General features: G+C 46.5%; 3 protein-coding genes across 9 annotated transcripts; 1 reads left to right on the top strand and 2 right to left on the bottom strand.

Moving 5' to 3' along the window:
• Positions 1–36,681: 36,681 nt before the first annotated feature.
• LOC125542894 (transcription factor IIIB 60 kDa subunit) lies at positions 36,682–47,278 on the top strand. Of its 2 annotated transcripts, XM_048706119.1 has the most exons (20): positions 36,682–36,989; positions 37,828–37,979; positions 38,152–38,233; positions 38,320–38,395; positions 38,484–38,569; positions 38,645–38,721; positions 39,617–39,673; positions 39,744–39,856; positions 41,834–41,913; positions 41,987–42,073; positions 42,228–42,308; positions 43,430–43,567; positions 43,646–43,834; positions 45,433–45,517; positions 45,634–45,692; positions 45,810–45,890; positions 46,107–46,181; positions 46,272–46,355; positions 46,562–46,609; positions 46,849–47,278. In XM_048706119.1, exons 2-20 carry the CDS (start codon positions 37,915–37,917, stop codon positions 47,032–47,034), a joined length of 1,749 nt encoding a protein of 582 aa, XP_048562076.1. In that variant the 5' UTR covers positions 36,682–36,989; positions 37,828–37,914; the 3' UTR covers positions 47,035–47,278. The 2 variants fall into 2 exon arrangements, with proteins under 2 accessions (XP_048562076.1, XP_048562077.1); XM_048706120.1 differs by lacking the exon at positions 36,682–36,989 and having other exon boundaries at positions 38,325–38,395.
• Positions 47,279–48,908: 1,630 nt separating this feature from the next.
• On the bottom strand, positions 48,909–53,278 carry LOC125542893 (pentatricopeptide repeat-containing protein At5g16860). The gene is made up of 2 exons (XM_048706118.1): positions 52,348–53,278; positions 48,909–51,780 (listed from the first exon to the last, which is right to left on the bottom strand). The coding sequence occupies exon 2, from the start codon at positions 51,737–51,739 to the stop codon at positions 49,076–49,078; it is 2,664 nt and encodes an 887-aa protein (XP_048562075.1). The 5' UTR covers positions 51,740–51,780; positions 52,348–53,278; the 3' UTR covers positions 48,909–49,075.
• Positions 53,279–54,074: 796 nt separating this feature from the next.
• On the bottom strand, positions 54,075–61,568 carry LOC125542891 (proline-rich receptor-like protein kinase PERK9). 6 transcript variants are annotated; one of them, XM_048706112.1, is made up of 16 exons: positions 61,205–61,568; positions 60,363–60,473; positions 60,199–60,291; positions 59,454–60,128; positions 59,262–59,327; positions 59,092–59,190; positions 58,883–59,002; positions 58,598–58,801; positions 58,436–58,519; positions 58,257–58,331; positions 58,070–58,174; positions 57,585–57,956; positions 57,107–57,373; positions 55,556–55,954; positions 55,220–55,463; positions 54,075–55,147 (listed from the first exon to the last, which is right to left on the bottom strand). In XM_048706112.1, the coding sequence occupies exons 1-16, from the start codon at positions 61,260–61,262 to the stop codon at positions 54,511–54,513; spliced, it is 3,609 nt and encodes a 1,202-aa protein (XP_048562069.1). In that variant the 5' UTR covers positions 61,263–61,568; the 3' UTR covers positions 54,075–54,510. The 6 variants fall into 6 exon arrangements, with proteins under 6 accessions (XP_048562069.1, XP_048562071.1, XP_048562072.1 ...); XM_048706114.1 differs by having other exon boundaries at positions 59,472–60,128; XM_048706115.1 differs by having other exon boundaries at positions 59,092–59,187; positions 59,472–60,128.
• Between the last annotated feature and the right edge of the window lie 9,522 nt (positions 61,569–71,090).

The raw sequence follows: 71,090 nt of genomic DNA, 5'->3' as shown, positions 1-71,090 counted from the left end.
TAAAATTGCGTGCCTAATGAAAATTTTGCTAAGAAACTTGAAACTTGGGCAGAGGAAACACACAACATAGACGAAGCACGTAAAATACTCGTGTGCGAGAAAAAAGAAAGTTGGTGGATCCCGTCTCCAAAAAAATGTACACGTGTAGTTGATTTTTTCGGTCAATGGTACACCTGCTTTATTAGGAAACATCGCGTAGGTAACTGACTTATGGATCATCAATGCAAAAAAACATAGACGGGTACATCATAGAAACAATGTGTTTTGTGATCTTCTAATGATTAACACAAAAAAACGCACACGGGCACACATGCTAATCAACACTCAAAGCCCTCAAAGGATGCTCTTACCGACATTGTATGTTAATACTACAAACTTAAAGTACTACTGGTAATTTGCTCTAATACTACAAGCTTAAACTACTTCTCACATGCTGCCATCGGAGCATGCTGGCCAGGCGCCGGCGTTCTCCTTCCCGGCCTTGTAGGCGGCAGCCCACCGTGCTTCGATCTCCGCCAAGCTCTCCTCACCATGGCATGCGGCCTCTTTTTTCTTGCGGCGACGGGACTCTCTTTTCTTGACTGCTTTCTGCCTTTTCCACTCCTTCTGTGCGGCTTTGGCCGCCTCTAGATCCACCACCCATTCGGCCATGGCAGCCCCAAAGTCCGCCCATGTAACTGTCTGGCCACCCACGGTGATGAACTCGGTGCAGCGAGATGCCATTGCTTCCTTACCATGTGTGTGGTCGCAGGCGGCGAGGAACGCGGCGCGACAAGATGCCATTGCTTCCTTACCAGTTACTATGTGTCGTGGTGCCATGGACGACGCCTGGAGAGAGCTCTGGGACAGAGGGGCCAGGCAGCCATACAGTGCGGTGGTATTCAAGAGCTCAACGACAAACAACAACGGAAATTTGGCTTCCCTTACAATTTTGCCCATTCATTATCGCATACGATTCATCTCCGTTGCTTCCGGAAACAGTGTGCGCTGAGCCTATTATGTGTTGCGTTATGATTGGCTGGAACCCCAGCCACGCAGATCGCGCGTGTGCATCGTAGGATGCGCCGCGATCGAACGATAATCCACGTCCCTCACATCACATCCGTGCACCTGTAGCTGGATTGGATTTATATGCGCTAAATGCCTAGAAAATGCACATAATCCCCTAAATATGGTAAATGAGCCCGGAAAGTGCCAAATTTGAACACTGTGATTTCCAAGGTGTATGTTTGTCGTAGAAAAAATCCAGGGCAAAGGACGAAGAAAATTTGGATTCCCCTTCAATCTTGGTGATTTCACTCTCGAAAGCATGGAACTTCTTTGGTGATGGTTCGATTTATGAAGGGCGTGCATGATGACATAAGCCAAACCTTCTCAATTTTTTACCAGGGCATGGTGAGGTCATACCATGGCACACCATGCCAGGCGTCATGTTTTTAAGCATTTATTTCATTTTTTCTATAGTTGAAAACCCAATAAACAAACGTTTGTGGTTGACTATTGCCACACATTTCATCGAAATATCTATCCCTTCCTTGTAAAAGGCATGGGAATTTACTAAATGACACGAGTATGGTTTTCCAGGCCGTTCTTGTGCACCCTTTCATGCAACAATTGTTTGAACTTGAATTATGTGCATTAATGCCTAGGAAATGCACATAATCCCCTAAATATGGCAAATGAACCCGGAAAAATGCCAAATTTGAACCCGGTGATTTGTAGGTTGTATGTTCATTGTATAAAAAAAACTCGTGGACAAAGGACAAAGGAAATTTCGATCCCCTTCAATCTTGGTGATTTCCCCCTCGAAACCATGAAACTTCCTCGACGATGGTTTGATTTATGAAAGGCGTGCATCACGACATAAGGAAAACATTCTCCAATTTTTATCAAGGCATGGTGAGGCCATACCATGGCACCACGCCAGGCATCATGTTTTCCAACCATGTGTTTTATTTTTTGTATAGTTGTTAACCCAGTAAACGACGCGTTTATGGTTGACTATTGCCATAAATTTCCTTGAAATATCTGCCCATTCCTTGTAAAAGGCATGAGAATGTACTAAATAACACGAGCATGGTTTTTCAGACCGTTCTTGTGCACCTTTTCATGCATCGATTGTTCAAATTTGAATTATGTCCATTAATGCCTAGAAAATGCACATAATCCCATAAATATGGTAAATGAGCCCGGAAAAATGTCAAATTTGAACACGTTGCATTTGAGGCGGTATGTTGATCGTTGGATAAAAAGTGAATGACAAATTAGGATGGAAATTTGGATTCCCCTTCAATCTTGGGGAATTCCCTCTCGAAAGCATGGAACTTCCTCAGTGATGGTTCGATTTATGAAGGGCGTGCATGACGACATAAGCCAAACATTCTCAAATTTTTACCAGGGCATGGTGAGGTCATACCATGGCACCATGCCAGGCGTCATGTTTTTCAAGCATTTATTTCATTTTTTCTATAGTTGAAAGCCCAACAAACAAACATTTGGTTGACTATTGCCACACATTTCATCAAAATATATGTCAATTCCTTGTAAAAGGCATGAGAATTTACTAAATGGCACGAGCATGGTTTTCCAGGCTGTTCTTGTGCACCCTTTCATGCACCGATTGTTTAAACTTGAATTATGTGCATTAATGCCTAGGAAATGCACATAACCCCCTAAATATGGCAAATGAAGCCGGAAAAGTGCCAAATTTGAACACGGTGATTTGCAGGTTGTATGTTCATCATAGAAAAAAAACTCGTGGACAAAGGACAAAGGAAATTTGGACCCCCCCTTCAATCTTGATGATTTTCCCCTCGAAACCATGAAACTTCCTCGATGATGGTTCGATTTATGAAAGGCGTGCATGACGTCATTTTTACCAGGGCACGGTGAGGCCATACCATGGCACCACACCAGGCATCATGTTTTCCAAGCATGTATTTCATTTTTGTATAACCCAGTAAACGACGTGTTTATGGTTGGCTATTGCCACACATTTCCTTGAAATATCTGCCCATTCCTTGTAGAAGGCATGAGAATGTACTAAATAGCACGAGCATGGTTTTCCAGACCGTTCTTGTGCACCTTTTCATGCACCGATTGTTTGAATTTGAATTATGTGCATAGTTAATGCCTAGAAAATGCACATAATCCCCTAAATATGGTAAATGAGTTTAGAAAAATGTCAAATTTGAACACGTTGCATTTGAGGCGGTATGTTGATCGTTGGAAAAAAACTGAATGACAAACAAGGACGGAAATTTGGATTCCCCTTCAATCTTGGTGATTTCCCTCTCGAAAGCATTGAACTTCCTCGGTGATGGTCCGATTTATGAAGGGCGTGCATGACGACATAAATCAAACCTTCTCGTCTTTTAACCAGGGCACGATGAGGCCATACCATGGCACCATGCTAGGCGTCATGTTTTTCAAGCACGTATTTCATTGTTCTATACTCGATAACCCAGTAAATGACGCGTTTGTGGTTGACTATTGCCACACATTCCATTAAAATCTTTGCCCATTCCTTGTAAAAGGCTTGAGAAATTACTAAATACCACGAGTATGGTTTTTCTAGACTGTTCTTGTGCACCTTTTCAAGCACCAATTGTTTGAATTTGAATTATGTGTATTAATGCCTATAAAATGCACATAATCCCCTAAATATTGTAAATGAATCCAGAAAAGTGTCAAATTTGAACACGGTGATTAGCAGGGTTTATGTTCATCGTAGAAAAAACTCATGGATGAAGGACAAAGAAAATTTGGATTCCCATTCAATCTCGATGATTTACTATCGCACACGATTCATCTCTGTCGCCTCTGCGAGCCATGTGTGTTCACTCACACATGCAAAAGGAAAAAAACCTCGACCACTTCGTCCCCACTCACTTGCCGCGGACTCCTCCACAACTCTGCACCCTAAGCTCGACGGCTGTTGGCGGCGGGCGTAGGTCGCACTCCAAACGGCACGGGATTTCACCCCTACCGCTTTCTGCCATCTATCTGCACCGACATTCTAGACTCTGATCGACTAGGGTTTTCTGTGGGATTGGACCGGGGATTTTTCTCATAGAGAAGATAATCAACTTAGTGAAATATTCACTCATCTCTTATCGCAGTCCGTCCGTCGCTGTTAATCAACCGGCAGAAATCGCCGTGGGATCATTTTTATTCTAGCTGATTCGTGGGTGTTCATTCATGTGTCCACAGTGCGAGCACAAATCAGCCAACTATGGTCGTGGCCAGTCGGAAACGAAGTTCTATCTCACCATTCAGGATGACTTCAGGGAGCGCTCGGTATGTTCAATCTCAACCTACCACAGTCGGCATGGCCTAAATTTGTGAACATATACCGTCTGTTGCTACATTATCTATACATTTGCATCAAATCTTTGTTACATTATGTAAGTGCATCTAGTGCCACCCCTAGTTGGTTTTGGAGTATTGACGACAAACCTGGTTGAGGGACTAATGTGTTTGTGAGAATTACAGGATAACACAGGTAGTAGTCCCTCATTGATTCGGTTTATCTATCGGAGATGACCCCTAAAAATGTATGAAGAAATGGTGGTATGTGAAGATATTCACATTGAAGACTATGACAAGAGAAGACATTGCGTGAAGACTATGGGGCGCGAAGACTTAGTTGTTTCGTTGTCTCCTTTTCTTCTTTGTTGAGTCATAGGAACCACCGTACTGTTAAGTGGGGTCCAAGTGAACAAAGTCAGAGTGACTGAAGTGATGCTCAACCAAAATCCTATGTCTTCGAGCGAAGACAATGAGAGCAAATCTTATCCAGAGCTGGATGAGTCAGCTTTGCTTGTAGCCCAAGTAAAGTTGCCGCGTGTGTTTGAAATCTGACCGTTGGAACACGTGTCAGTTCCTTAGTGACCCAGGGTCATTTCGGACAAATCAGGTCGGGTTGCCTAGTGGCTATAAATAGCCCACCCCCTACAACCATAAATGGTTGGCTGCTCAGAGTTAGTGTATGACTTTTGTCGTTTGAGAGCAACCCACCTCGAAGCCTTTGAGAGAGAATTCCTTGCGAGGATAAAGCCCTAACCACCCAGAGCCAAAGAGTGTTAGGCATCACTGAAGTCTTCCTGTCTGTGTGATCTAAAGACTTATTACACTTGAGGACTGTGAATCCTCCAGCCGGTTAGGTGTCGCATTCTGAGCATCCAAGAGTCATTGTGGATCGCCGGTGAACGAAGTCTGTGAAGGTTTGGGAGTCTACCTTGAAGACTTACCAGAGTGATTGGGCGAGGACTGGGTGTCCTTAGCTCAAGGGGAATAAGGTGAAGACGCGGTCTTCTGAGTTGAATCTCAACCTCCCTAACCAGACGTACAGTTGTTACAGCAACTGGAACTGGTCCAACAAATCATTGTCTTCAACGAGTCACTGGTTTCGTCCTTCCCATTCCTTTACTTACTGTTGGCCCTGGTGAAGTCATTGTATGATTGCATTATCTTTTGTCTTCACTGAGTAACTGATTGTTCTGATTGGCTTCACACTATCTTCCTACCTGGTCTATACTGCCTAGCTGCTATTAGTCATTGTGCTTTCACTTCATTGAATATTTGACTATGGCTTGCTTAGTGTAGTCTACCTTCCACTGCATGGTAATAGGTTTATTTCTATCGTTTGTCTTCGAAACTTCCATGTTTTGAAGACTTTCATAAAAATCGCCTATTCACCCCCCCCTCTAGTCGATCACTAGCACTTTCAATTGGTATCAGAGCAAGGTACTCCCTTATTCTGTGTGATTCGGTTTAACCACCTGGAGTTTTAGCTATGTCGACTGCAGGGATAATTAAAGTCTCCGCTGCGTGCCCCGTCTTCGATGGAACTGAATATCCCTACTGGAAGAATAAGATACGCATGCATCTTGAAGCCATTGATGTCGACCTCTGGTATGTCGTCAAGAATGGCATTCCCAAGGCTGGTGAAGGTGTCACCGCTGCTGATGTCAAGAAGTTCGTTCAACTGGATTCAACTGCCAAGAACATCATCTGTGGTCATCTGACCAAAGGACGGTATGGCTGTGTGAGTGCTCTGGAAACATCCAAGCAAGTATGGGACTGGCTCTCCAAGGTCAACGAAGGTGTCTCAACCCAGAGAGATCAAAGAATCAGTGTCCTTCACAACCTCTTCAACCGCTTCAAGAGAAACGACAATGAGAATGTCCAGCTCACGTTTGACCGCCTCACTGACATCACAAATGAGCTTCGAGCTCTCGGCGCTACTGAGATCACCAAGCATGAAATCGTCAAGACACTCCTGAGATCACTTGACACCTCGTTTGACACCCTAGCCCTGATGATTCAAGAACGTCCTGACTTCAAGACACTCGATACGTCTGACATACTTGAAAAGCTCAACACACATGAGTTTTAGCTTTCTGAGAAAAGAGACATCTACGGTCCCAACTATGGGTGAACTCGCACCTTGAAGGCAAAAGCTGTTTCCTCGTCTGATGAAGAATCTGACTGCAGTTCTGATGATCCTGAAGACATTGGAAGGGAGCTTGCTATGCTTGTGAAGAAGTTCCAGAGATTCACCAAGAAGAAAGACTTCAGAAAGTCTTCACAATCCAGATCAAGAAATGATGAAGCTTCTGCTCATGACTACAAGAAGAGAACATGCCACAAGTGCAAGAAACCTAGTCACTACATCTCTGAGTGTCCGCAGTGGGACAATGAGAACAACAAGAAGAAGAAGAGCAAGGAGTATGATTCTGACGACAAGAAGAAGAAGAAATACTCAAAGACTTCTTCCAAGTCTTCCTCAAAGTCTTCATCACACAAGAAGAGCTCATCTGGCAAGGCCCGCGCGTTTTTCGGCAAGGAAATGGATTCAGAGGACGAGTCTGCTTCTGAGGAGGCAGAGGTGGAGTCTGAGGAGGGGTCCAATTCTGGCGTTGCAAGTCTGGCTACAGCCTACGTTGCCAAGTCCATCTTCAACACTGAAGACAATGACTCCGTCACCAACGCCGATGCTAATGACAAGGACAACTCCACTCCCACCTACTGCTTCATGGCACGCGGTGCCAAGGTAAACTCACGCGCCACTCACTATCAAACATCAAGTGAAGATGACTCCGATTGTGATTCCAAACCCAGCTACAAAACACTTGCTAAAATTGCAACCGAACAACAGAAAGCTATGGAACATATTCAAAAACTATTAGACAAAAGCGATGACCAGTTAGACGCTGAAATGACTCGATCTCAGTCCTTAATTGAAGACATAAAAAATCTTCATGTTAAGTATGAGGAACTTGAAAGTCGTCATGAAACGCTCTCAACAACTCATGAAAAGCTTTCCTATGATTATCTTCAAAGGAAGCAAGATCTTGAGAAATTGAGAGCGGCTCATGAAGATCTTCAAAAGGAAAACGAGTCACTTCGCGCCAAACAGATCAGTTCCACTCAGGAAGGATTTGAACCACCATGTCTTAAATGCATTGAGCATGATAACGCTACTTCTGTTGCTAAATGTTCTACTGCTGCTACTGTTGCAATATCTTCAACTGCTGATGTGGTAACTAACCCCTCTACTGAGGATGCCACTGCTATTGCTGATGAGAATGCTAGGTTGAAGACATTGCTTGAAACAGGGATGTTCAAAAGTCTCAAAGGGCATCAGACACTATGTGATGTCCTCAAAAGGCAGATCCTAAACCGAAACCCTAGGAAAGAGGGTGTTGGGTTCGAAAGGAAAATGAATGCTGATGGCTCTTACTGGAAACCTGAGCAGTACCCCAAAACCACATGGGTTGCTGCAAAGGAACCTTCAGCAGATCCATCCACCCTATCTGGCTTCACTTGTGCTAATCCCATTGTTATTGATGAATCCTTTGATGCAAACTATAAACTATTTAAGAATCAGAATGGTGAAGTGTTTGCCAGGTATATTAGTACTAACTGCAGGAATGGGCCGCCTATGAAGAAAGTTTGGGTGCCGAAAAGATGTTTGGAGAATCTTCCTGTGAATGTTGTCATGAGACCACACATGAAGAAGACAAACCCCAGACCACATGCTTCATACGGTCCAAAGGTTTCATACAGACAGAGGACTCACCTGAGTCGCACTAACGCAAATGTTTTGCAGGGAAACCTTACTCAGGCCTATGAATATGAGCGTGTTTCATCAAACCGCCATGTTCATAAGACCAAGAACTACTCTGCTTATTCTTATGAGTACTATTGTCCACCTGCAAGACTTTTTGCTAGCGCTCTAAAGCCAAAGTTCTCAGATGCTGCACTTAGACTCATTGCTTCGAAGCCACCCTTGAAGATGTGGGTGACTAAGAAAGCTCAACTCTCTTTTGCAGGGAAAGGTCTCCAGCCGAAAACCAAAATTGTCTGAAGCTATTGCTGGGGACCTTAAACATCTTGTAGGGCGCAAGATCAAATGCCCAAATGGTCTTATTATGTATTTTGTTCCTGAGTCGCTTGCTACTTGCCCTATCAGTCCTAACCTTGATCTAAGCTTTCATAATCCACTTGCTCATCAAATGTTTATGCTTCACAATTCTCTTCGTGAAGCCTATCCCCCTAACTGCACTGTAGGGTACGACACCAGCTGCTTCAGAATGGATTATTGATAGTGGGTGTACTAATCACATGACTGGCAAGCGAAGTCTTCTTATGGACTCAACCTTACGTCCATCTGACAAAAGTCACATCACATTTGCTGACACTGGTAAAAGCAAGGTATTGGGTCTAGGTAGAGTTGCAATCTCAAGGGATCAACATATGGATAAAGTCATGCTTGTTGAATCCCTTGGTTTCAACTTAATGTCTGTCTCAATGCTTTGTGATTTAAACATGATTGTGATGTTTGGAAAATATCGTTGCCTTGTTCTAATGGAATCTAACAAGTCTCTAGTTTTTGAAGGGTATCGGAAAGATGATTTGTACGTGGTAGCTTTCTCAGCAGGACCACAACTTGCCGTATGTCTTCTAGCAAAAGCTTCAGAATGCTGGCTCTGGCATCGGAGGCTAGGGCATGCTGGCATGAGGAACTTGCACACTCTTGCAAGAAAGAAGCATGCCATAGGCATCGAGGGTGTCAAGTTCAAGAAGGATCACTTATGCGGTGCCTGTGAAGCAGGAAGATGACGAGGGCCAAGCATCCCTCGCAGACAATCATGATAACGACTCAACCCTTCGAACTGCTCCACATGGACCTTTTCGGTCCCACTCATTACTCAACTCTTACTACTACTGCTTGTCTCTATGGCTTTGTCATTGTTGATGATTATTCAAGATATACTTGGGTGCATATAATCCTCTACAAGACTGAACTGCAGGATGTCTTCAGACGCTTCGCCAATTGAGCCATGAACAACTATGGCATCAAGATAAAGCACATCAGAAGTGACAATGGCACTGAATTCAAGAACACTGGCCTAGATACGTATCTTGATACTTTGGGCATCACACATGAATTCTCAGCTCCGTACACGTCGTAGCAGAATGGCGTCATGGAACGCAAGAACAGAACACTTATTGAGATGGCCCGGACGATGCTTGATGAATACAAGACTCTAAGAAAATTCTAGCCTAAAGCCATTGATACTGCATGCCATATAATCAACCATGTTTATCTTCACAAGCTTCTCAACAAGACATCCTATGAGCTCCTTACTGGCAAGAAGCCAAATGTCAGTTACTTCAGAGTATTTGGTGTCAGGTGCTGGATCAAGGATCCACACACACTTCAAAATTTGCACCGAAAGCACATGAAGGTTTTATGCTTGGATACGGAAAGGACTCGCACTCCTACAGAGTCTTCAACCTCTTTCACTATAAAGTGGTTGAAACTCTGGATGTGCGGTTCGATGAGACTAACGGCTCGCAAAGAGAGCACCTGCCCAATGTGCTAGATGAAGTTCCATCCAGTGAATCAATCAAACTTATGGGAACTGGAGAAATCATACCATCTGAAGCTCAGCCTGAAGAGGAACTTATCATCTCCGCACCTGATCAACCTGAAGACAATGCTCAGCCTGAAGACAATCCTTCTAACGATGACAATGATCAGCAAGAGCAAAATCTTCGTCCTGTAAATCCTCGTGTTGCAAATGAAGTACAGATTGAGAGAATAATTAATAGCATCAATGCACCAGGTCCACTCACTCGTTCAAGGGCAACACAGTTAGCAAATTTCTGTGGGCACTTCGCATTCGTCTCAATATCTGAACCCAAGAAAGTTGATGAAGCCTTCATGGAACCTGAATGGATTCAAGCTATGCAAGAAGAGCTTCAACAGTTTGAGCTAAATAATGTATGGGAACTGGTTAAGCGTCCTGATCCTCGTAAGCACAATATAATAGGCACTAAATGGATATATCGCAACAAGCAAGATGAGCATGGTCAAGTTGTCAGAAACAAAGCTCGTCTCGTTGCTCAAGGATACACTCAAGTTGAAGGGATTGACTTCGATGAAACATTTGCTCCTGTGGCTAGGCTTGAAGCCATACGCATACTGCTGGCCTATGCAAATCATCATAACATTCTTCTGCATCAAATGGATGTGAAGAGCGCTTTTCTCAATGGCAAGATTGAAGAAGAAGTGTATGTTGCACAACCGCCTGGCTTTGAAGATCCAAAACATCCTGACATGGTGTACAAGCTCAACAAGGCACTGTATGGCCTCAAACAAGCCCCTCAGGCTTGGTATGACACACTCAAAGACTTCCTGAAGAGCAAAGGCTTCAAACCTGGTTCCCTCGACCCCACTCTCTTCACGAAGACATATGATGGTGAACTGTTTGTGTGCCAAATATATGTGGATGACATTATCTTCGGCTGCACGAATCAGAAATACAGTGATGAGTTTGGATACATGATGCAAGAGCAATATCAGATGTCCATGATGGGAGAGTTGAAGTTCTTCCTTGGTCTTCAAATATGTCAGCAACGCAACGGCATCTTTATATCTCAAGAGAAATACCTCAAAGATTGCCTGAAGAAATTTGGGATGCAAGATTGCAAAGGCTTCACGACGCCAATGCCAGCCAAACATCATCTGGGTCCCGACGACAATGGTAAAGAGTTTGATCAAAAGGTATACCTCTCCATGATTGGTTCCTTGCTTTATTTATGTGCATCTAGGCCAGATATCATGCTTAGTGTTTGCATGTGTGCCCGGTTCCAAGCGGCACCAAAGGAATCGCATCACTTAGCTGTGAAGCGAATTCTCAGATATTTGGCTCACACCCCAACACTAGGATTATGGTATCCAAAGGGCTCAGAGTTTGATCTAGTTGGATTCTCGGATGTTGACTATGCTGGTGACAAGGTGGATCGCAAGTCTACATCAGGCACATGTCATTTTCTGGGACGATCACTTGTATGTTGGTCTTCAAAGAAGGAGAACTGTGTATCTCTCTCCACTGCTGAATCTGAATACATTGCTGCTGGATCTTGCTGCGCTCAGATTCTATGGATGAAGCAAACACTCAAAGACTATGGCATTCATCTGAAGCAAGTGTCGCTCTACTACGACAACGAAAGCGCCATCAAGATTGCCAACAACCTAGTTCAGCACTCGAAGACAAAGCACATTGAAATTCGTCATCACTTTCTCAGAGATCATGTTATGAAGGAAGATATTGATATCATACACATCAACACTGAAGAGCAATTGGCAGATATCTTCACCAAGCCCTTGGATGAGAAGAGGTTTTGCAAGTTACGGTGTGAGCTAAATATCTTGGAATCCTCAAATGTCTTGTGATTAGGCACACATCCTAACACTTAAGCATGTTGATGACATAGATGTGCAACACATGAAGTAAAGTATATCTTCAATCAATGAAGACTTACATTCTGAGTGTGAATACATTAACGTGGAATTTGACTTCGGAGTGCCACGATAATTGTGCCCCGTGTCTGGGTCTAATACTTCATATACGGTGGGTAACGCCACCACCAAATTCTTCTGTTTGAAGTGTTTTACTCATGGCGTTACATTTGCTATGTCTTCACATTTGGTTTGTCCTCAATTACAACTTGTCTTCATGATTATCTTCACTATGTTGATTTGATTGTCTTCTGATATATACATATTAGTGTTCTGTCCTCTACAGCATTCACTTATAGCTACGTCTTCCTTTTTGAATCTTTTGAACTAAGTGAATGTGATCGGACCCTAATCTCTCTATGCTTTCTATCTCAAACTCTATCTGTCCAAATCATATGCATTCTATTGAAACTGTCGAATGTCTTCTCTGCGTCCTTGTCAGCAGAAGATACAGAGACAAACATTAAGTCTGTTTTAAATGCTCTATCCTTATTGCCTGAAATCCAGAGAAGCCGGAACGACCATCCGACAGTTCGGGCAGGCGTGGGAACGTGGGACAACTCCGAGTATGTTGCATGCTTGCCACGTGTCCCTCAGATGTGAACCGCCAGGGGCACCTGCGTAATTACGCTGTGCCGCATACTTCCTTATAAATACATGTCCCATGCGGTCAAGAAAACCTTCTTCCGCCTCTCCACCTCGTCAAAACCCTAGCGCCACCGCTAGCTCTCGACGACGCTGGCGACGAATCGCTTAGCTGCCGCGACTTCACCGACGCCGTCCTCACGCCGGCCGCGGTCATCGTCCTCTCCGCCGCCGCCGTAGGTGTCCTCTGTCGCCAAGTTAGGGCACAGTGGATTGAACTGCTCGGTCTCCTACTCTTCCCATCTAGCAGTTCATCGTGTGGTAAATAAAACTATCTTTTTACCATCTTTTTGATCCTAAAAGATTCATCCTGTTTACCAAAAGTGGTTTCTGCCTACTCAATGTTAGATCTATCCTATCTGCTTCTCATATAATGCATAGTATATTCACTTAAGCTTCATAAAGAGTTAGATTCCTCACTTGTACCTATTCCTAGATTCGTACAAATCAGGAACCAACTTCAAACACATAAGTGAATGTCTTCGCACCATGAGGTCAATGTCTTCAAACTGATTTATCTTCAAAGTCTTCTAAGAATGCATATGACCTCTCCCCTTCCCTCGCATCTCTAATGCTGTCACAGGTACATGTCTGCGGGAGAATCCCTTGGTTCTCATAGTCTGCATTCGTTTGCAGAATTCTTACAGCATCACATTAACTCTCCCGAAGCCAGTTCCTGTTTGACCAGCAAGCGGAAGCCTTTGAAGCCTTTGAACGTGTTGAAGCCATTCAGTTTGAAGTTCATGGCTACAGAGAAATCCGCAAGGAAGGGCGGCAGACAGCGTCGAGGGGGAACATCAAGAGATCTGCCTGATGACCTCTCAGAGCTGTACAAGACAGATCCAGAATAGGATTACAATCAGCGCAAGACACGAATCCAATGGATTCGAAGATATTGGGCCGAACAATGGTTTAAATACAAGTTTGTGACCCAGGAGTATGCTGAGAAGAATGCCATCAAGAGTCCTTGGGGTGACATTCTCTTTCGAAGCCTTCCACCCAAGACCAGAGCTGAAGCTATTACTCAGGGTTTCTATCCCTGTATGGTCCGTGGACCACAGCCTGAAAATGCCGACCCATCATCACTGCTCTGGTGTCGTGACGATAATCTCTTCAAGCGCAACTTCCAGCACACAAAGGCATCGGCCAAGGAAAACAAGAAGTCATTGGGACTAGACTTCAACCCTGATCCTTCTGCTCCCCGGGCTGACGGCACATGCGATGCTGAACCCAATATCATCGAACCTTTCTACAACCTTGATGGCCTTATCACTCACATTTCTTTTCAAGGTGCCAAAGTGGATCATTCTAATGATGATGCCGACACTGATGAAGCCCCAGCTCCTACTCCAAAACCGTAGAAGCAAAAGAAGGCTAAAGCTTCAAAGTCAGCTCCTCCTCCAAAAGCTTCACGTGCGAAGCCACTAGCTACTGCACCTCTTGAAGACAGTGTGCAGTCTGAAGATCTATCACGTATCTCCAAGAAGACGGAGATGAAAAAGAATACTGATCAGGCATTGACCCCTGCTGCCATTCTGCGAGATGAACACATTGATCTGTCCAGTGATGAAGATCTTGCAGATGATGCTCTTGAGCAACTGATTAAGAGCAAGGAAGAAGCGGAAATCTTTAATGATTTGCCTCTCTTTGACGTGACAATCATCCACAACTTCATTGATGAGTGGTTTGAAACCCCCAATCTCAGCTTTGAAGATCTGCAACTTCCAATTGGCATCAGCGTCTCTTTCACTGGCGCCATTGCTTCTGAGCTAGCTCTAGCTCAGCGCATCGTTGAACTGAAGCACAAGATCAACTATGAGAAAGCTCAGTTCAAGAAGCACATGGCAAAGCTCAGCGTGCAAGATGTCAAAAACTTCAAGGTTATGCTGCACGAGCTCAAGGAAGCTTTTCTCAAGAAACGAGAAGAAGCTAAAGGTTCTCGTGAGCGCATGAAGAGTCTGGCTGACAAGTGCGTGCAAGCCTACAATGAAGCTGAGAAGTGCAAGGCTCTTGGGCGTCCTGGCATCGACCCCAGAATGGCTGCAAAGAAGAAGAAGAAGCCATCGACTGACAAATCTGCTCCTTCAAGGCGGGAAGAACCTCGCATTGTCTTCCCAAGCAGCATGTCCGGCTCGAAGCCAAAGGTCAAGTCAACCGCTTTAGAACTGAAGAAGACAGGGCCTGCCGAGGCTGAAGCCAGAAAGAGGAAAATCCTGAAGCTTCTGATGTCGCTCCCTCCAAGAAGAAGCGCAAAACTAAGAAAGATCGGGCTGCTCCCACAGAGCCCCTTGTTGTCAAGCCCATCTCGGTTGCTCGTCCTGACTCTTTGCATCAAGAACGACGGATGGTAGTTCGTGAGCCTGCTTCTACAGAGGCTCCTGAAGCTGAAGACATTCCAGCAGTTGACCCCACCGCTGCTGAAGACATTGGTCACCATGACAATGTTGAAGATGATGTAGTTCTTCCTCAGATCGAGCACAACTTGGTATCATCGCCTGCTCTCACGAACAGCGAACTCATCAGCATTAGTCGTCCTCTGACGCCAATTGCTCAGGATGCATCATGGGCTGATCACCCACAACAACAAGACACCCCGAGTACTCCCCAACAACAAGTCATCCCACCAGTGCAAGAAGAAGAAGATGACTTTGAGGCCCAGCCAACTCCATCTCCACAGGCGTCGCCAGCATTACGCAGGCTTCGCAAAGGACCAAGGCCCTAAGTCCCTCTTTCAAGCGTTCCAGAAGGAGAAGTGCACCACCGATCTGTTGCACATCAGGTGTTCCCAGAAGCCACTCCTACTATGAATGACTCCAAGTCTGAAGCTAAAGTTGCTGAAGACAATCCGGCTGCATCAGCCGAAGAAAAACAAGCAAAAGAATGTGTCCCTACTCCCCCATCACTGAAGAAGCTGTTCCTGAAGTGAATGTGTCGGTGCCCGACCCTCCAGCTCCTCAAGTGGAGGTTGAGAATCCTGAGGCTACCACCACTAACACCACTGAAGCCAATGACATGGTCATGGCTGAAGACAATGTGGAGCCTGCACCAAACACTGTGCCAGAAGCCAATGAAGCCAATAATGCACTTGCAACAGATGTGCAGCCTGACGCCTCTGTTGATACCACCGCTCCTGTTCCGCCACCAAGGCCACATACTATCGAGCAAGCATACAACTATGTCCAGCTTATCACTGTCAAATGGCCTCTTCTTGTTCCTCCACCTGCTGCTGATCCCCAATTTAACTATCACGTCGAGCGCAGGCCTCAGGTTCAGAAGCCAATGCCAAGGCTGCCTAGGTTTCCAGGCACTGCATCTGCACCCGGATCATTCAATATCAATGGCTTTAAAGCACACAACACCTTGTTTAATAGCGCAAAGAACCCCTACTCTAAGGCAAGAATTTCTTCTAATCGGTTCTGGAGCTATCAGCAGCGCAGTTATTACTCATGCATCTTATACAATCAAGGTCGCATTTTTCCACATATGCGTCTTGACACTGAAGCCATAACTGGTCTGCCCTGTTTGGAAGAAGCGCTGGATTGCTTCAGAGAGTCTGGCTTGTTGCAGTTCGTCACTGACAAGGAGCACTGGAACGAAGAATTGCTGCTCCAATTCTATGCCACTCTCCATATTCGTGGCTACAACAGGGATCCGAACACTTGGGTCCTTGAGTGGATGACAGGCAATGTTCATCATGAAGCCAAAGCCTTTGATGTCATTGAGCTCACTGGCCTGCCCACTCCAGGTGATCTTTATGAACCTGGTTGTCAGCTTCACGGTGCTGCTATGGAAAGCATTTTTCACAAGCCTGAACCCAACATGATTCAGATGCTTAGCATGTTGAAGCCTTTGCCTCCCGATGCTGAATATCCTAAGGAGTTCTTTGTTGAAGACCTTGAGTATCTGCCACGTACTATCTATCACATTATAAGGCGAACTCTCTGGCCCATCAAAGGACATTCTCCACATGCAAAGCTTGAAGGTGCAATGAAGACTTTGGTCTTCCATATTCTTCACGGCAAAAGCTTCAATGCACAAGACTTCTTCATCCGCCAACTTGCTACATCAGGATCTGATCTCTTTGGCTTGAAGTTTTACGCTCCATGGATTATGCGTCTGATTAAACTACACTTAGTTGTCACCTATCAGCCCTCTACTCGCAATCATCTGATTTTTCTGCCTGACATCGATATGTCAGTTGAAGCCATTTATCTAGAGCCTGCCAAGGAGCCCCTTAGTCTTCAAAATGCTGATAATCAAAGCTTCTCACAACACATTGAAGGAGTCCCAGCAGTCACTCGTATTTATCCTCTGGCTGGTACTACCCGTGCACCTCATCGTGCCCTCACCGAAGCCACTGAAAGCACCATTGCACAACGGCCTAAGAAGCGATCTCGTGTTCTCAATGACCGAGAGCTTCTGGTTTCCCTTCATCAGAAACAGGATAAGCATCATGACTGGCTGAAGCGCCAAATGAAAAGCCTCTTGGTGGACGTAAACAGGATTCGCAACCTTGCCACCAAGAATGCCTTTGTCGCCCATGAAACTTGTCGGTGTACATGGAAAGGGCCGACACTTATGTGTTCTGAAGATGATCTTCAAGATGATGGCTTCTTTGAACGCTTCAAGTTTGACTCAACACCTCCGAGAAGGACTGTGCTGCGGCGTACTCCGTCTCTTGAAGACTCTGAGTTCTCCTCCTCTGCTGCAACAATGAATGCACGTGTCATTGATGATGAAGACGATGCTACTTCCCCACCTTCAGCGCGAATCGACACTGCACCAAGTTCGTCTGCACTGCCAACCAACACCGACGACCCTGCTGCTTCACCAACTCCTCATGGGAACGAGTAGGTGCTCTATGTCTTCAAACCTTTTTGGTCCTTACTGACAAAAGGGGGAGAAGCATATGAGTTTGATAGTCTTCAAGCGGGTCCATATGGGCGGTGGTTTTATATTTTGCCTAGTGTTTACAACTCTCGCTTTTTGATACATTTGGTTTTTTGAGTTGTAACACTTAAACTCAATGGTCGTCTGCTACTTATTTGCTATTCTGTTATGCGATGATAAATTCCGCATGTGCGATGATAACTTCCGCACTTAGGTCATTCTGCAGACGTCCATTTTTCATTATGCATGTCATTATCTTCACATACTTTTCATGCATGATGAATTGTCGTCATAAGTTGAAGAGGATCTCCACAAGTACAACCTGCCATGTGCATTTGCATTCCAAAAGCAAATTACTTATATGCACATCTTCAGGGGGAGCCTTTGCCACTTATGACGACAATACCTAAATCCTTTACATTACACATACTTTTATCCCCGTTGAAAACTTCAACCAGTTTGTCATCAATCACCAAAAAGGGGGAGATTGTAAGTGCATCTAGTGCCACCCCTAGTTGGTTTTGGAGTATTGACGACAAACCTGGTTGAGGGACTAATGTGTTTGTGAGAATTACAGGATAACACAGGTAGTAGTCCCTCATTGATTCGGTTTATCTATCGGAGATGACCCCTAAAAATGTATGAAGACATTGAAGACAATGGTGGTATGTGAAGATATTCACATTGAAGACTATGACAAGAGAAGACATTGCGTGAAGACTATGGGGCGCGAAGACTTAGTTGTTTCGTTGTCTCCTTTTCTTCTTTGTTGAGTCATAGGAACCACCGTACTGTTAAGTGGGGTCCAAGTGAACAAAGTCAGAGTGACTGAAGTGATGCTCAACCAAAATCCTATGTCTTCGAGCGAAGACAATGAGAGCAAATCTTATCCAGAGCTAGATGAGTCAGCTTTGCTTGTAGCCCAAGTAAAGTTGCCGCGTGTGTTTGAAATCTGACCGTTTGAACACATGTTAGTTCCTTAGTGACCCAGGGTCATTTCGGACAAATCAGGTCGGGTTGCCTAGTGGCTATAAATAGCCCAGCCCCTACAACCATAAACGGTTGGCTGCTCAGAGTTAGTGTACGGCTTTTGTCGTTTGAGAGCAACCCACCTCGAAGCCTTTGAGAGAGAATTCCTTGTGAGGATAAAGCCCTAACCACCCAGAGCCAAACAGTGTTAGGCATCACTGAGTTCTTCCTGTCTGTGTGATCTGAAGACTTATTACACTTGAGGACTGTGAATCCTCCAGTCAGTTAGGTGTCGCGTTCTGAGCATCCAAGAGTCATTGTGGATCGCCGGTGAACGAAGTCTGTGAAGGTTTGGGAGTCTACCTTGAAGACTTACCAGAGTGATTGGGCGAGGACTGGGTGTCCTTAGCTCAAGGGGAATAAGGTGAAGACGCGGTCTTCTGAGTTGAATCTCAGCCTCCCTAACCAGATGTACAGTTGTCACAGCAACTGGAACTGGTCCAACAAATCATTGTCTTCAACGAGTCACTGGTTTCGTCCTTCCCATTCCTTTACTTACTGTTGGCCCTGGTGAAGTCATTGTATGATTGCATTATCTTTTGTCTTCACTGAGTAACTGATTGTTCTGCTTGGCTTCACACTATCTTCCTACCTGATCTATACTGCCTAGCTGCTATTAGTCATTGTGCTTTCACTTCATTGAATACTTGACTATGGCTTGCTTAGTGTAGTCCACCTTCCGCTGCATGGTAATAGGTTTATTTCTATCATTTGTCTTCGAAACTTCCATGTTTTGAAGACTTTCATAAAAATCGCCTATTCACCCCCCCTCTAGTCGATCACTAGCACTTTCACATTATCTATTTTTAATTCTATATTTTTGTACTTTGCTTTCATCTATATATTGATCTGTTCTATCAGTTACTCTCATATTTGCATCTTTCTCTGTTATTTCAATATATCAAATTTACGGTCTTAATTTTCATTTCAAGCAGTACATCCCTTTCTTTGCAAGAACATGAGTAGAAGAAAATCTTGGGCTTTACTTTGTTGATGACTCCTAGGATGTCATATTGACAACGCAACATGGATTTACAATGACGGTTAGCGTAAAACTTTATAAAGATGATCACTCCTATTTTAAAGCTTAATGCAGACCTTTGGAGAAAAATGTCTAAGTGTTATGAACTGAAAGCTGGCAATAAAATTCTAGTGTGTGCACCATAGCCTAGTCTAATTAACATGGATGTTTACTTTCCCAACGTCATTAGCCGATCAAAGTCTGATCGAGGTTAGTGTCCTTTCAACTTTCTCCATGTTGTCATATTACTTAGCAAAATCGGGGTATTTGTTCTGACTAATTGATCAATATTTAAGCAACCAATTGTGATTTCATATTCTGACTCCGTTCCTAGGCAGTAACAAATTCTATTTACCAATTTATGTGCACTATATATTCGTCTGCCATGTTCTGAATAAATAATACCTTTCCACCTTTTAAGCAGGATATGTTGGATGCATAGTGAACAATCTGTATGTTACTAAGCGTGCCAAATTTCACTAGAAGGACTTGAAGCATGTCATAAACTTTGTTGATAATATGACAGAGATAGCACAACGTATGAACGATGGATTTTGGATGGGATTAATTAGACCTATGGTGCACACACTGAACAAGACCAATTGTGTGCACAAAACGCTGGTAATTTTTTTATTTTAATGTTGATACTCATAAACTATATATATCTTCAACGATATGTTACAATTGGTTTTTATTCTACATGTCAACATAAATTACCCCTGTAGCAATTCCTGGATCGATTTCCCGGCGTGGTCGAATTACACTTGTGTCTACTAATAATGCCAAAGTGATTGCAAGGTACTGCATTTCCCGCAGAAATGGAACCATTCAAATTAACAAGTTCTCGCTTCTTGTGGCAATGCATCTATATTGGAAAATTGGAGACATTGTTCTACTCATGCTCTATCAAGGCACATGAGGGCTCTTCCTTTTCATTAACGAGATGTCGAGTCGCCATGATCAAGCTGCTTCCAGTGGATAGTTGTGGTTGTTGGTCCTCAACCTCTTAAAATATGCTAGTTGTTACTATATGTGTTAAGTATGTAGATATGGACCATATGGTTGTTGGCTCTTAGCCTCTTAAAATGTGATAGTTGTTATTATGTTAAGTATGTAGATATGGACCATATGGTTGTCAAAACCGTGTTACGAAGATCCTCCTTTTGTCGAATAGTGTAACCACTATATATATGTTACTCAAATGTTGTTACCTAAGTTCATAAATTTTCATGGAAAATATTAGTATCATACACAATTCACTGAGTTTAAGCGTGTGCTCGATGTCCAAAAGGCATTTGCATATTAATTGTCCATATTGCAAATTCACACACATGTTAACATAAGGAAACATATGTGTAACATATTAATCATCGTGCATGAGTACTCGCAGACGCATCATGTGCGATACTCCTAGCCACCACAAGCAACTAATTAGCATTTTTCAAAGTTTTTTGTACACACAGAATCGCACACGGAGTAACTGTATTGACCGTCTGTGTTGTAATTTCTCATCGCAAACAGTTCATCCGAGTCGGCTGTTTGCCACATATCACACACATCTTGTTTACACGACTCGTTTGTGTTCTTTTAGCTCATCGCAAACAGTTCATCCATGTGAACTGTATGCCGCATATCACGCACATCTTGTTAAGATGAACCGTTTTTGTTGTGTTCCCTAATCGAAAACAGTTCGTCCGAGTGAACCGTATGCCGTATATCGCACACACATTGATATGGCTGCCAGTTTCTATTGTTCTACCTCATCGCAAACAGTTCGAATGGATTAACCGTGTGTCCTGCATCGCACACACATTGATACGGCTGCCCGTTTTTATTGTCCTTCCTCATCGCAAACAGTTTGAATGAATTAACCGTCTGCCCTGCATCGCACATGTAACTAAAATCTGAACCGTGCTTGATGGCTCTGTCATCGCAAACGTTTTGTACCTTTTTTGACAGTTTTCTAAACCACCGTTTGCGATTATTGCATCACACACATTTTCGGCAAAGAAGCTCTGATCGTAGTGTTGCGTTAGCAGTATCCTGCAGTAGTGCGTGGTCAAAATCACAACCGGTATTAGGTCAGAAAATAAACTGTCGGATGTGCACATGCAGTAAGGTAGCAGTCGATAGCCTAGCTCCAGCTTTGAGAAAAAATGGCAAGAGGAGGATACGACACCGCTGTTGCTGACCCATGGTTGTTGTTTCCCGACCTGCTAGCACTACAGGAATCAGCTATTTTGCCGTCTGCCACGGCGGACGGCAAAGACCTTTGCCGTCAGCCGCGGACGGCAAAAGGCTCCGGCAAAGTAGGCTACGGTAAACAGCTACTTTGCCGTCTGCTTCCTGGCGGCTGACGGCAAAGGCCCTTTGCCGTCTGCGGCGGACGGCAAAGAGAGCGGACGGCAATAATTGCGCTGTCAGTCCGTTAAGTGGCTAATGGCAGGCCTTTGCCGTCCGCCACTGACGGCAAAATTTCTAGTGTCTTTGTCGTCCGCTGTATGATGTCATCTACACGTCACTACATGGCAGGTTCTTTGCCGTCTGCCACTGATGGCAAAGTCTTTGTCGTCTGCCACTGTAGGCAAACTGACCAAATGGGTCAGCTCCCAGGAAGCACAGCTAGATGCCACATGTGAGATTCCCTTTGAATAGGCTGAGGTTGGATCCACCCTTTTTAGGCTCGTCAGCATTGTACCGAGGCTTCGGATTATGCAAATGACGATTTTTGGCTTCGTAGTGTGCTGTTATGAAGTTTGCCGCCTCCTCTGTGATGAATGCCTCAGCCAACGATGCTTCAATTCTACGTTTATTTTTACATTTTTCTCAAAGCGTCTTCTGCATCCTCTCAGTTGGGTAGCACCAACGATTTTGCACGGGCCCCCCCCAATCTTGCCTCGGTCGGGAGATGCAAAATCAAATGCTGCATTGGATTAAAGAAGCCCGGTGGAAAGATCTTCTCTAACTTGCAGATCAACTCCGGCGCCAACTCTTCCATTTCTTCTAGCACGCCAGGCGATAGTTCTTTCGCACAAAGAAAACGGAAGAAATAGCTGAGTTCTGCCAGTACTAGCCATTCATCCTCAGGGATGAAGCCACGCAACATCACCGGCATTACCCGCTCAATCCATATGTGCCAATCATGACTCTTGAGACCAAATATCTTCAGTTTATCAAGATTCGCTCCCCTCTTTAGATTCGCTGCATACCCATCGGGGAACATCAACTGCTGTTTCACCCACAAGAGAATTTCCCTCATAGCTGGCCTTCCAAGATTGAACCATGCCTTTGGCTTCGTCCAGTTCTGCTTTCCTTTCGGTTCTTTCATGTTTTGTAACGACCTATCACATAGCGCCTCCAGATTGACTCTAGCCTTAGTATTATCCTTTGACTTCCCATCTATGCCGAACAATGTACCAAAAAGTGCCTCGGCGATATTCTTCTCAGTGTGCATCACGTCGATGTTGTGTGGGCAAAGGAGGTCTTTGAAGTAAGGCAGATCCCATAAGCATGTTTTGTGAGTCCATGTGTGCTTAGTATTATACCCCTTGAAGTACCCTGGACGTTGTGGATCTGGCTCGAGAGCGTTTAACTGATCCAGGGTCTGTTGGCCTATCAATGCAGGTGGTGCAGAGTTTTTGACAACTCTACCCCTGATGAAGTTTTTCTTGTCTTTCCTGAACTTATGGCGAGGATCCAGGAACTGTCTATGCATGTCGAAGCAAGAAAACTTGCGACCGGCCTGAAGCCAACGAAACTCAAGAGCTCCCTTGCATGTGGGGCACGGGAACCTTCCATGCACACACCAGCCAACGAATAGCGCATACGCCGGCAAGTCATGCGTCGAGTACATGTACCAGACACGCATTATGAAGTTCCATTTGCTAAAGGCGTCGTATGTCTTGAACCCATTATCCCAGGCTTCTTGCAATTCGTCCTTAAGCAGCTGCATGTACACATTCATATTTTTGCCCGGATAGTTGGGTCCTGGAATTATCAACGTCAGGAAAATGTTCTTTCTTTGCATAATCTGTCCGGGGGGGAGATTGAGTGGAAAGACAAATACGGGCCAACAACTGTATTGGGCTGCCGTCATACCAAACACACTGAACCCATCCGTGCTGATGCCGACTCGAGGATGCCTCGGATCGGCCGCTTTGTCAGCATGTAATTCATCAAACTTTTTCCACGCAACACCATCCGATGCGTGTACCATCATCAGATTCCCATCTGCATCTAGTTCGGTTCTTTTGCCTGTTTTGTGCCATGTCATCTGTCTGGCCGTCTCTTCGACCATGAAAAGATGTTGAAGTCTTGGTACGATTGGCATATACCGAAGAACACTAACGGGGATTTTGGTCTGTGTCTTCTCACCCATACCGTTGTCTACCACAATATACCTAGAAGACTTGCAAATGGGACAATAGTTCAAGTCCGCATAGTCAAGCCTAAATAAGGCACATCCTTTCTCATAGGCATGTATCTTCTCATAGGGCATCTTCAGTGCACGGAGGATTTTGTCCGACTGGTATAGGTTTGCAGGCATTACATGGCCTTTGGGTAGAAAGCATCCAAATACTGTCATAATTGCGTCATAGCATTCTCTGCCCAAGTTGAACTGAGCCTTCAGAGCCATTACTTGTGAGATGGCATCCAACTGACAAAGCTCAGTGTGCTCGTGGAGCGGACGTTTCGAAGACTCCAACATTTCATTGAAGGCCTTTGCAGATTCCTCCATCTCCTCGTCCGAATCCCGAGCATCATCATAGCCTTGCACCATGTTTTCCATCCCGGTACCATGCTTGTCGGTGCGACGACGATCCACCTCAGCTCGGTCACGTTGGGCAGACTCACCATGAAATGTCCACACCGTATAATCGGGCGTAAAACCACTCTTCTGCAGGTGTTTGCCCATTTCAGCCTCTGTCTTCTTTTCCCAATTGCCGCACCGGAAACAGGGGCACCAGGTTTTCTTTTGGCCATTTGCAAATGCGGCTTGCACAAACCCCTTAGTTTTTGTGAACCATTCAGCGCTCCATTTGTTCTGACCAGTGTGACCGGTATACATCCAAGCACGGTCACTCATCTTGACTTTCAGAGCTACTGGACACACAACAATTATATATGTAATTCACCATGTATATATTCATTAGTTGATCTACTTTGTCAATTTTATTACGTCCATGCAACCTACACTCTAATAGGTAATGATAGGTCCTAATCCCACCCGTGTATGTGTAGATTGGGTTCATTTTCCCATGCTATGCTCCGGATCCGACGCAAAATTTCGGCAGCACCTCCCCGCTGTTCTCCTGATACACGTCTCTGCAATAAACAGAGAGGATGTGTACCCGGAGAACAACAGGGGAGGCACTGACAAAATATATGCGTCGGATCCGGAGCAAAGCATATGGGAAAACGAACCCAATCTACACATACTCGGGCTGTCCATGGATAGCGTTGGACAATTCGAAAGAATCAAGGTTATAAATATGCAAATGCATGCATATTTATAACTATGACGCTTTGAACGGGAGACACATATTGGTTACGCATACTGATGATTCAAGACACATATATAGCTAGCTATCAAGTTTCATCGGAATAGATCAAATAATTAATGGGGGAGGAGGACTTGTCATTTGTGCTCACCCACGAACGAAGGGGCAGAGCTCGTCAAACGCACGGCGAGGTCGTCGAACACCAAACCTCGCAGCGATGAAACAACTGCACATTTAAAACTACACGATCAACACAATTATATATGATGTTTTTCATAACAAAATCGAAAAATATATGACCTAACTAATAATTCACAAATATATGACCCCGTCGGCCTCTAGAAGGCCAAAGAACACCTTTTCGGGAGGTGTCGGTGGTCGGGTGTCCTGTCGGTGTCGGGGTGCTGTTTCGGGGTCGGGGGGTCGGGGTGTCGTGTCGATGTCGGGGTAGTGCCGTGTCGGTGTCGGGGTGTTGTTTCGGGGTCGGGGTGTGGTGTCAAAGTCAGGGTGTCGGGTCAGGCTCGGGGTCGGGGTGTCGGGTCAGGGCGGTCGGGGTCGGCGGGTCGGGGTGTCGTCAGGCCGGTCGGGGTGTCGGGGTCGGGGGTGTCGTCGGGGTGCCGGTCGGGGCGGTGCCACTAAATCGACTGTCGCCGGTTTCGGAGGTACGGGTGTCGGGTCAGGCCCGGAGTCGGGTCTCGGTGGGTCGGGTTGGGTCCGGGTCTGGTCGGGTCTCGGGTCGGGTGTCGTCAGGCTCGGATCGGCGGTTCTCGGTCGGTGTCTTCGGTGGCTTGCGGGTCTGGGGTCGGGATTGCGCTGGTGCCGTGTCGGTGTGTGTGGTAGGTGGTGTGGTTCAGTGGTTACTGTCCGGTCGGTGTCTGTAGGGGTCCGGTCGGCGGAATTAGGGATGTCGGTCGGTTCCGTCTGGGCCGGGTCGGGGTCGGTCCGTTGTCGATGTCGGGGTCGGGGTGTGGTCAGGGTCGGGGTGTCGGGTCGGGGTCGGGGTGTCGGGTTCGGGGTCGGGGTCTCGGGTCGGGGTGGGTGTCGGGGTGCCGGGGTCGGGGTCGGTCGGTCGGGGTGCCGTGTCGGGTCGGGGTTTTTCTCTTTTTTCCTTTTCTTCTTCTTCCTTTCTTCCTTTTCTTCCTTTTTTCCTTCTTCTTCTTCTTCTTCTTCTTCCTCCTTTCCTTTTTCCTCTTCTTCTTCTCCTCCTCTCCTCTTTTTTTCTTCTTCTTCCTCTTCTTCTTTTTTCTTCTCCTCCTCCTCTTCTTCTTCTTCCTTTCCTTTTCCTCTTCTTCTTCTCCTCCTCTCCTCTTTTTCTCTTCTTCTTCTTCTTTCCTCAAACTAAATAAACTAAACCTAAAACTAAAACTAAAACTAAATCTAAACTAAACATAAACCTAAAACTAATAAAACAGAAAAAAAAAAAAACTAAATCTAAACCTAAAACTAAACTAAAACTAAACCTAAAACTAAAACTAAAACTAAAAAGAAAAAAACAGAAAAAAGGAGGGGGGCTCACCTGGGGCAGGGCCGGTGGAGGAGGGGGGCGGGGCGGTGGAGGAGGCCCCCGGTGGAGGAGCTGGCCGGGGCCGGGGGCGGTGGGCGGGGCGGCGGGGGGCCGGGGCGGGCGGGCCGGGGGGGGTGGGGCGCGGGGCGGCGGGGCAGGCGGGCCGGGGCGGGGGGCGACGGGTGGTAGGGCGACGGCGCCAGGCGGCAGTGGCGACGGGGCGGTGGGGCGGCGGGTGGTGGGGCGACCAGGAGGCCGGCGAGTGGTGGGGGCGGCGGCGCGCGGCGGGCGGCGGCGGCGGTGGGGTGGGAAGTGGTGGCGGGGCGCGTCGGCGAGGAGAGAACAGAGAGTAACAGGCGGGGGGTACGGGCCGTTAGGTAGTGTCCTCTTTCCCGTCCGCCCTTTTGCCTCTTTGCTGTCTGCTGGCAAACGGCAAAGAGGTGGGCCGTTAAGTTTTTTTCCAAACGGGCGGGGGGTGGGGGCCACCTCTCTCTTTGCCGTCTGCCAGCGGACGGCAAAGACGGCAAAGAGCTCGCGGACGGCAAAGAGCTTCTTTGCCGTCTGCCATTTCTTTGCCGTCTGCTTTTGGGTAGCTGATGGCAAAGAGCTTCTTTGTCGTCCGCTAGCTGACGGCAAAGAGCTGGCAGATGGCAAAGTAGCTGATTCCAGTAGTGTAGCCGCACTGCTCCGGCTCCACGACCGTCGTTTATGTCTTTGTGACGCCGCCAATTTGACCGTACACTAATCATACACACAACTCTACAAATAAAATAAGTCATACAAGCATCATATTACAAGCCAGGGGCCTCGAGAGCTCAAATACAAGAGCTCGATCATAGACGAGTCAGCGAAAGCAACAATATCTGAGTACAGACATAAGTTAAAAAAGTTTGCCTTAAGAAGGCTAGCACAAACTGGGATACAGATCGAAAGAGGCGCAGGCCTCCTGCCTGGGATCCTCTTAAACTACTCCTGGTCATCGTCAGCGGGCTGCACGTAGTAGTAGCCACCTCCGGTGTAGTAGGAGTCGTCGGCAACGGTGGCGTCTGGATCCTGGGCTCCAACATCTGGTTGCGACAACCAGGTAGAAGGGAAAGGGGGGAAAGAGGGAGAAAAGCAACCATGAGTACTCATCCAAAGTACTCGCAAGCAATGAGCTACACTACATATGTATGCATTGGTATCAAATGGAATAAGGGTATCATATGTGGACTGAACTGCAGAATGCCGGAATAAGAGGGGGATAGCTAATCCTTTCGAAGACTACGCTTCTGGTAACCTCCATCTTGCAGCAAGAGAAGAGAGTAGATGGTAAGTTCACCAAGTAGCATCGTGTAGCATAATCCTAACTGATGATCCTCCCCTCGTCGCCCTGTGAGAGAGCGATCACCGGTTGTGTCTGGCACTTGGAAGGGTGTGTTTCATTAAGTATCCGGTTCTAGTTGTCATAAGGTCAAGGTACAACTCCGGGTCGTCCTTTTACCGAGGGACGCAGCTATTCGAATAGATCAACTTCCCTGCAGGGGTGCACCACATTTCCCAACACGCTCGATCCCCTTTGTCCGAACACACTTTTCTGGGTCATGCCCGGCCTCGGAAGATCAACACGTCGCAGCCCTACCTAGGCACAACAGAGAGGTCAGCACGCCGGTCTAAATCCTATGGCGCAGGGGTCTGGGCCCATCGCCCATTGCACACCTGCACGTTGCGTACGCGGCCGGTGAGCAGACCTAGCAACCTCCATTACAAAGGAAGTTGCGTTACGCGGTCCAACCCGGCGCGCGCCGCTCAGTCGCTGACGTCATGAAGGCTTCGGTTGATACCACGACGTCGAGTGCCCATAACTGTCCCCGCGTAGATGGTTAGTGCGTATAAGCCAGTGGCCAGACTCAGATCAAATACCAAGATCTCATTAAGCGTGTTTAAGTATCCGCGAACGACGACCAGGGCCAGGCCCACCTCTCTCCTAGGTGGTCTCAACCTGCCCTGTCACTCCACCACAAAGTAACAGTCGGGGGCCGTCGGGAACTCAGGCCCACCACTACCTGGATGGAGCCACCTGCCCCTTCAGCCCCCATCTCCGAACAGTACCACAGGTAATGTAACAGTGTAAAGTATATAGTATATGCCCGTGATCACCTCCCGAAGTGATCACGGCCCAGTAGTATAGCTTGGCAGACGGACAAGAGTGTAGGGCCACTGATGGAACACTAGCATCCTATACTAAGTAGTAGGATAGCAGATAAAGGTAACAACAGTAGTAGCAAGGACATGCTATGCAGCAGTATAGGATTAACTAAAAGCAGTAACATGCTACACTAATCTAATGCAAGCAGTATAGAGAAGAATAGGCGATATCTGGTGATCAAGGGGGGGCTTGCCTGGTTGCTCTGGCAAGAAGGAAGGGTCGTCAACTCCGTAGTCGAACTGGGGGTCGCCGGCAGTCTCGGGGTCTACCGAAAAGAAGTAACGGAGGAGAAACACAATAAATAACAGAGCAATCAAAGCATCACAAAGTGTAACATGGCATTAGCGGTGTTAGAGGTGACCTAACGTAGTAGTAGGTGCTACTGACGAAGGGGGAAAACATCCGGGAAAGTATTACCGATGTTTGACGTTTTTGGGCAGATGAAACGGAGGTGGATTGTTGCATGTTCGCTATGCTAGGGATGTGTGGTGAACGAACAGACTGCGTATTCGGATTCGTCTCGTCGTTCTGAACAACTTTCATGTATAAAGTTTTTCCATCCGAGTTACGGATTATTTTATATTAAATTTTAAAGTTTTTTTAAAACATTTTCTAAATATTCTGGAATTTATATTAATTTCGAAATTTAAAAGGAAAATTGTTAGATGCACCCAGTGCAGTGCACCCGGCAGTGCATAGTCAGCAGTTGACTGGTCCACGTTGACCAGTCAAAGGGGCGTTGGGGCCCACCTGTCATAGACTGCTAGTTAATAGCTTTTAGTTAAAAGGATTTAATTAACAGGGGGCCCACATGTCATACCCAGTGACTAAACTGACATGGTTATTTATTTTAATTAAACACGTGGGGCATGTATGTGAGTGGGGGTTAGTAGGTGGGTTAGGGCCTTAATGGCCAATTAGGCCGGTGGGTTAACTCCGGTGGCCAGAGGCCACGGCGGAGGGCAGAAGTGGCAAAGGGGGGCGCTGGCGGCCTCCGCTTGAGCCAATAGCAGCGGCGGGGCAGTGGCGGCCCGGGTGGGCACCGCCGGCCGGAGGCGGATGCCGCCGCAAGCGGTGGGGCGCGGCTGGGGGCGATAGGAGGAGCGGGCGGAGGTGGGACGCAAGGTGCCAGCGGAAGCGACGGCAGTGGGTGCGGGAGGGGTGAGCACGGCCACGGCGCCAGCGGCGCGTGCAAGGAGCAAGCTCCGGGTGCGGGAAGTAGCTAGGGGAGTTGGTCGATGGTGCGACCAACGACGCGCTGGGCGCTGGCAGGCATAACAAGCTGTAGGCGACGGCGGCGGCTAAAGCAGCAGTGCAGCAGAAGCAACTAGAGGCAAGGCGGAGCACGAGCACGCGGGTGGCGCACGGTCGGGCACGCACGGGGCTAGTGTAGATGGCTCCAGGGTTTGGCTGCAGGTGGCTGGGCCACGCGGGCGCGGACGCATAGCTTCGGCCATGGCGGAAACAGCGTGGGGAGCGAGTGTTGGAAATATGCCCTAGAGGCAATAATAAAAGGATTATTATTATATTTCCTTGTTCATGATAATTGTCTTTTATTCATGCTATAATTGTGTTATCCGGAAATCGTAATACATGTGTGAATACTTAGACACCAACATGTCCCTGGTAAGCCTCTAGTTGACTAGCTCGTTGATCAACAGATAGTCATGGTTTCCTGACTATGGACATTGGATGTCATTGATAACGAGATCACATCATTAGGAGAATGATGTGATGGACAAGACCCAATCCTAAACATAGCACAAGATCGTATAGTTTGTTTGCTAGAGTTTTCCAATGTCAAGTATCTTTTCCTTAGACCATGAGATCGTGTAACTCTCGGATACCGTAGGAGTGCTCTGGGTGTACCAAACGTCACAACGTAACTGGGTGACTATAAAGGTATACTACGGGTATCTTCGAAAGTGTCTGTTGGGTTGACACGGATCAAGACTGGGATTTGTCACTCCGTATGACGGAGAGGTATCTCTGGGCCCACTCGGTAATGCATCATCACAATGAGCTCAAAGTGACCAAGTGTCTGGTCACGGGATCATGCATTACGGTACGAGTAAAGTGACTTGCCGGTAACGAGATTGAACGAGGTATTGGGATACCGACGATCGAATCTCGGGCAAGTAACGTACCGATTGACAAAGGGAATTCTATACGGGGTTGCTTGAATCCTCGACATCGTGGTTCATCCGATGAGATCATCGAGGAGCATGTGGGAGCCAACATGGGTATCTAGATCCCGCTGTTGGTTATTGACCGGAGAGCCTTCTCGGTCATGTCTACATGTCTCCCAAACCCATAGGGTCTACACACTTAAGGTTCGGTGACGCTAGGGTTGTTAGGAAGACTTGTATGTGATTACCTAATGTTGTTCGGAGTCCCGGATGAGATCCCGGACGTCACGAGGAGTTCTGGAATGGTCCGTAGGTAAAGATTTATATATGGGAAGTTGTCATACGATCGCCGGAAAGGTTCGGGGGCATATCGGTATTGTACTGGGGCCACCGGAGGGGTTCCGGGGGTCCACCGGGAGGGGCCACCTCTTCCGGGGGCCTTATGGGCTGTATGGAGAAGGGAACCAGCCCAAGTGGGCTGGGGCGCCACACCCCCTAGGGCCCATGCGCCTAGGGTTGGGGGGGGGGGGGGAAACCCTAAGGGGGGCGCCCCCTTGCTTGGGGGGCAAGCCCTCCTCCCCTTGGCCGCCGCCCCCCTAGGAGATTGCATCTCCTAGGGCCGACGCCCCCCTAGGCCCCCTATATATAGTGGGGGAGGAAGGGCTTCACACCCCATGCCTTTGGTGCCTCCCTCTCCCTCTCCAACACCTCCTCCTCCTCCATAGAGCTTGGCGAAGCCCTGCCGGAGTACTGCAGCTCCACCACCACCACGCCGTCGTGCTGCTGCTGGAGCCATCTTCCTCAACCTCTCCTTCCCCCTTGCTGGATCAAGAAGGAGGAGACGTCACACTGACCGTACGTGTGTTGAACGCGGAGGTGCCGTCCGTTCGGCGCTAGGATCTCCGGTGATTTGGATCACGTCGAGTACGACTTCCTCATCCCCGTTCTTTGAACGCTTCCGCGCGTGATCTACAAAGGTATGTAGATGCAATCCAATCACTCGTTGCTAGATGAACTCATAGATGGATCTTGGTGAAACCGTAGGAAATTTTTTGTTTTCTGCAACGTTCCCCAACACATCTATGATAAGGGGCTCTCCGGGAGAAGTAGGTACGAGAACCTAGAGTCAGATTTAGTAAATCATTTAACCCGAATAGAAGAGAGATCAGAGTCCTAGAGTATAGATGAGGAGTAAAAGATCCTAATACCACCCAGATGGCGACATGGGCCCGTAAGGCACACAACCATGTTAGTAAAAAGTTTTGTAATGTCTAGACTCGACTTCAGCCAAGGAGTGTGGAAGGCGGATTCCTACAGGCAGCCGGCTCTGATACCAACTTGTGACGCCCCCAATTTGATCGTACACTAATCATACACGCAAACGTGTACGATCAAGATCAGGGACTCACGGGAAGATATCACAACACAACTCTACAAATAAAATAAGTCATACAAGGATCATATTACAAGCCAGGGGCCTCGAGGGCTCGAATACAAGAGCTCGATCATAGACGAGTCAGCGAAAGCAACAATATCTGAGTACAGACATAAGTTAAAAAAGTTTGCCTTAAGAAGGCTAGCACAAACTGGGATACAGATCGAAAGAGGTGCAGGCCTCCTGCCTGGGATCCTCTTAAACTACTCCTGGCCGTCGTCAGCGGGCTGCACGTAGTAGTAGGCACCTCCGGTGTAGTAGGAGTCGTCGGCAACGGTGGCGTCTGGATCCTGGGCTCCAACATCTGGTTGCGACAACCAGGTAGAAGGGAAAGGGGGGAAAGAGGGAGAAAAGCAATTGTGAGTACTCATCCAAAGTACTCGCAAGCAATGAGCTACACTACATATGTATGCATTGGTATCAAATGGAATAAGGGTATCATATGTGGACCGAACTGCAGAATGCCGGAATAAGAGGGGGATAGCTAATCCTTTCGAAGACTACGCTTCTGGTAACCTCCATCTTGCAGCAGGAGAAGAGAGTAGATGGTAAGTTCACCAAGTAGCATCGTGTAGCATAATCCTAACCGATGATCCTCCCCTCGTCGCCCTATGAGAGAGCAATCACCGGGTGTATCTGGCACTTGGAAGGGTGTGTTTTATTAAGTATCCAGTTCTAGTTGTCATAAGGTCAAGGTACAACTCCGGGTCGTCCTTTTACCGAGGGACACGGCTATTCGAATAGATCAACTTCCCTCCGGGGGTGCACCACATTTCCCAACACGCTCGATCCCCTTTGTCCGGACACACTTTTCTGGGTCATGCCCGGCCTCGGAAGATCAACACGTCGCAGCCCTACCTAGGCACAACAGAGAGGTCAGCATGCCGGTCTAAATCCTATGGCGCAGGGGTCTGGGCCCATCGCCCATTGCACACCTGCACGTTGCGTACGCGGCCGGTGAGCAGACCTAGCAACCTCCATTACAAAGGAAGTTGCGTTACGCGGTCCAACCCGGCGCGCGCCGCTCAGTCGCTGACGTCATGAAGGCTTCGGTTGATACCACGACGTCGAGTGCCCATAACTGTCCCCGCGTAGATGGTTAGTGCGTATAAGCCAGTGGCCAGACTCAGATCAAATACCAAGATCTCATTAAGCATGTTTAAGTATCCGCAAACGCCGACCAGGGCCAGGCCCACCTCTCTCCTAGGTGGTCTCAACCTGCCATGTCGCTCCGCCACAAAGTAGCAGTCTGGGGCCGTCGGGAACTCAGGCCCACCACTACCTAGATGGAGCCATCTGCCCCTTCAGCCCCCATCTCCGAACAGTACCACAGGTAATGTAACAGTGTAAAGTATATATTATATGCCCGTGATCCCCTCCCGAAGTGATCACGGCCCAGTAGTATAGCTTGGCAGACAGACAAGAGTGTAGGGCCACTGATGGAACACTAGCATCCTATACTAAGTAGTAGGATAGCAGGTAAAGGTAACAACAGTAGTAGCAAGGACAGGCTATGCAGCAGTATAGGATTAACTGGAAGCAGTAACATGCTACACTAATCTAATGCAAGCAGTATAGAGAAGAATAGGCGATATCTGGTGATCAAGGGGGGGGGGCTTGCCTGGTTGCTCTGGCAAGAAGGGTCATCAACTCCGTAGTCGAACTGGGGGTCGCCGGCAGTCTCGGGGTCTACCGGAAAGAAGTAACGGAGGGGGAACACAATAAATAACAGAGCAATCAAAGCATCACAAAGTGTAACATGGCATTAGCGGTGTTAGAGGTGACCTAACATAGTAGTAGGTGCTACTGACGAAGGGGGAAAACATCCGGGAAAGTATTACCGATGTTTGACGTTTTTGGGCAGATGAAACGGAGGTGGATTGTTGCATGTTCGCTATGCTAGGGATGTGTGGTGAACGAACAGACTGCGTATTCGGATTCGTCTCGTCGTTCTGAACAACTTTCATGTATAAAGTTTTTCCATCCGAGTTACGGATTATTTTATATTAATTTTAAAGTTTTTTAAAACATTTTCTAAATATTCTGGAATTTATATTAATTTCGAAATTTAAAAGGAAAATTGTTAGATGCACCCGGTGCAGTGCACCCGGCAGTGCATAGTCAGCAGTTGACTGGTCCACGTTGACCAGTCAAAGGGGCGTCGGGGCCCACCTGTCATAGACTGCTAGTTAATAGCTTTTAGTTAAAAGGATTTAATTAACAGGGGGGTCCCACATGTCATACCCAGTGACTAAACTGACATGGTTATTTATTTTAATTAAACACGTGGGGCCCGTATGTGAGTGGGGGTTAGTAGGTGGGTTAGGGCCTTAATGGCCAATTAGGCCGGTGGGTTAACTCCGGTGGCCAGAGGCCACGGCGGAGGGCGGAAGTGGCAAAGGGGGGGGGGCGCTGGCGGCCTCCGCTTGAGCCAATAGCAGTGGCGGGGCAGTGGCGGCCCGGGTGGGCACCGCCGGCCGGAGGCGGATGCCGCCGCAAGCGGTGGGGCGCGGCTACGGGCAACCGGAGGAGCGGGCGGAGGTGGGACGCAGGGTGCCGGCGGAAGCGACGGAAGTGGGTGCGGGAGGGGTGAGCACGGCCACGGCGCCAGCGGCGCGCGCAAGGAGCAAGCTCCGGGTGCGGGAAGTAGCTAGGGGAGTTGGTTGATGGTGCGACCAACGACGCGCTGGGCGCTGGCAGACACGACAAGCTGTAGGCGACGGCGGCGGCTAAAGCAGCAGTGCAGCAGAAGCAACTAGAGGCAAGGCGGAGCGCGAGCACGCGGGCGGCGCACGGTCGGGCGCGCACGGGGCTCGTGTAGATGGCTCCAGGGTTTGGCTGCAGGTGGCTGGGCCACGCGGGCGCGGACGCAGAGCTTCGGCCATGGCGAAAACAGCGTGGGGAGCGAGCTACGAGGAAGAAGGAGAGGCGCGAGGAGAGGGGAAAGTAGCCGGAGCTCACGGGGAAGGCACAAGGAGGCCCGGCGTGGGCTTAGGAGCAGCAGAGGCACCGGAATCGTCGGGGATCGCCGGCGGCCGTCGAGGAAGAAGACGGTCGGATCCGGCGTGGTGGTGGTCCCCGACTCCGATGGCTTGGCGTAGAGGACGTAGTCGAGGGCAGCGCGTCTCCTGGGCATAGCTTTGCGGTGCACGGTGGCCGGAGACCACATGGACGACGACGTTCATGGCAGCGACAACGGCGGGTGGCTGCGCGTGGAAGAAAACGGCGCGAGGAGGAAGAAGTGGAGAGGCTAGGGTTCGCAGGGCATCGAGGGGAGTCAAGTAGGAGGCCAAGGGCGCTGGATGCATGCCGCGTGGCGATCCCCAACCATGGACGAGCTCTCTGTGTCCACGAGGTGCGGTGAACAGAGAGGTAAGGGATGAAGGGCATTGATGGGCTGGTCCGGCTCCTGTAGTCGCGGGCCGTAAGTGCTAGTAGTTTTCTCTTTTACTTTTTTTACCTTTTCTTTTATGTATTTTCCTACTGTTTTGTATTTATTTGAGCGAGCAAACGAATTTTGTTACAGATGAAACTTGGCACATAAATACAAGACATTGCTATGAGCTGGCACAACAAGTTTTAATTTATTTTGAAAAGTGAAAATATTTATTTAATTGAAATTGGATCAATTAAAAGTTGTTGGTACAATTTTAAATAGGTTAAGGGCGTTTTAATAATTCAAATAATATTTGGTTTGTTCATGAAAATTTGTTAGTGAATTCTTACAACCCAATGGACATTTTTAATTTTTTTATGAAACTATAATTTGAATTTGTATTTGAACTTACTTTGAAGCAAGTGAGGTTTAGCGAAATTTTAATTACGATGACCTGGCATCATTAACACGGATTTACTGTAGCTTAACTATCGGGGTGTCACAGTCTTGCTCCAGATCGAGGACGAGCTCCTTTCCCCCTTCTGTGTCCATTCTTCCTCCGGCCGCTCCCCTACATTCACGCATAGACATCACGGCGGCCACTGCTCCCTCCCCCCTCGTCTGTACAGAGCTCCCTTCGCCCTCCACCCAGCCTCAATAGGTCCGGCGTGGGTGGGTACGCCGGACACCAGATTCGGTATATACGCGAGCTGCAGCGCCCCGATCCAGCCGAGTGGCATGGCACACGTCCCCAACTTGCAGCGCCGACATGAGAAGGGCGGAGCCGCAGAGGTGGCCGGCGCGAGGTGTAGTGGAAGCGGCGGACACAAAGGGGATATGGATGAAATGCGTGGAAGGGGTAGATAGCGACAAACGCCAATAGTTTTGCGATTGAGACTCCCCGGCCAGATGGTACCAGGTCCACGCGTGCGGTGATTCGCGGCGGGATCGAGCGGCCAGGAGCTGACCGCTCGTTCCGTCTAAATAGTGCGTATGCACTTTTTAGATTTCAGGTTGTTTAAATTGTGGGTAATTTTTTGCAAAAACTGCCACCGTCTAATCTGGATCTAACGGCTCTGGTGGCGTTCGGCGGGATCACATCCCAGCGAACGTTCGCCGGATAGCATTTCCCAAAACCAAAGCTGAGCTCTCGTAGAAACCTCGATGAACCCTCGGCCCTCGCCGCTCCACCATTCCGTGTTCCTCCTCCCTTGCCCCGGCCTGGCGGCCGCTCCTGCCTCTCTCCACACCTCCGTGCTGCCGCCCGGCGCTCCTCCCCGCCTCCCACTTCTGCCCAACCTCCCGTCCGACGCGCCACTTCCCTGGAGTTGTGCTGCCGCCGATCCCAACCCTAGACGCCCCCCTCCACTGAAGCAGCGCCGCCGCCGCCGCCCACGCCCCTGACGCCGCCCTCTACCTGCTGCGCCGCCACGCAGCCTCCACACCGAGGCGTGTAAGGATATTCTCATTCTTACTTTTTGGCCGCTCTAAGATTGGATGTGTTGTGTGTAAAGAATACAATTTGGTTGGTTCTTTTGCTTTTCACTAACTGGACTGTGTTTGCCGATCTTGGAATTAGAGAGATTTAAAATTTAATTAGTGGTGTGTGTTAGAATGCAACTAGCACTACTTTATTGGATTCAAATGCCTTGCATCATGTTGTCAACCATAGATGTGTCCTCTAATTCTGCTGATGCATCCACATTTTGAGTTGACGAGGCTGCTCTTGCTCTGGTGCCATTGCTCCTGAGCCACCACGACTTGTGGGGGACAAGCCAATAAAGCTGCTCGATGCTGTCCTAAGAAGTGTTACTACACATACTACTACTGCGTTGGGACTAGGGGATTCACGCGGACCATTGGTCAGGACGCTGTTGCCAGCGGTGTAACTATGTGCTTTCAAAGATCTCAACACTTTTTTTGAGTTGAAAGTTTAGTTTAGTTTCATTGTTGTAACTTCATGGTCGATTTTGAATAGGGAGTTAAACTTCAGTGTGTTGAATTTTAGTCTTCCCACACTGAACATTTAATCCTAGAAATCAAAAGTAGTGCTTGAATGTTTTGATATTTGTTCGGACTGGAATACAGCCTGTCCTGCTCCCGTGTTTGACCTCCAGAGTAAGTGCACACACAGTTCAGAAGCAGGTCGCCCCTCGCATGCTAGTTGTAATGCTCCAACTGTAAAATGTGTTGTTAGATTGGAACTGGATAGAAAAATAATCCAAATCGAAGTATGCTATTCCTTGTATTTACTTCACAATCTGAATAGATTCCTTTTTTTGCTTTTGAAGGTTGAAGACCACATTCCTTGTAATCCTCTTATTTGAAGGCTAATTGGAGTTGGATCATTCTCCTAGGTCCACTACTTCTGTTCACCAATGGTTTACTGTACTCACTGTGCTGATTATTGCCCATACATAAAGGATCCTGACAAAGGATATATGTGAGATCCTCTTTCCTGTTCTTTCTTTGTTATTCTTATTGCATCTGAAATCAGGCCGTATAATTGTTTGTGTACATGATTTTGTTGATCAGCCTGTTACTTTCTTGCTTAATAGATTTCTATTAAGCAGCTTCAGCGGTTGTTCATGTGTCTTGTCATGTTTGATGGTCAGATGTTGTGGGACATGTGGAAAGGTTCTTGATCAGGAGATTTACACCGATGAGCCTACTTTTGTCAAGGACAGTTCCGGAGCGGTTGGTCTTATTATTGTGCTTCTCATTATTCACTTCCTTAATTTATCTGTGTAGTTTGTGAGGTTGACTTTCTTGGATGTGTACAGAGCAGGCTGGCTGGAAACATACTGAGCAGCATCGAAAGTGGGAGTTCACTATCCCATGAAAGGACTTTAATGAAAGGTATGGCTTTTAGGGCACTCCTTTGTTGTATTGAACTATTGATTGTTCTTCCCACTTTGTGAATTAAGCCTGTGATTTATTTCCGTAGGGAGAGACGAGATTTGGCAGATTGTCACTAGCTTACATGTTGGTGGTGGAGATACTATCATTGATATGGCTCATAAATTTTATACAGTATGGATTTTTGTTATCACTCAGTAATAGTTATGAAAAATTATGAGAATGATATTTCTTTTTGTTGAAGTGTAGCTAGCTGTGGACCATAATTTTACAAGGGGCCGTCGAACAACTCATGTTGCAGCAGCTTGTCTTTACATTGCCTGCCGGTACGCTATCACCTAATTAACAGTTTGTCTCTTGTTGCTTTATTGTAAGCCTTCCTATCCATTTTGCCCTTTTTCATATATGACCCTGTCCTCCCCCATTTTTGGTGGGGCTAGGAATCTTCCTTAGTTTATTAGTCATTGATTGCTTCATGACGCAAGTCTAATTTCCTCTAAAAAACTGCAAAACCATCTTTACTATATGGTTTTTAAAAATCGCAATACAGTATTGGCGCATTATGTTTTACTTTCATTCTATATCTCTGGTTTCTTACTAGAAAATTAGATGCTTGATCTAGATAAACTTCTGTCCTGGTGAGTTCGTAAAACAACAAGCGAGAAAACCAAGAGACAAGCGCCTAAGCTGTATGAACCTATGGGACAACCAAGCTTCTTCTATAGACATGCACGGCGAACCCATGCCTCTCAGATATACATTCTATATAGTAAGGAGTGGTCTACTATCAAGACTGTTTCCTAAATTCTTGAGTTCAGAGCTCTTCTGAGTAGCCCAGTGATGTTAGTTTTTGTTTGTTTACTATTCTTAAAATACTTCCTGCAAATGGAAATACCTATCCTCAAATACGTGCTAGTAATAAATTAACTTGGTCATCTATCTATGTATAAAAAAAGGGCATCTACAGCGTCCACATGAAACGGATATTACTACTTACTAGACTAGGTATATTCTGTGGGTGTATAAATGGACTTATTATATGTGCAGCAAGCACTATCACTACACGTCATGATTTATTGCTGTGCTGAAAAAGTCTTGTTTCCCTTTTATGTTCTTTGTGGTTCACCGAAATCTGCTCTCTTTAAGCCAATGGTTGTCACTTGGTTTCAGCAAACTATATGGTTAGTACTTACATCCATGCTTAATTGCTTCTCTTGTCAGGCAAAGTAAAAAGGCTTATCTCCTTATCGATTTCTCGGACTATTTGAAGATTAGCGTGTAAGTGAACCATTCTCTTGCCATTTATCTTGTAATCTGTAGTAAAAAGGCTCATCTATTTTTTTTTCAGTTATGTCCTAGGTGCTGTTTTTCTGCAACTTTGCCAAGTTTTGCTACTTGCAGAACATCCAATTGTTCAGAAACTCATAGATCCTAGCCTTTTCATCCATCGTTTTACAGAACGTAAGTTAATCATATATTTCTATGTACCTCTTTATTTAGTTGAGATTTTTTCTTTTGTTCCATAGATGTACACTCTTGTTCTACACATGAATTCATTTTTTCGTCTTTCTCAAGCCTGCCTGCCTCTCCATGTTTCTGCTAACTACCCCAATACTGGTCTGGTTTTTGTTGGTTCAGTTTTTGCATGAATTCTAATTCCAAACAACATAATCTCATGAGTACTTGACAAATCATATCAAAAAGTCTAAAAATGAGTTCCCCCTTCTATTGTAACTGTGCTATTTCTTTTTAGTATCTTAGACTAAATTATATTGTTCCTAGATTCCGAATCATACTTCAACCCTTGTTTTTAAAGATATGTTTCTCCTTTGACCTTTCCTCCGGGATCTCATTCATCTTCCAACTCTTCTTCTAGGCACAATAAACTTGCTGGAACTGTGGCCCTTGCTTCTTCCTTCCTTTCACTAATAGTCCGACTCAAATCTCCTGACCACTAGATTACCGTTGCTTCCGCTGCACCCTCTCGATATGACTGGCTTCGTATAAATGGGCGCAGTGACTCTCCTGCCGTCGAGATCTGCCCCTGATTTGGGGGTTTGGATTTGCATGTGAGAGCCTAATTGATGCAGAAAAGTTATGTTCTTTTGTTGCAAGATCACTTCGATTTCGTATGAATGAGGCATCACCCTGTCTTGATTCCAGTGCAGTAGTTTGTTGGGAAATGCCTCAATTGAGAGTTTCTTGGACTTGTGGAGTTCCTTACCTGAATTTTCTAATTGTCATCCTATGATCCATCTAAGCTCCTAGCAGCACCGTGGCCACAACTTTCACAGTGACATGGAAGCATGCGGGAGTAGGTGGCTACAGGAGCGGGGCATCTACTGTATATCCAATGCCGGAACAACAATTAGACGCTGGCTCTGCAGTAGCAGTTAAAAGAAGAGAAGGGGGGTAAAAGTAGCATATTATTTAGTAAGGATATATATATTTAGTGCGGAACGAGATTGTCTTAGTTAGGAAGACAAATATATGGTCTGTTAGGGAAGTTGAGATTTTATTCATTATATTCTGAGGCGTCAAGTTGAGTCTACTATATATAAGGGACACAATCGCCATGTACCAAGGAATGTGAATAAACCAGTAAAGATCTAATCCACATCCGACGTACTCTCCCTCTCATCTCCAGCGCCATGGCCGCACAACCCTTAGTCGTTTGATCCATGCCCGCAGCGTACGGATGAACCTCTGTCCTGGACTCTCCCAGTCATTGGACCGCTATCCACTATAATACCGAGAAAACTCATGACATGGGGTCTAGTGGAAGGCCGGCGGGGCCAGTGGCACCTCTGTTTAGATGGTGACAGCAAGAGATCTGTGGGAAATGAAGATCTGTGTAAGAGGAAATGTTTTTGTCACTGAAATGTGCGGCCCATTGCACAGTACATGGGATACGCTTACAAGGATCCCGTGAGCGCCATGTTAGACTGCAGCCAGGGTGCTTTAGGGCAAGGGATAAACGGTACTGAGGCTTAGAAGGGGCCAAAGACTCTTCATGGATAGTTGAGGGGCAAAACTAGACTTTTGCTACTTAATACTGCATGGCTTACTGGTCAATTGTTCAGTTGTACCGTATGCCATTGCATGAAAAGAAGAAATTTACTGCATCTTATGGTGTGAAGAGAAAAGGCTACACAAAATAAGAGCTAGTGACATGCTAATGACAGAGAATATCTGTCCTCGGCTGTATATGTAGATTTAATGTTAATAGGCTACAGAGGCTATGAAGTATGTGTAATCAAAAGTTGGTCAAATGCGAGCTAATACGGCTCTTGAATGAGCTTTTCCTTGCCCACATGGGTGTTTTTGCTTGTAAGCACGATTAGATGGACAACTGCACCTCTTGGCAAGAAAATTAACCATGTTTTTATTTATTTGTTTGTTTATGTTTTTGTTCTAATTAACTGGTTTTGTCTGCAGGTTTACTTGGGAAAAGGGACAATGCTGTCTCAGACACAGCTTTACGCATCGTAGCTAGCATGAAGCGAGACTGGATGCAGGTTAGCATCTTCTCCCTTTTAGTTTTGTTTAAGGTTCCTTTGTAAGATTGTAATAGTTTGTCACGTGTTGCAGACTGGGAGGAAGCCAAGTGGATTATGTGGTGCAGCATTATATATTGCTGCACTTTCACATGGCTATAATTATACCAAGTCAAATATTGTAAGCTCAGATGCTCAGGACAGATCTACTTATTCGAGAATTGTGTTCTAAATGGCTTCCTTTTTGTTAATCAGCATTTATTGTGTAAATCCATTACTTTTATGCACAATGTGGGCTTGAATATGATTTGACACATTTGTGCTATGTTTGTCAGGTTGCGGTTGTGCATGTATGTGAGGCAACACTAACTAAGCGCTTGATAGAGTTTGAAAATACAGATTCTGGCAGCTTAACGGTATGTATATGCTTTTCTTGAAGTTGACTAATGGGGCTGTGTATTCATCCGATGACTTCAGTTTCACTAGATATTAGTCACTTCTCCCAAGTCCACACCCTTTGGCAAAGATCAATCCAATTAGGTCGCTCCCCTCACTTCTATAAAACCATGTTCCACAGAATACAAAGAGAAAAAACATACATCTAAGCTGGATAAAAAAATTCTAAACTTTACAAGAAAAACAAGTACCTAGGTTAACCCCTAAAAAACACTGAAACAAATAGAACTAAAAATTGCATTAAATGTTCACAGAAAGTGCATATTACTTGCGCACTGCAATTTAGGCTTAGTACTATGAAGTTAACAAAAATTAGGCAACTGAAAAGTGAAATTTAGCAAAATTGTTATTTGATGTTGCTACACTGAATGGTCAGCGATCAGTCGGTGCAAATTGTTTGGTTATCACTATCTTGTGGAAGTCGTTATTAAGCTGTCCATTCTGAAGCATACCAAGTGATTATCATCCAGCAGTGAGTGGGGCAAGAATTGGACTGTGTGTGATATCACTAAAGCAAATAATCTTTACTTTTTAGCCTTTCAGACAGCAAATTATAGGTGATAATATTTTTACTTCCTTTGTTCCAAAATATAAGGTGTATTAATTTTTCAAAAGTCAAACATCTCTCTGTTTGACCAAGATTGTAGAAAACTATATCAAAATTTTCAATACCAAATAGATAAGCTATGAAAATATGTTTCACGATGAATCTAATGATACTGATTTGGTATTCTAGGTATCAATATTTTTCTCTCTTTTTTTGTGATGAGATATTGATATTTTTCTCAATGAACTTCCTCAAACACAGATAAGTTTGACTTCTCAAAATATCAACACACCTTATGTTTGGAATGGAGGGAGTATCTGCTAGAGCATTGGGGCATGCCATTTCATGTCGCTACCTTCTCTTGTCACATCTACTACAAATGTATCATTATCTGTCTTGACCTTGGATATCATGCCAAGATAAATTATGCTATACTGTAAATGAAAATGGCCCCTGAGGATTGGGGCAGGAACTGCTCACTTTTTTTTTAACATACAACATATTCATAAGCACTTCTTCACGCCCCTTTGCTAGATTGAAGATTTTTTGGCAAAGGCTGATGAAGAGCCTGTTTCAAAATTTTCACCCATATCTGGAGAAGTCCTCTGCAAGCACAAGGATAAAGCTGTTGAGCATTTTGCTCATGGACTTTGTGAGAAGTGCTACAACAAAGTAATACACATTTACTATGCTTATAATGCATTGGTTTTGATACTCCATTCGCCATTGACACATGACTTGATTGTTCAGTTTACTAAACTGTCGGGTGGACTGGAGGGTGGTGCTGACCCTCCAGCTTTCCAACGAGCTGAAAAACAAAGACTGGAAGCTGCTAAGAAGGCTGAGGAAGCTGCTGCTAATAAGGAAGCAATGTTAGGAGAGTCAATTTGTGAGATACAGAATTCTGATGCTGAACATAACATCACGAGCACTACAGAGGTAATAATCTGTCCTGAACTTACTCAAACTCGTGCTTCATACCCTATGTACTCAACAAATCAAGAGGCGCTACTACAGTGCACCTTCTCTGCCTTCACTCATCTGGGACATCACTGATGAGGCAGCCCGTCCTTTGGGAGATGGACTTTAGGTGAGAAGAAGATGGTGCTGTTTCTTAGTGGGGTGGAAGAAAGCATCACTGGTACTGGATTCTTGCAAGATGAGGAAGATCTGTAGTGGCGTTGACCTCTCCTTGTTCCCCTGCTTCTTCATCGGCTCATTCTGCTTGCCAAACAGCCCGGGTTCCAGTCTGGCTTAGACCTAACCCCATTTGGGTTGGCCACACACGACAGACAACTAACCATTTCCATTTTTCTGAACTCAACTCATGCAAAATGGTTAACCCATGGCTTGCCTTGGAACCCTTGGCTTACATGTTAGTGGTACTCTAGTTCTCTAAGCAATGTAGGACTATTCTCCCAAATGTGCTCATGCATGCACGCATCACTAGTAGGCTGCATCTGGGCCCTTATTCCAACTGGGGCAGGTTGTAACACAAAGCTCACAAGATAGGGGCAAATAGTCTACTTATCCGAACAGACTCATGACATGCGGCCTAGAAGAAGCCAGTAGTTTTATATTGAATCAGGGGAAATAAGAAACTTTGGTAGTGGCTTTGTCCCCACCATTTTTATGTCACCCATGTTGCTAGTCAAGAGGGAGCTACGCCCGCTGCGGCCCCGAGATCCCACTATCCCAGTGAGGATCGTATCTAAGAACTGCTGCTGCTGTTGGGATCAGGTTGACAGGCTGACATCGGTTTGTGGCTGCTACATGGCAAAACAACTATGCAACCAGGGTAGTTTTAGGACACGGGTTATTTGTATTGGTTTTGAAGTTGATTGTGTTAGTTAGTCAGTTGTATAGTTGTGGGTGAAACTTATACTTATGTGATAATTCAGGGGTTTAAAATGCACTGATTCCATTTATCCAATATTTTGTTGTGTAGCTGTAATGCGTAACTACATATGGAATTGTTATACTATCCGTTTTATAATAATTTTGCAACATTGCTGCATGGTTATTTCCAAGGTTCTTAAAACTTCCAAGTTCCATCTTTATTTTATTAGTCTAGTTTTTATAGTACACTCCTCATTTCAGATTGGGTGTCCACAGCGAGGTGTTAAATTACTCTCAGATTTTTCCTTGCATCTGGTATCACAAGTTTGCAATAACACTGTTTTCTGCAAGTGTTCTGATATGTAGTGCCAATTTAGCTTCTCTTATTTTTTCAACAAAGTTACATGCTGCCTCATCTGTTGCACTTGAAGGACGTGAAAGACAAAAATATACTCGTTAATTCTGTTGGGCACGGTACCAGACTACCAATCATGCTGTGATATCTTCTGATGGAATATTTGAACTGCAAAATGTACCTGTATTGCTTATAGTTTTATTGCATTGTGATGTATGCCTATACCATGTATATTACCTCTTCACCGCATCTGCGTTAGCTCTTTCTTTTATTATCCACTATGTGTGTTGTGTGCCCTATATATACTTGTTTTTGAAAATTCAGTTTGCCTTGTTTCAAGCAGGATTCAGTTGGAGATAAATCTGCAACAATTGGTTCTGGGGAAATTGGAAAGGATTATGTAGCTTCAAAAGATCCTGAAGTTGGAGGTTTGTTAGTTGTAACATGCAATAGTAATTTCAGTTCAGTACCAGGCCACTTTTGGGTTCATATTGTCAAGTTGATTGTTGCTGATCAACTTCCGAATGCTCCTTGGCATCCTTAGGTGAAAATGGTAAAGCTGATGCTGATCCAGAAAGTTTTTCTGATATTGATGATTTGGAGGTACCTTTATCCATCCATCTGTTCAGCACACTTCCAGACTAATTTGTTGGGATCTCTGAGCCTGAAAGATGGCCAGATATGTTATTTGTGATATCTAATTCTCCATTAATTTGATAGGTTGACGGGTATCTTCACAATGAGGAAGAGACGCAGTACAAAAAGATAATTTGGGAGGAAATGAACAAAGAATACCTAGAGGTAGGTATTGTAACTCTAGCAACATTAGGCGGTTCTTAGGGAGTATTCGGTTCCTCTCCGCTCCTCTAACTCCGCTCCCAGAGCGGACCAGACTTAGCTAACTTTGACGGAGCTGCCAAAACGGAGCTCCACAACTCCGCGGAGTGGAGACATTCCAAACAGGGCTTTATTCTCACATGGGGTGCAAGTGTAACTGTCTGCTGCTTTATTTGGCAGGAACAAGCCGCAAAGGAAGCTTTAGCAGCTGAACTGGCAGCTAGAGGTGTGGGCGTGGGAGAGGGACAACAGAAAGTATGAAATCTTACTAGTGTAACACAAGCCTCCTATGTATGCTTAACATTTTCGATTGGGTTCATGATTGCCCATGCATTTTTCATGTAGAAACGGAGACGTAATGATGACTCGAAGAACTCAACACCTGCTGAAACACCAGCGGAAGCAACATACAATATGTTAAAACGAAAGGTAATGAACATATTGTTCAGCCATAGCCGCCCAAAACTTGCTTGTCCTGTGAACGTTGTAATACTCCCTCCATTCCAAATTACTCGTCGTGGTTTTAGTTCAAATTTGAACTAAAACCACGACGAGTAATTTGGAACGGAGGGAGTACATGTTAAGCTAAGCATGCAAACAAACTGGCATTTAATATATAACGTTGTTTCTTGCAGGGACTTGGGTCAAAAATCAACGTCGAAGCAGTTGGTGGATTGTATAATGTATGTTTTATGAGTTTATGTTACTGAATTTATGGTTTTCTTTGGTTCTGTGAGGTTAATTGATTATATATTTACAAATTACGCTTAGAATATCACCTGCATGAAATTAAAATTGCTACTCATATACTCCCTCCGTTCCAAATTACTCGTTGTGGTTTTAGTTCAAGAGGGGAGTTTTTTTTTTTTAATCTGGTCTAATTTGTTATGTTTCCTGCGACCCAAATGCTTACTGCAAGCAGACTAAAGATGAAGCTAGTGAAGCAAATGAAAAAGGAGACATGGGCTTTGATGGAGAATATGCACATGACACTGGTGATGGTGAAACAATAGAAGGTGGCTATGACTATGCTGATTACAATAACGATGGCTATGCTGATGGTGGTGATGCTGGAGCCTACGAGGATTACGATGGGATTGATTACTAATATAGTACCAAAATTCTGAGAAAACAGCTCAACAAAATAAGTCTTGGTCAACTGGAAGGGGTTTATATGTATTATACTACCTCCGTACCAAAATATTAGCTGTTTTTTTAGGCGAGTTTTGTAGCATAAAGTTCCAATTAATGATATACCGAGGCACTGCACAGTGAAGTATATCGCTAACTTCAAATCTTGCACTATGGTCTGGTGAATATGGCAATGTTCAATTATGTTTTTCTCCCTTAAATCGAAGACATACCTTCAGTCTAGTGGACGCCGCACAACAAGATTAGTGTTGTGGTCTGGTGAATTTGTTAATATTGGATGTTCATATTACTGAAAGAAATATAACTATGGGGGCTCTGAGTTGACCAAACAAAATTTTTAGGATGACTAGGAAAACACTTCTTTGGATTCTTATATCGAAGGAGAGATTGGGAGAATTATATTGAACGCTAAGTGGTGAAGAGTTTAATCATATGTAATACCTTAACCATCCCACTGAATAAGCAGATGATTCATTAGACCGTGAAATGTTATCTTGCCAACGTCAGCTGAGAAGGGACAAAAAAATAGCGTAGACAAAAGATTGGGCCAAATCATGTGAATCTCCCTTTCATAATCTAAAGGTTTGTCGTTCCCAACGGTACAGATCTATAACTGAGACATAGAGCTTTTTTTTTTGATAATGAGACAGCTTATTATATGCAAGTATAATCAGAAGTTCTTGGTTTTCAAAAATGGGATGTCTAACTTTATCCAACTGAGCGACTAATCGACTATAGTGCAGCAGAATGAGCTTTGGATGAACTGAACTATTGTTGGAAAATCTTATTGGGACTAATAACGGCTTTCCTGAATATCCAAAGCAAGTTTTGAATACATGTTTTCTCTCTCTCGTTTGCTGTTTTGTGAACAGAGGTAGATGTTTCTTCCTCAACCAGTTGAGAGGCCACCCCATCTCCATGCCCGGTGTATCTAATCTGACCACTAACCTGACCACTAATAGTTGAGAGGCCACTAATCGAAACATCTAATTTGACCGAAACAGCCATATTTGATGTTCTCATCGAATTGGAAGTGAATGAAAACCCTGAGAATGAAATGTGGGATGACCTTTCTGAAATTGTGTCAATCTTCTGTTTCAGATTCTTTTATCAGTGCTTCCTGATTTGTTAAGAAACTTCTCCGCTCAAAACACAAGAGATGAAATCACTGTGTTAAGGCAAAAACTTGATAAGGTCAGAACCAGACTGGAGCACATCGGGGCGCTGAACGACAACCGAGCTCAGGCAAGGTGAAACATGAACAACCAGAAAAAAAAAATACAATGTAGTGTGAGATGGATTTTGCTATAGTACTTGTGTCGCAACCTGAGATTTTGTATTATTAGCACAATAAAATTGTAACATTCTTTTTTCCAACAGTTATCTAATGAGAATCATGAGAACTCCAGTAGAACACTGTAACACCTCCTATGATGAGCAAAATCCATCTGGAACAGAAACTTAGGAACAATGGAATGGTACGCAGTAACTTATTTTCATGATTTTGATAGGCACGGCAGTCAAGCATTCCACCAATGATGATTAATTTGCCTTTTAATGACCAAATATAAACCTCTAAAATGTACTCCCTCCGTTCCTAAATATAAGTCAAATGCATCTATATACATCCGTATGTAGTCCATAGTGGAATGTCTACAAAGACTTATATTTAGGAATGGAGGGAGTATCAGATAATTTAAATAACTTGGTCTGACAAAAACAACGTTTGAAGTACTGACAGACAAAAACACATTTCTCAAGAAATATGTATATTTCCATAATATTTTTAATGAAATCAGCATAATAAATGAAGACTCCAGGTGATACCTCTTAAGAGAACTGTGAAATATTTGTAAAGAAAATTGCAATGGAGGGGAGAAACTATTCAGCTCTTCATTGGCTAATCAGTAGCAAAGAATGGTAAGTACATTAGTACATTCTGTGTACAAAAACCAATTGGAATGCACTTTCAGTTCATGCTTCAGCCTCAGAAGCCATCACCAATAGTCACCACAAGAGCACACACCATTCTTAAAATGATGAAAGCGACTGGAGTCCCGCACAATGATCTCATGGTCAACAATCTTTGAGATGTAGGTGAAAGCACTGTGGCAATCACCGCAAACGCGCAGGTTCTTTGTGATCCTTATTGGACAACCAGGGGAAGTTGTGAGGAGGCCATATGCGAGAGCAAGCTTCTCGCTGTGCTCAGCAAGCAGGTTATTTTTCTCCTCATCATCAACATCGTGGAGTGCAAAATTTGTCTCAGGGACATAACCCATAGATTTGATGCGATCAATCAGTCTCTCCAGAAGGGCATAAATCTGAGGGGATAGAGAATGCGATCGATCTCCAACAAAGAAAGACGCAGTTCCTTTCTTACCCTGGACCCAACTACAACCGGGCCTCTTCTTAATCCCGGAGTTCTTCATCAGGTTTCTGATTCTGGCTACATCCTTCCAACGCCTTGCATTAGCATATATGTTGGAGATGAGCGTGTAAGATCCATCATTCTCTGCATTCATCTCAACTAGCTTGTTAAGAGCATATTCAGCAAGTTCTACATTTGAATGTACTCTACACGCACTAAGCAATGCAACCCAGACTACTGCAGTAGGCTCCATTGGCATGTCTTTGACCATATTCCATGCCCTATCTATCTGCCCGGAGCGGGCCAGCAAGTCAATGACACAAGCATAATGCTCTGCACCGGCAGCCACACCGTAATCTCTGCTCATGCTGTCAAAGTAATCCAGGCCTCGATCAATCATTCTAGAATGGCTGCAAGCATATAGAACAACCAGGAATGATATATCATCAGGAACAAAGCCTGCCATTTGCATCTTGTCAAATATTTCCAGGGCCTCATTGCCACGACCATGCATCCCATATCCTGCCATCATTGATGTCCATGAAATATCATTCCTTTGTGACATGCCATCAAATACATACCTAGCTGTATCGACATCACCACACTTTGAGTACATGTCAATAAGACAGTTTGCCACAAAGTATGTAGATGCTTCATATTGATGTTGACGAACCACATAAGCATGGATTTGCTTACCCACACGCAGGGCTGACAGATGCGCACAGGCCATCAGAATGCAGGAAACCGTAAATGCATTCGGGGCAACTGCGTGTGGTTTCGAGAGCATCTGTGAGAAAAGCTCGAGGGCATCATTAGAGTCCCCATATTGTGCATACCCACCTATCATCACAGTCCAAGTCACCACATTACGTTCCTTTCGGGGTATAGAGTCAAATATAGAACGTGCAGCTTTGAAGATTCTGCACTTTGAGTACATATCTATTAAAGCATTGTGCACCATGAGATCCTCCTCATCGCCAGTACCACCAAAATGGTTATCCAAAGATAGAAGACGATTCTTCAGAGAGTAGGCATGAGTTTCCATACCCTGAGAATATGCTCCCAAGGAAGCACAAGCAGACAGCACAGAGATGATTGTGATAGAATTTGGCTCTGAACCAGAAAAGAGCATTTGTCGGAAAACATTGAGTGCCTCTTGGCCACATCCTCTCTGAGCATACCCGGCAATTACAGCAGTCCAGGTCACTACATCTGCTGAGATGTTTTCCTTGCGCATATTCTTAAAAATCTCAAAGGCTGCCTCAAAGTTCCCACTTTGGGAGTAGCCAGTCACGATTGCATTCCAAGAAACAACATCTTTGATTTCCATCATATTGAAAACCTTTACCGCATTCTTCATTGAACCACATTTTGCATAAGTATCAACCAGAGCATTGCCTACAAAAACATCTGGAAATGTACCATTCCGAATGGTATTTCCATGAATTTCTCTAGTTCGAGGTAGTGCCTTTAGAGAAGCACATGCAGGAAGAATGTTCACAATGCTAATGATGTCAGACCTATCATTTGTAGCCTTCTCGTGGACAATCATTGCCATTTTCGAGAACATATCCAACGCGGTCCATGGACTATTGTGTTTAACATGGGCTGCAACAATTGAATTCCATGATATGACATCATCAATTCCCCTCTGAGCTATTTCCTCGAACACCTGGCTGGCTTCCTTCAGTGAACCACAGCGGGCATACATCGCCACCAATGCATTGCATACAAAGACGTTTGACTCAAAGCCATTGCAGCATATAAGTCCATGTAATGTGATACCACAACGGTACGAGGGTAGCTCTCCACAGGCCTTTAGTATATGCGGCAGAGTAAAATGGTCCGGTCTGGTTCCAGCACGCAGCATCCGGCAAGATACTGCAATGGCATGGTCAAGGTGGCCCTCTTTGATGTGTTCTCGGATGAGTAGATTCCACCAGACAGCTGGAGACGGCACAACATGCTCCAATGCTGTGAGAGCCTCATCTTTGGAACCACACGCAAGATAAGCAGCTACGACACCAGTACCCAAAGATCTTGGTGATAAATACGGCTGAGATGGCAAAGGTGGAAACGACACTTCCAACAACGATGCTGGATAAGAAAGAAGACCCGAAGAAATGAGCTTCTGGTGAACTTGATGGACTGCATTCACCGACCTGCATTCCTTTAACAGGGTGGCGAACTGAACAGGAGAAATATCTCGACCAAAGCCTGCTGCATTTGCAACTGAGATGAACCACCGTACAGCAATTGGTGTTGTGACTCTTGGCAAGTTGAAAAGCATAATATTGTGCAGACTAATCCCTCAAAGCAGTCATCGCATCACTGTACAATGAAAGAGAACAAAATGAGAAGAAGGTGTCATACACATAGTATTTCAATCAATACAAATTGATGTAAGGAGCAGAAAAGAAGAGTAGGCAAAGATCAAGAAAATAAGTGCACATGCACTCGAGCCTTACTGTGGCAGAGCTACACTAAAATGCCAGCAGGCGCAAAGTCCGGATCATAACCTGTCTTTGCGTGCGTAAAACTAGCTCACAGGCAATCTAGTTGTCCTTTCGTTCGGAAGCTTGTTAATTTAGACTGTCCTGGGTTTAGCATTCATACTGTCCAATGTATCTGAGCTCAGTTTGAAATGAAATTCGGCGCACTGTGCACCACCCCCTTGTTAAAAAAAAAGAAGCTACTCCACACTGCATTTCTCTTGTTCACATTGCTTACAAAATACTACTCCTACATGCTTGAGCTGAACATACTACGAATTTAGTGCTTAATTCTATTATACACTGGAATTAAATTCAAGACTGGCACGCATCCATCTCAGACATGACACATGGGACTGACGGACATCACAAGTGGGCAGGGAGAGGCGAGGAGACAGGAAATTACCAGCAGGGAGCGAGGGAATCGCTGAATCACACGCACGCACGCCGCCGCTTCCAGCGCTTGCTGATCGATTGGTTTTTGCTCCGGTTGCTAACAAAGTTCTGTTCTTCAGAGGCAGCGAGTGGTTTGAGGTTCCGGCGGCAGCCGCACCGCACCCGCCTCGTCCCTTGGCTTGGCGGTGGCGGCGACGACTGGGAAAGGGAACGGCCGCGCGAAGCTCTGCTGGTCGGTCGCCGGTCGAGGTTCGAGCGCTGGTTGGAGCTGGCGCCCGGGCCGGAGTGCCAGCGGCGCGTGAGGGTGCGGCCGTGCGGCGCCGTGCTAGGGTGGAGGGTGAGCAGAAAGAACGAAGCTGCGGGGAGCGCGCTGGAGCGAGCGGGGCCTGAGGGAATCCAGCACTCGTTTGCGTTGCTGCCTTGGGCCTTGGTTGGGCCGGGCTCTAGATGAGCGGGGTGGACGGAAGCAGACGCGTTGTGGGCTGAGCCCAGCTCCGGCTCGGGCGGAGGTCGGACTCACCTCCGCCGTCGCCGTCGCCGTCGCCGGCTCGATTCGGCCGGTCGCCGCCGTCTCCGGCTCCTTTTGGTCCTCCCGCAGGCTCCAACACTTGATCCATCGCTAGCCCGCAGTTCCCCTCGGCCTCTCCACGCTGAAACCCCAAATCCAACAAACCTTACACACACATACACATCGCCATCGCAGAGCGTTAACCGCGACCTCAACGAGAGAGCAGAACAAACTACTAGTATCAGGTAAGCAGTGAGCTCATGCATCTTGGATTCCTGACAGCTGCAAAGAAAATCTGTGGGATCCTTTTTAAAACGTACTCCATGTGTGATTAACAACGACTCCTGACAGCGAGTGTCATCAGATTCGGACCCTAGCTGTAGCTAATGGCTGGGCATTTCAGTGCCGGTCTCTTTCTGGCTTTGTCACCCCCCGTTTGCCCTCGCCTCATCTCTTCCCAGGGAGCTTCTACCTGCAGCCAGTCGCCACCTAGAACAGCCTTCTTTTTAGACCATACACCTAGAACTGCATCATTATCACTCTTATATAATTTTCTGATTATCTTCTCTCTTTTTTGAACACTTCTGATTATCTTTTCATGTCCCTTTCACGGCAAGATCCAGGTTTTGATTCCCCAGGTCTTTAGCTCTGCTACTTCTAACCGTCTGTGCTAGTATCACTCTGTTTAATCAAGGACTAAATAAACATTATGATTCAGTAATCACAATGTGATGACAGCAGTTTCACACCACGCAGAAAAGGGGAAATGGAGAACAAAAAAAAACTGTGATGGGAAATGAACAAAAGGTGTTAGGAAACTTGCAACATCGAGCTGAAACTTTTGATCCCCAACTAGAAAATGAGGTTAAACTTTTCAGGAAAAAGAAGGTGCCCTATTCAAAAGAATAAAAATGAAGTGAGAGCTGAAACTTTTGATCCCCAACTAGAAAATGAAGTGAAATTTTTCAGGAAAAGAAGGTGCCCTTAGAGCTAACTCATGCATTCTGAAGGGTGTGTCCTGGAATGTTGCAGAATTTTTTAGATGCACAGATCCAAGATTCCTAATCAAAATACATCAGCTCTTAACAAGTTCCACAGCAAAAATTACCATATAGAGTATATCCAATCTGACTAGAGGAGAGAAAGAAGACCTGACAGAGTTAGACTGCATAGTTTCTTCAGAAAAGAATTTCACTGGTAAAACAAGTTGTGAATTGTGAAGAAGCAAATAATCACAACACTGACAAGCTATCATCTTCATTGCAGCAAATGCTAGTGTACGTGCATGGAGCTGAAATTCACATGGCAAAATGTAGTCCGAAACTCCAAATCTATACATTAACAATTCCTACCAAACAGCTAACCAAACAAAAGGGAAAACAAACTAACTCAAACTGACATGCCGAAAAAAGAGAAACATTACAAATCGGAAGGCAGGCGTATCTGTGTATGGCCACATAGCAGTACGGCAGAACCCGTTAAATCAAACCAAATGTAGAGCCAAATCTGAGCAGATCTTGTACAGGTACTCTGATAATCCTGAACTATATATATAGCCTTTTATCTCCACATGCATAATGTACACAAACTAGGTCTTCAAACTCTTTATGTCCAGTCATCTGAATATCCATGTCGAGACTGGAAGCTGGACAGAAGAAGAAAAACTCACCTATTGCTACACTGTGAGTGTGTCTCAAAATCTGGCGAGGCGCCATGCTCGCTCATACTACCTCTCGACAAGTTTCGCATCCTCTGCCAGAACTTCTTGTTCTTGCCTGTCATCAGGGGGCCAGAGCTGGACTGCATGCGGAAAGAACCTGAATCGTCAGCTGGAGTGAAGACAGGCGTTGAACCAAACATCTCAGATAATAGCACCCTCTCCGCTTCCATGCCAGTTACATCGTAAGCCGCTGTCGTACGAGCCGCCAATTCCTGGCTGAAACTTCCCGAACCAAGACCCTCATCACCCTCGCTGCAGACAAGCTTCAAGGCCTGCACAACTTCGCTCATGCTCGGTCGGTGTGCAACCTCAGGCTGTACACACATGGATGCGATGGCAGCTGCTTTTGCCACGTTGTCCAGTGGCACATTAGGGCCAAGAAGTGGATCAACAGCTTGACGCAAGCCCACCACATTTGTCAGATATGGGCGAGCCCATGCGACTAGGCTTTCTTGGCCTGCAGGCTGAGACATGTCCACAGGCTTCCTACCTGTGAGAAGTTCAAGTAATACGACTCCATAGCTGTATACATCACTCTTGACAAGAAGATGGCCCGTCATGGCGTACTCCGGTGCAACATAACTGAGAAGAAAGACAGAATATCATACCATGTTTAAAACTATACCAAGACGTTGAGGAGGAGATAGTCCTTACCCGAATGTTCCCATGACGCGGGTGGAGATGTGCTGGTTCCCCTCCCCCCTCGCAGTCCTGGCCAGTCCAAAGTCTGAAACTTTTGGTGTGAAATCATGCTCTAGCAGTATGTTGCTTGACTTGAAATCACGATGAATCACACAAGGGCTTGAGTCTTCATGTAGATATGCTAGTGCCCGCCCTGCCCCCAGGGCTATCTTCATACGTGCATTCCAATCAAGTGGAGCTATCTCGCGGTCGGCTCCTACAATGTGCCAACACATTAAGTAATTAGTTTCAATCAACTGTTGACACTTCTATATGCTGGCAGAGTAAAATCTGCAATAACATACTTACCATGCAAATGGGACTCAACGCTGCCATTTGGAATAAGTTCATATACCAGACACCGTGCATTCTCCTCCACGCATATGCCTAACAACTTGACCAAATTTCGGTGATGCAAGCGTCCCAGCATCTCAACCTCTGCCAAGAACTCTCGTTCACCTTGGCCATCAAATCTTTTCAGAACCTTTACTGCAACTGTGGTTCCATCTTCAAGTGTCCCTTGGTACACACATCCGAAGCCACCTTCCCCAAGTATCGACGAATCGTCAAAGCCATTTGTAGCCTTTTCTATCTCAGCAAATTTGAATGTCTTTGCCTGCCCTGCGTATGCTGCCATACTTGACCCCAGTGAACTTGATGGACCTGATTGAGTACTACGGCGACCAGCTAAAAGTGTGTTACATGTCCCTGCAATCATGAGGTGTTTCAGGATGGAAACTTGTTGCTGGTAAAAATGGACATATATTACTTTAACAACAAAATGATACAGGACGTTCAGAAGTGAAAACGCCTCATCTGAAATGCTACCATAAACGCTGTGGGTTAGCATTTGAAATGTGGACTATCTTTTACTAAAAGTTGGCTGTGTGCATCACAATGATGCAGAGGCTGGGCTTATCCCCTTTTCGACCTTTTGAGAAAAATAATAAAATTGATTTTTCCATTCTGACCTATTATTATCTGAAAAATATGCTTGGCATATACAGATTTGATATTTGTCACTCGCCTGAGTAATTGTTATTTCTGGGTCAACCAAGTTGCACATCATCAAGTCTACGATAGCACAAAAACGTTTGTGCAACTTTGTGTCTAGAAATGTTTGAGCGACCAGCTGCACATCTCTAAACCTATTTTCTAACATTTTCAGCTACTGAATTAACCATTAGATTAAGAATCAACTTTCAAAATCATCCACATGGAAGTAACACTTTCTCAGTGAGCTGAGAGACAGATGCTCCGTTATAAATTTAGCAATGATCCCATAAGTAAACACTTGAGAATAGCGCTCGAATTTAGAGGCAGTGGCTAATTTAATCCTCACAACATTAATAATTTCCAGTTCAATAAGATAGACATTTCATGAAGGATGGTGCCAAGGTCGGGGATAATGAGTCTTCCATTTTCTATAAAGACAGATCCAGTGCTAGAAGCTCCCACATCAGGTGAGGTCTGAAAGGATTATACGAGGATAACATCGTGGCTTTACATGTCTATTTTATAGGTACAAATTAGTGTATACGACCAGGACAAAATATTGAAAATATAACTATGGGGTGCAGTTTTTCCGTATGGGATGTTCGAAAGCATGTGCTGCTGCATCGGAGGCCAAGGCTGTATCTCATGTGGCACAATAAAATATGCCAACTATACGGTATTCCCTCCCAAAGGGCATTACTGGAGATATTTGCCTATAGGACACGCTGAATTCAATAGCCAGTTGGAACTGGAGACACTTGGCTGAAAATGTGCAGCTATTGTTCTGCTGTCAATCGAACAGCTAAGGCAAGTAACATCACAATATAATATGATTATAGATATTAGAAGGACATGTACACATACCGGAAGACCTGGAAATTTTTGGAATTGCACTATGTGGATATCCTTGAGCCATGTCATCTGAATCCCTGAATCTGAGTATCAGCAACCATGCAGCCACAGTGCAAATAATCAATGCTATAACAGTGGATAGAACAGCAATAGCAATTACGCTCCCATTCACTTTTCTTTTGGGTCTTCCTACATCAACCCCCAGGGGCTTCATTGCCCTTGCATTTCTGCTGTTGCCGAATGCACCAGCTGGTGCTGAAGGCGGAGAAGGAGGAAGCCCTGAACAAAATACAAATCTTTGGTGAAACTCTTAGTGCAGAAGTTCAAAATGCTTAACAATGAGATATGATGAGCATGACGCACTGAATCCACTGATGTTTATGAGATCAATCAAATGACTACAGTATACTGAAAATAGCTGGTAGCATTGACCAACTACAAATAACCAAATAAGAAAGTCCAAGAACACAAGCAAAGAATGCACGCATACCTGGATAGACAACATAGAGAATCTCATAGTCCCCGAAAACTGACGGTTTGAGAGAAATCTTTTTGCTCCACAAGCTTTGAAATGTCGACAAGGCAGTAGCTTTATCAAAATTCACATGCATTGGTACCAGATGCACAAGAACTACTGTCTTGTCAGGTTGATCGCCAGCCACATTTGCACCCATAACACGAACCTGCCGCCGTGCCATGTTTACCCCAGATCCCACTTCGTCAGCAAAATCCGAAACTAACGGAAAGAATGAATAAAGGTCCACACTTAAACGGATTCCAACTTTAATTGGTAGAACACAAGCACATGGAGCTCCCGCGGGTGGATCCGTTAGAGGCTCTGGGCACACTAACGATTTGCAATCTGCATTTTAACGCTTCACTAGGTAAGAATCATCAGTATTACCCAATATGCACAGATTCAGCATGTAAAGTTTGAAAGGACAAAGATATTAGAATACATAAAGAAAAATGTACCTAAATTAGGTGGTGGTGGGGGCAATGCCCAAATAGGATGAGTTGATGGTGCTCTGGGATCTGTTTCAGGAGGAATTGGTGGAAGAGTAGGAGAAACACGAGGTCCTGAAAATGATTGAAGTTTCAAATATCTGTACTGAAATCAGGAGACGAATACCAAACAAGGCAAAGTAAGAAGGCTAAGTACCTTTGCTGCCATTAGAGGGGCCCTTTGGTGACACTGGTGGAGGAGATGGAGGATGCACATGGAGGTTTGGATGGCCTGGACAGGAAAAACAATGAAAGTCTTAGTACTATGAAATGAAACCAATGTTTTTTTGTTAGAAAATGAAACCAATGTTTTATAGAAGGAATAACTACCATTACCTTGAATCATCGGTGGAGGTGCATGATGATTTTGCCTTTTAGCCCCAACCTGCTGTGGAGGTTGAGCTCGCGAGACATCGGGACCTATAACACTGAACTTTTGAGAATCTTAACACTCACAATAGATAATAGCTAGGTTTTTCAAGAGGCATTATGCTGAACCTTGAGCATGGGGTGGTGGGTAAGATGGGGAAAATGATGGGCGTTCTCCTTTCGTTGGTGTCGGAGGATGAGATCTGCCAGTGGGTGCTGGCTTAGGAGCTACACCTAACGATGGGGGTTGAGCATGTGGAACCGTTGATGCATTCCTCGGGAGTGTAGGCATATTTGTGTTGTGGGGCAGAGGACTTGCTGCAGGCGCAAACCCTGAAATCAGGAATTTCAGTAGTCAAGATACATTGTCTTTCACAAACAAGCTGCCAATTTTATTTAATTTTTTGAGATTACCTCTAGTTGGTGATTTGTGAACCGGTGCAGTACTAGGTTCCTTTGGTGGAGATGCACGTTGAATGTCATGGTTCTTACCACTTGCAGGAGGGGAAGTATTTGCTGGGGGTGCCGTGTTTCCTACAATAAACATGAAGTTCAATATCTAAGAACAAATGAATATAAGAACATTGGCAAAGAAATACCAGCAGATTTTTTTTAATACTCACTATTGCTATGCTCAGCATTTGGAGCTTGTGCTTGTTGTTGAGGTGCATGTGCGATAATAGGTGGTGAAATTGGAGGTTTCACATGTTGCGGAGGAACTACTAAGAAGAACGGTAAACGGTAAAACATATGCAACCTGTCAAATTTGATCTATCCTATGGAAATGATTTACCTGAAGCGGAAGGAGGAACTGCTGGGAAAATGCCTTCAGGTGGTGGATACGGAGGGACATCATTACCTAGAGAGGGAGAATACAGGAGTGAATAATGAGGGAAGGAACATATTTGCACGATTTTTATGAACTTTTGGCACATCAAGAATTCGGGAACCTAAGCTTATAAATCGTTGCCAGCAGAATATATACCTGATCCAATTGGTGTACCTGGTTGATTGTTCACAGAAGGCGGAGGCGCTAGTGGCACATTAGGCTTCACAGCCACAGATGGAGCAGGAGCTTGAACTGAAGATAGTGAAGGAGGAGGCACTAGTGGCACATTAGGCTTCACAGCCACAGATGGAGTTGGAGCCTGAACTGAAGGTAGTGAAGCAGGAGGCACTAGTGGCACATTAGGCTTCACAGCCACAGATGGAGTAGGAGCCTGAGTTGAAGGTAGTGAAGGAGGAGGTGCCAGTGGCACATTAGGCTTCACAGCCACAGATGGAGTCGGAGCCTGAACTGAAGGTAGCGAAGCAGGCGGTGGTAGTGGCAGATTAGGCTTCACAGCCACAGATGGAGTAGGAGCCTGAACTGAAGGTAGCAATGCAGGTGACCCAGGAAGTATTGGTGTGGGGTTTCCAGCTGCAGCTTGCGGCGGAGGAGCTGCTGCCGGGGGCACCTCCTCAGTGACAGCAGGAGGAGGAGCAGGCTCAACCGGAGGAGGCACAGACACAACCGGAGGAGGCGCAGACTCAGCTGGAGGAGACGTGGACACTACTGGAGGCAACGCAGACTCAACCGGAGGAGGTGCAGACTCAGCTGGAGGAGACGTGGACACTACTGGAGGCGACGCAGACTCAATCGGAGGAGGCGCGTTGTAACCTACATAAGATTCAGTTAGTGATGCACATATCAGGATTGGAAATGCCATATCTGACTGAATGTGAGCTACCTTTAGGGGGGACTACCGGAGCCGGTGTGGCCTGCGGCTCAGCCGGAACTGCCCCCTTCTGGAGGGGAGGGCTTGCTGATGAAGTAGGGGGTGCTGCAACAGATCAATGTAAGGAAGGGCCTGCACATGAATGTCCCTGATGATCTTTGAAAATTCAGAGCTACCTGCTGGAAGAGTTACTGGACCGAGTGCGAATGAAGGTCCGGGAGGACTGGAAGCTTGTCCTTGATCGACAGGCGAACTACCAACCCCGGGAGCAGGCGCCAGATCAGTACCTAGAGTGGAGTGAAGAACACAGGTTCAGGTAACAGGTAAAGTATGTAGTGTACATTACTAACTGTGTAATGACTAAGCTATGAGTTTAGTATCGGACAATCTACATGTTGCTATGGGAGGCAAATCTTGAGTGTCTTTTCAGCACAAAAGTTGCAAAGCAAGAGCAATTATTGAAAGCTTGCAACATGAAAATGGCACATAGTGATGCATCATCCGACGCATGTGGCCAAAAATTATTAATTGTTCTTGCGATATCAAGGCCAAAAAACACAGGTAGATGAGGCAGCAAGCACATGCGACGCAATTAAAGTGGCTCGCAGTTGCGGTGACAGCCAAAGACAGGGGAACGCGAAATGCCAAGACGCCGACATTGCGCCGCCCCTCTTGATGAAAATTCAGAAGCAAGGAGCACATGCGCTTCAGAAAGCTATCCTGTGGTTTGCTCAAATCCTGAATAAAAAACTGTGAACCGCGGTTTCCTGGCAGCAGATCAGCTGGCCAGCCTGCGCATTTGGAAGAAAAATTGTTGAATCCGCAGGTTTCCGCCTCAAATTGCTCAACCGAGGGGGGAAAGGGGTGGAAATATCATGGAGAAACAAGCAAGCATTCGCATTGCCCAGCAGCCAGACATGAGCTGATCCCCAATTTCCCACCCAAACAAACCACGCCATGGAACCTGGGGTAAGAGGAGAAGAAAGCCGAAGCTTGCGCAATGCTGAACTTTGCTCACCTGTGGATCCAAGAAGGGAAGCGAGAAGCAGCGCCACCGCGCAAGCAAGACGCCGCATCTCGCCGTCGCCTGAAGCCACGCGCGCGCACAAGCTCCTAGCCAGAGCTGCCGCAGAAGCAAGGGGATCACAGCCACCTCGGTTCAGCAGTCGCGGAGTCGCACCCGCAAGAAGCCCCTAGAGAGGCTGAAAAGGAGGGAGCCTGACCGCCATTCGGGTAGCACGCCATGAGCAACCGCGGGCCCATGTGGGGAGGGACAGGGAGGGAGGGTGTAGGGAAGAGCAGCGCGAGGGAGGAGGAGGAGAAGGAGGGGAAGGTGGCCACTGCCCAGGAGAGGAGGCGGCCAAGGCAGGCACCAAACACCACTAGTACCAGTACAGTATAGTACCAGTACTTGTACAAGTAGCAGCAGGGACAGGTAAATGTAAATCACGCACCCTAAAAAGAGAGCCCACCCTAGCAGCAGAATTTATTATCTAAAGGCGAAAGCGGCGGTGATCCAGGGAGCACGAAACCGATGCGGATGCCGGTGCCAGGCCCGGGCCGAGGAGCCAGCAACAGATCGACTGGTGAACAAAACATTCGTTGCTTCCTGCCCGTGCCCTCGCCCACGCACGAGGCCGAAAGAATCTCGTGATCTTGGCCTCTGGTTTAGTTTAACCATGGAGGCTAGTACCACGAACTAGTAGCAGCAGTGGTACCGCCGCGAGACGCAAATGCAAATGCAGATCTTTGGCGATGCAATTAATCCAGCTAGCCCGTAGTCCGTAGTCCGTCCGTCCCTCTCGCTGTGGGGCTTTGGTAATCCCTCGTCCTCCCGCCAGCCTGGTCTGGTCCGGGAAAATTACCGGCTCCGGCCGCCCCGGCTTGTCGCTTTACCACTGTGTGCAATGTAGCAGTGGCCGGGGCTTTGCGTTTGGATGGGAGCGGCACGAGCCCCTGAAATTGAGCGCCGGGTTCTCCTCTCCTGCCCGTGCGCGCGCGCGCGCGGGCGGTGCCACGGACACGGACGCGGACACTGTGCCGGTCGATCACGGGGCCATGTCGGCCGAGCGCGGCCGCCGTGAACGAGCGGGCGGGCATCGGATGCTGCGTGACCTGGGCAGAGCACACGCGGTCTGGTGCATGCGACGGGAGGCTATGTACTGTATGTTTGATGGGGTAATCCTGATCCTGACACGGGGATTTGTCGCTGTTTGCTCTGCCGCGACGTGCGTCGGTACGCTAGCCGGCCCGTTCGTTTTCGGGAATCGAGGCGCTGTGGAGTCGCCGTCGCCGACGGAGACCGCCAAACCGGCGGCGATCTCGCGTGTCAGCCGAGATAGCTGGCCATCTGCTGTACGTTTCTTCCTCTTTTCCTTCTTTTTTCTTTGAAGAAAATGGGATAAATGTGTCAGGCTCCCGAGTTGGACCAGGCTCAACTCATCTTGTACTAACATTCGAGCGAGCTCAAACTCAAGGTCAAGATGCAGAAAGTGCCTTGTGCTAGCTTAATAAGATGTTTTGTTTTAATAATCTAAGGTAATATTTTGAATAAGATTGCCACAACACAATATAAGAAACCATTATAACATATTATTCCGATCAAAATGATGATAATATAAAATTCAAGGTAGTTTGACTTATTCTCTCTCACTTGAGACTAGTACTTGATAGCAAAAGATTGTCTGATTGTGGATGGATTAGCAAGAGAAGAAAGAATGCGTGTATGCTCTTAAATTTTGACCCAAAAAAAACTTTGGCCGCATACCAGAGGAAATCGTACTACACAACATACATGGTGCTAAATTAACCTTTTTTTACTTTTAATATATATCAGGATTTTTCATAGAATTATATTATATCAAGCTAAAATCGAGCGAAACAGTATTGGCTCAAAATTAGCACGTTTTTCTATCAAGCTACATAAAATGTTTATACTCAGCTCATTTCTCCTTGAGTTGATCTCGAGTCGAGGCAAAATACAAGTCAATATTGAGCGGCACACAAACCTGGAGTTTTTCTTGTAGCCCTAATCCTAGCAGCGTTTGGTCCAATTAATCGATGCCTACAAATGCTTCAAGAATCACGCTGATAAAACCTATATTTTGTGTGGTACGAGAACCCACGCACCCTAGCCACCGCCTTCTCGTCCTCCAAAACAAAGCTAGGATTCATGCCTCTCGCCAGCGCCACCGCGGGTCTGCCTTATCTCCAGTGGCCCTAGGGCCACGGAGGGCGTGGTGGATCCTGCCAAGGGTTGGTGAGAGGGCTTCGTTGTTAGTCGTTTCTTCGAGTTTGTTAGGATTTGTATCCTATTCAGGAAGACGAGATAGCAACGGCTCACTGGAGATGGAATAAAGGTCTCCCCGCCTAGCCCCCGTTCTGGTTGTGCGTCTAGCATCATTGATGGGCGTGTGGAGGTGTGTCTCTGGCGGATCTATCCTCGGTGGATTTGCTCGGGTCTGGTTGGTGTTCGTCTATGTTCGTATATCCTCGGGTTGGATCCTTTCGATATACGTTGTTCTTCATCGGCGGCGGTTGTTGTTTTGGTGCACTGGTCTTATGGGGTCTTAGCACGATGACTTCCCGACTGTCTAGTACAATAAGTTTGTGCCCGACTCTGACGAGGGAGGGGCAATAACTGCGCGTGCCTTCGGCTCGCTTTAGTGCTGGTAGTCGTCGCTAGATGATCTACGGATCTGAATGTAATTTATATAATTTCTGGTGTTCGTTCAACTGCCATGATTGAATATGAATGAATCGGAAGTTTTATTTACAAAAAATCACACGGATAAAAAATAATCGGGTGGATCGGTATAAGGAGTGGCGCTATCCTACTCATACAGTGATCGTGCTTGTGATCACGGAAAACGGGCATGGAGTTGATAGGCGCCACGGGCGGCTAGGTCCCTGCCAAGAACCAAACATAAACTGTCGCTGCTGGCGAGCTGTGAAGCACCACAGCATAAATCATGCAGCTGGCGACGTACAATAATCAGTCACTCAATGCGCAGAATGATAGGATCCGTTAATTAAGCCCAAACAGCTACTATGCTCCTGGCATCGCCTCAATGTTGGTAGTAGACGACAGTGCTGTCTACGAACAAATTAAGCATGCTTCCCGAGTTGATAATGTTTGGACGTACGTATTGTACACATGCACAGAAGTGTCGACCAGCAACTGATTGATTGAAGCAACAAAAAGGAACAAACATGTGTGCGCACGTGTCCACGTGCCGCGGTCGCTTGACCTACCACGACGACCGCTTTGGCTTTTTGGCGCGACGTACAGATACTGAGATTGCGTGACATGCAAAGCTCAAAGTTACCGGCTGGCTGGCCGGACACATGCCACCTTTGCTTGCCGAGCAACCATGCGTCCACATGGCGAACCTGCGTGGACACAACACTTCTGTTTATTTTGTTTAGGATATTTACAACGCCGATCCGCAAACTTCCTTGCAACGACCGTGTTGTTTGGACCGTAAAAATCATCCAATGTCGAGCTGTATTGGTCTGTGTGACAGTTTGGACGTGATTTGCCGCAAATCAAAGACAAAAATGGGGGAAATTTACAGGAGTCCAGATCGACCCCAAGCCCACTTCTGACGCCTAGGCCACCAAAAAAACCTCCCGCACGCATCCCCCGGCGCCAGCTGCCCGCATTCATGTCGCTCCGCATTGAGGGCAGCTCGGGGCGGACGCCCGGCTGAACACGCCTCCTCGCTGCATCCATACGCCTTCATTAACCCCACGTGGAAGCCAAGAAACCTACTTCGTTCACATGTTCGTTCATTAGCGGGTCGGCATTAAACGCAACGCCAGCTGAGCTCCTCTGGTCTACCCTCTATTTAAATAAGGTCACACATCGGGCAAGAACCACACCCCTCCGCCGCTCCCTCCATCTTCTCCTTTACCACTCTTTCGATGGCTTCTGAAGAGCATTTCTCCAGCATACAAGCCAGCTGGGTGGCCCGTCGAGCCGGTCGAATACAAGCGAGGTAGCTCGCTGTTCCACCTCCTGCGCCTGACCCGACGGAGCAAGTTGCCGCCCTACGCCGCCGCGTGGTTCAGCAACTCGCCGCTCCAGGCCCACCCGATGAGGAATGGCGAGTTGCTCCACACCGGCACGGGCGTCATCGCTGCCGTCGACAGCGCCGCGCCGCCCGTGCCTGCGACCGTGCCATGCAGGCGGAGAGCGACGAGTCGGTGGTCGGCGCCTCCGCATCCGCCGCCACCATCGAAGAGAAGTAGAACACGGGAGTCCGCTGCCGCTTGGGTCCCATGAAGGCCACCACCTAGGCAACATCGGCGTACATAGTCGGTATCTTGCCTGGTTCTTCTCTTCGAGGACCTATGTTGATCCCACATGGGCTCCACGGAAGCGGAGGCGCCGCCTTCCCCTCCCGCTGAAGCATCAGCCGGGGGGTTCCACTACATGAGTAGTGGGGAAGCGAGCCATCCTTTGCGCTGAAGCATATACCTGCGGGGCTCTCGACAGTTCGGTGATCGAGCTGCCGAAAATGAGGAAGGCAAAGGGATCCGCGGCAGCGATTTAGATTAGGTATTATCCTTCAGAGCCGGACTAGCATCGCTTATTGATGTAAATGTAATGAAATCCGTAATGTTTATATGAAAATCTGGCATTTTTATATAAAATCCGTCATATTTATATGAATTTCGATCGTGTTTGCATGAATTTTATTCGATTGGTTTGAGTTGTTGTGAAAATGTATGCGGCTATGGTTGAATGACTGCCTCCCGCATCCGTGTCCATGGACCGGACCCCTCCTATCCGTAAACGGATGCGGGCGTTGTCATTGGAGATGCCCTTAGCTCCCCGTTTTCCAAAGTTTTCTAATTCCCATGTGGGTTCTTATAATCATATACTTATTACATACTTTAGACAGAAATTGATGGTTTGTTTCGAAGAATGAAATTCTCAGTGTATTTTTGTTGCTGTTGAAATTTTAGGTGTAAGTAGTGCTCTGCCGGTATACCCTACTCAAGACGGTGCAGCCAATTAGTGGTTGTTTCCAGTGGCGGAGCCAAGAAAGTCGAGCGATGCTAAAACACATTGGTGATGGCCAAACCTTAGAAAAAATGAGCTTTTTACAGTAAACAAGCAATAATCATGTACCGTTCATAAGCAAATTAGCATGTAATCCCTGTTGTTAGGGGGCCCAGGGCCCTTGCTGGTCCCTCTGCCTCCGCCACTGGTTGTTTCGAGAGCATAGGGCGGTCCACGTATGCATGTGTGCAACAAGCATAAGCAACAGACCCTTTCTTGCTCACGCGTGTGTGATTTGCCATGGACATCAAAATCAGCATGAGCTATCCAGAACACCAGCTACTGCCTAGTAGTAAAGCCGTAGATCTTGGCTATGGTTAGCGTGCAAGGAGGAAGAAACTCGTGTACAGCAACACAGGGACGTTCTACCGGCCCGTTGAATTAATACTGCTGCAAATTAGAGCAGTTGTACCCGGCAAGAAACCCCGTGGTATTGCTTGCACCTCAAAATTACCTAGATACGCTCTGAGGTACACTTTTGCTTAAGCTACATCCATCAGTCTGGTGGACGGAACTACGTATACGTGCATGCCATGCACCGGTGTATATGCATTGCGTCCTTCTTGCCCTCGCATTTGCAATACCTGTTCTAAAATGAGTTTTGCTAGCACATGCTTGCTTAGAATCTCCTAGATTCCTGGCGACTGCTCACCGTCCGGTTTGCGTCGTGATTTATCCGGTTCTTGCAATCCGGCCTACTCAAAGTGGCAAGATGAAGCTACCATTGTGTGCCAAGCATCTACAGTCGGAGCCCCTAAACCCGTCTCAAACAACCGGACTACGTCCTGGCCAGTGACCAGTCATAAAAAAGCGACTCGGACGGATGCCTCAAACGTCCGGGCTAACCGGCACCCCTTATATCCAACCCAAATCTGGGACGGATATATGGATACTCAGGCGCGTCCGTCACGTCGGACCGACGGTGGGGTCCCACAAAAAAACACTCCGAAACCCGGCGGTCCGAAGCTCGTCTCCCCCGTCGGACCGATGGTGTCATGCGGCCCCACTCCGGCAGGTCGCGTAATGCCTAGCCCGACTATTTAAGCCGATTGCCGGCACGGAAACCCTACACATCCACATTTCCCCCCTCCTGCCCGCCGCCGCCGCACTTCCCAATTGTTATCCTCCATCACTAGTAGCCATGCCCCCACGCCGCCGGATAAGGAGCCACCCATATCTAACGCCGGAGCGCCGTCAGCAGATCCAGGCAAGGCGCGAAGCCCGGATCGCCGCAGGGCTACCTCCAGACGCGGTGGATCCGAAGGAGGACTTGAAGGTGGAGGGGGAGGAGGTTGACGTGGAGGAGAAGGTTGAGATGGAGGAGGAGGAGGATGTGGGGGACGCTGGTGTTGGAAATATGCCCTAGAGGCAATAAGAAAAGGATTATTATTATATTTCCTTGTTCATGATAATTGTCTTTTATTCATGCTATAATTGTGTTATCCGGAAATCATAATACATGTGTGAATACATAGACACCAACATGTCCCTAGTAAGCCTCTAGTTGATTAGCTCGTTGATCAACAGATAGTCATGGTTTCCTGACTATGGACATTGGATGTCATTGATAACGAGATCACATCATTAGGAGAATAATGTGATGGACAAGACCCAATCCTAAACATAGCACAAGATCGTATAGTTCGTTTGCTAGAGTTTTTCCAATGTCAAGTATCTTTTCCTTAGACCATGAGATCGCGTAACTCACGGATGCCGTAGGAGTGCTTTGGCTGTACCAAACGTCACAACGTAACTGAGTGACTATAAAGGTATACTACGGGTATCTCCGAAAGTGTCTGTTGGGTTGACACGGATCAAGACTGAGATTTGTCACTCCGTATAACGGAGAGGTATCTCTGGGCCCACTCGGTAATGCATCATCATAATGAGCTCAAAGTGACTAAGTGTCTGGTCACGGGATCATGCATTACGGTACGAGTAAAGTGACTTGCCGGTAACGAGATTGAACGAGGTATTGGGATACCGACGATCGAATCTCGGGCAAGTAACGTACCGATTGACAAAGGGAATTGTATACGGGGTTGCTTGAATCCTCGACATCATGGTTCATCCGATGAGATCATCGAGGAGCATGTGGGAGCCAACATGGGTATCCAGATCCCGCTGTTGGTTATTGACCGGAGAGCCATCTCGGTCATGTCTACATGTCTCCCGAACCCGTAGGGTCTACACACTTAAGGTTCGGTGACGCTAGGGTTGTAGAGATATAATATGCAGTAACCCGAAAGTTGTTCGGAGTCCCGGATGAGATCCCGGACGTCACGAGGAGTTCCGGAATGGTCTGGATGTGAAGAATTATATATAGGAAGTGCAGTTTTGGGGGTCACCGGTATTGTACCGGGACCACCGGAAGGGTCCCGGGGGTCCACCGGGTGGGGCCACCCATCCCGGAGGGCCCCATGGGCCAAAGTGGGGAGGGGAATCAGCCCATAGTGGGCTGGTGCGCCCCCCTTGGCCCACCCCATGCGCCTAGGGTTGGGAACCCTAGGGTGGGGGGCGCCCCACCTGGCTTGGGGGGCACTCCACCCCTTGGCCGGCGCCCCCCTAGGAGATCCCATCTCCTAGGGCCGGCGCCCCCCCTAGGGGAGCCTATATAAAGGGGGGGAGGGAGGGGCAGCCGCACCCTTGAGTCTTGGCGCCTCCCTCTCCCCTGCTACACCTCTCCCTCTCGCAGTAGAACGGCGAAGCCCTGCTGCGGTGACCCCTGCATCCATCACCACACCGTCGTGCTGCTGGATCTTCATCAACCTCTCCTCCCCCCTTGCTGGATCAAGAAGGAGGAGACGTCACGCTGACCGTACATGTGTTGAACGCGGAGGTGCCGTCCGTTCGGCGCTAGGATCTCCGGTGATTTGGATCACGTCGAGTACGACTTCCTCATCCCCGTTCTTTGAACGCTTCCGCGCGTGATCTACAAAGGTATGTAGATGCAATCCGATCACTCGTTGCTAGATGAACTCATAGATGGATCTTGGTGAAACCGTAGGAAAAAATTTTGTTTTCTGCAACGTTCCCCAACAGCTGGGGATGCGGATCTGCAGGTGGCCCTCGAATACCTCCGGACGAAACTGGAGGCGGAGGCCTGCCGTCGTCAGCAGGAGGCGGAGGCCTGCCGTCGTCAGTAGGAGGCGGAGCACGCCGTGGAAGTTTACGAGATGCTCGTGTTTATGGATGAGAAGGAGGAGGAGCTGGAGCCCTCCTATGTGCCCACCTACCCAGCGCCCGGTGTCGTGGTTCTAAGTCTGACAGTAAAGTAGGGGTAGGAATGTAGAGGCAAGATCTTAGCTATGGTGAGATTGTGCACGCAAGATGTACGAGTTCAGGCCCTTTGCGGTGGAAGTAATAGCCCTACGTCTCGATGCCCGGAGGCTCGGTCGATTGGATTATGCGTGAAGTTACAGGGGGTGCGAACCCTTGAGCCAGAGGAGGGGGTGGCTTATATAGAGTGCGCCAGGACCCCAACCAGCCCACGTTACAAGGGTTCAATGTACATAAAGAGAGGACGTTACTGGTAACATCAGCATTAAAGTGATATAAATGACCCTTAAGACTACGGAGTGAACGCCTGACTGTTGCCATCCTGAGTGGCCTTTGATCTTCTGCGCTCCGAGTGGTTTGTGATATGATTGAATGGAATTGGATTATCCGAGTGGAACTCATCATCGAGTGGGTTGTACCTTGAAGTAATTCCAGTCGATAGAATTTGTTGTCCTTTGGATGTCTTTGACTATAGGGAAGTGTCCTTGGGGAGGGTACTTAGATCATGTCTATTGCCCTACCCTAGGTACACAGCACCGTCATTAGCCCCCGAATGGTTCTGGGTTCGAGTGGAAACTGAAGTTGACAATGGTTCCGACCCAACCCTGATGCTACGGAAGCATATGACCGGATTGGAGAACCATGCAACAGCTTCAACTTCGTTTTCAGTCGCCTTGAGCCATTCAAAAGTTTGTTGAGTGAAGTTTCTGCTGATGAGTTTCGACTGCTAGTGTTGTATAAAATCTTTGGTATGATCGACTACCCTGCTGTTCCCGAATCTGGCGGGATTCGAAATTTGGGAAAGTGCACGGGGCGGAGAGGACCGTGGTAATCAGAGCAGATTAGGCAGGGGCGCCTCGATCCCCGCGCCACCTTTTTCGCCACGTATTGCGCGTGCCTGTTGCGGGATTTGACATGATCGCCTGGGTCCATGATAATCCCAAAGTGCAGGGAATCATCGTAGTAATTTCCAAAGGTGGAAGTGATAAGTATGGAGTGTTGAACCCACAAGGAGCTAAAGGTAAGATCAATATTCTCTCAAGCCCTATCAGCCACTGATATGACTCTGCGTACACCGAACGTTTGCTTCCAACTATCAACGAGAAATAAAACTATGTTGTGGGTATGAAGTGGATAACTTTGCATGATATCAGAGAGCTAAAATATGAAAGTAGGTGTTGTTATCATAAAGTTAGAATATATTACTAAATATTATAAATAGCGAGTGTGGAATAATGGTGGATCGGTGTGCGGAATTGTCCTAGGCAATTGTTAACAAGACCGATAGTCGTCATTGCATTTTCATATAAGGGAGAGGAATAAGCTAACATACTTTCTCTTCTTGGATCATATGCACTTATGATTGGAACTCTAGTAAGCATCTGCAACTACTAAAGATCATTAAGGTAAAATCCAACCATAGCATTAAAGCATCAAGTCCTCTTTATCCCATACGCAACAACCCCCTTACTCAGGTTTGTGTTTCAGTCACTCACGCAACCCACTATAAGCGAATCATAAACGTATTGCAACACCCTACAGCGGGAATCCCTCA

This window comes from Triticum urartu, chromosome 3 (genome assembly GCF_003073215.2).
Source record: "Triticum urartu cultivar G1812 chromosome 3, Tu2.1, whole genome shotgun sequence".
Lineage (NCBI taxonomy): Eukaryota > Viridiplantae > Streptophyta > Magnoliopsida > Poales > Poaceae > Triticum > Triticum urartu.
Note: the sequence above shows the minus strand (reverse complement) of the source record. Positions and strands in the feature narration are given on the sequence as shown.

Excerpts from the sequence above, each read along its gene's own strand:
- LOC125542894 (XM_048706119.1), top strand. The coding sequence starts at position 37,915 with ATGGTTTACTGTACTCACTGTGCTGATTATTGCCCATACATAAAGGAT. Across the intron at positions 43,835-45,432 it reads ACATCACGAGCACTACAGAG|GATTCAGTTGGAGATAAATC; the intron begins GTAATAATCTGT and ends TGTTTCAAGCAG. Across the intron at positions 46,356-46,561 it reads ACAATATGTTAAAACGAAAG|GGACTTGGGTCAAAAATCAA; the intron begins GTAATGAACATA and ends TGTTTCTTGCAG.
- LOC125542893 (XM_048706118.1), bottom strand. The coding sequence starts at position 51,739 with ATGCTTTTCAACTTGCCAAGAGTCACAACACCAATTGCTGTACGGTGG.
- LOC125542891 (XM_048706112.1), bottom strand. The coding sequence starts at position 61,262 with ATGCGGCGTCTTGCTTGCGCGGTGGCGCTGCTTCTCGCTTCCCTTCTT. Across the intron at positions 59,003-59,091 it reads AAATGCTGAGCATAGCAATA|GAAACACGGCACCCCCAGCA; the intron begins GTGAGTATTAAA and ends TGTTTATTGTAG. Across the intron at positions 55,464-55,555 it reads CGTTGAGTCCCATTTGCATG|GAGCCGACCGCGAGATAGCT; the intron begins GTAAGTATGTTA and ends GGCACATTGTAG.